The sequence below is a fragment of the Chamaea fasciata genome, unplaced genomic scaffold, assembly GCF_029207755.1.
Source record: "Chamaea fasciata isolate MVZ Bird 193981 ecotype frontalis unplaced genomic scaffold, bChaFas1.0.hap1 SCAF_4, whole genome shotgun sequence".
NCBI lineage: Eukaryota > Metazoa > Chordata > Aves > Passeriformes > Sylviidae > Chamaea > Chamaea fasciata.
Window position 1 is genome coordinate 22,864,621 of NW_027094089.1, and position 58,986 is coordinate 22,923,606.

At 37.3% G+C, this 58,986-nt stretch overlaps 1 protein-coding gene across 3 annotated transcripts; it reads right to left on the reverse strand.

The window, feature by feature from the left end:
- Positions 1–414: 414 nt before the first annotated feature.
- On the reverse strand, positions 415–56,738 carry FYB1 (FYN binding protein 1). 3 transcript variants are annotated; one of them, XM_066181084.1, is made up of 19 exons: positions 56,652–56,738; positions 35,731–36,862; positions 23,191–23,371; positions 21,500–21,549; positions 20,295–20,314; positions 19,429–19,475; positions 18,043–18,157; positions 16,809–16,965; positions 14,594–14,738; positions 12,307–12,335; positions 11,077–11,140; positions 10,421–10,555; positions 9,720–9,751; positions 8,591–8,657; positions 7,184–7,289; positions 6,730–6,892; positions 3,585–3,618; positions 2,579–2,610; positions 415–2,463 (listed from the first exon to the last, which is right to left on the reverse strand). In XM_066181084.1, the coding sequence occupies exons 1-19, from the start codon at positions 56,652–56,654 to the stop codon at positions 2,423–2,425; spliced, it is 2,553 nt and encodes an 850-aa protein (XP_066037181.1). In that variant the 5' UTR covers positions 56,655–56,738; the 3' UTR covers positions 415–2,422. The 3 variants fall into 3 exon arrangements, with proteins under 3 accessions (XP_066037181.1, XP_066037182.1, XP_066037184.1); XM_066181085.1 differs by lacking the exon at positions 56,652–56,738 and adding an exon at positions 42,703–42,807; XM_066181087.1 differs by lacking the exon at positions 10,421–10,555 and having other exon boundaries at positions 56,652–56,737.
- Positions 56,739–58,986: the final 2,248 nt, after the last annotated feature.

Consider the following 58,986-nt stretch of genomic DNA (forward strand, 5'->3'; position numbering starts at 1 on the left):
CTGCTGACTGTTTTAGCAGGCACAGTCAAATACTGCAGGATTATAGACTGAATTAGGAGGTGGAAAAAATATCAAGTGAACAGCTTTCCTTTTCTTTCTTTATGTCTTTTAGAAGGTACTAGAATAAATTACAGGTGAGAAACCCTTAGAATATAGACTGCCTAAGTATAGATTTTCCTGTTTGGAAGATTTTCTGCTTACATTTCACTTTCTGGGTAGCAGTTACTAATAAATGCCACGTTGCATTTCTGCAGCCTTTGCAACATATAAATTGCAAATAATAAAGTTGATTTTCACTCTGTTAGCTGCTCAGTGATAATTTTCAGAAGTTACTGTTTAGCTACTGTTGTTCTATTTTGGCAGAAGACAGTGTACCCACACTGCTTGTTAAAAAAAAAAAACCCAACATTTATTCAGAAGGAATGCTTTTATTCAGAAGCATCCAGCATTGGTAAAAGATACAATACCAGTAATTTTTCAATGAGTAATACCTTACAAATTCATTTAACACCCAGCAGCAATCACATCATATTTGATTTGAACAAGCAATGCATAGAGTTTTAGCTACAAGTATATTTTTTCTTTTTATTTTTTTAATGTATCATATGACCAATTTAGTATTATTGATACAGAATTGCAGTGCCTACACACATTGACTCTAAGAACATGGAAAAACAATGTAGTTGTGTTGTTTCCTGCATGCTGACCCAGTTCTTTGGCATATCACTAATTTAATGGAGACAGCCTATTGAATGCCACTGAAAAATAAATAATCCATTAGCAGGCACAAATAGTCAGAAATATTCATTGCACTTTATATGCATGGTCATGTTTTATATTTGGGTGCTACTGCTGATGTTTACACATAAAATTGGTATTTGATGCCTGGATGCTGGTTGAATAACAAACAGATAAGAGAAATAGCAAATAAAAAGAGGAAGTTGAGTTTGCATATAGCTTTTCAGTATACTATCAGTGATTTTACATACAGTACAAAATAGCTTATAGGCTACTATCTCCTAATTTTATGTTTGATATCCCCACTGCAGTATGCCTCCTTTGCTATTTCCTGTATTGTGAAGCAGCAATAAAAGACACTTTTAAAAGACAGAATCTCACCTCCACTGAAGGTGAGACCAAAAGTCATTGACATAACAGCTGACTTTTTTTTATGTTTATTAACAAAACTTGCTGTGTTGCACAAGGTACCTGGCTTCCCTTCAGGATTATAGGAGAATTGGTCATCAAAAGGAGCTGCTTACACTGATCCAGCCACATGGGTTGTTATAGGTTTTTGATTAACCTGCACTACAGCAAAAGCAACAGATGTTCCATTTTTTGAACATGCTCACCCTCTTTTTTGGGAGCTTACTGTAAATGTGTTTTGATTTGCAGTGACTTCTGATATCTAAGGGTAAAGTGATGTTTATTATTATGAGTTACCTGTTGACTTTGCTTTTATTTGCAACTTGATCAGTCAACAGCATGAAAAATGAAAATTAGGAATAAATGTTATTTCTACAATGGATAAGCATGGAAATGTTTGATTTCTGTACTCTTTCTTGGCCTAATCGAGGATTAAACTATAGGACTTCGAGAAAAAGGGCATTATCAAAACAGAGAGATAACTCCTATATATTTAGCCTTGAAGTAATTTCCAAAGAGTTTATCATCAGTTTATAGCTTATAATACCTTTTGCTATACTAGAAACTTAACTTCGAACTAAACAGAAATTAAATCAAAACCTAAATGTTCTGAGTATATTTTGAGCAACACTACAGTATAGAGTAGAACACTATACCCTAAAGTAGACTTCAGATAAATTTTAGAGAATGATATCCTATCATTAATACAACAAAGAAAAAGAGACTTTTGCAATAATGGAACATGGCTGCCTATGTCAGTGTAGCTAATATTTCAGTTGGAATGGCAAGTCAGTGATGTATTGCCTTCACTGATATCCACTTTTAATTTCTTTTTTTCACAACAGGATGCTATCACCATTTCTTTTTTCCGAATACTGTCCTATGCAGAGTGATTGTCTTTGGTGTTTAATAGGTGAAAGCCAGAGTAAAACCTCTTGCCATGGATTGCTGTCCTCAGTACCCTTCACAGATATGAACTGGCCTCTTTAGGAATAGATAATTAAAGAAGTGTTTTTACATGGACTGTCAGAAATGTTAAAAGGAAGTGAAAAACTATAACCCTAACTTGGGCTCATATTACCTGAATTTTAAATGCTCAGATAAATGGGAATACAAATTGTACAAAGCACTGGAGGACAAAAAGCTGAAATCCCAAAAAAGATTCATTGTACATTTAAAAAAGCAACCAGTTAATGTGCAATCAGAGTTCATGACTCTTCTTGCTTTCACAAGTGGGATTCCATAATAGAGTTTGATCTTCAATGAAGTTTTTATTTCAAGAAAATTCAGCATCGGAGTCGTTATCATAGATGCAATCTGTAATGGAAATAAAATGCAAAAGTATTAACATTGTGTAGTACTTCAACACAAAGATAAAGTTATTTATTGTAATTGAATATAAATGAAGTATTGTTCCAAAGGTTCAACGTACCGTCACCAATATCATCATAAATCTCTCCATCACTGTAAGTTAAAAAAGACAAATAATATATTTAAATTTGAGACATCAGAAATGTATTAAAAAATACAGTAGAAGTATGGTGCAGGCAATCTATCGAATAATTAACTTGCTAATTAGGAAAAGACAATCTTGGTGGTAACAGAACCATGTTGAGCAAGATGGTCAGGCCAAAGTATTTTCAGGGAAGGGTAGACCTGGATACATTTCTTTATAACATGAAAGGGTTGCTTTATTAAAAGTCTGTTTTATTTATTACATTTTTAGGTAGATATTCTCCTAAAGTTATTTCCATAAAGAAATTAAATACTTAATTTTTTTAAAAAGATGATCACCAGAAAATTTGAATTAAAAAAACCAATCAGTATGCCCTTGAAATTATTTTTATTTCTCTACTCCACAATTATATAATAGTTCTGGAGGTGCTATTTTTTAGATAATGAATTTAGGTAATGTCTATAAAAGATACATGTTCCATGAATAGGAATTTTCAAATATGTGACTTAGATACATGGACAGGCCCTTAGAAGACAGTAAGACTGTTTATATATATAATTAAAATGTGTGTAAGCGTTAAATGCCTCTAAATTCTAAATGTGACAATTCTAGAAGTGACATTTGATTTAAGGGTCTAATATAAAAAGCCTCTTGAAGGGAATGGAGTGGCTTTGTCTGACAGGAGTTTTGGATTAGAACCAAAATGCTGAGCTCCCTGCAATTACTTGGTGCAACCCTGAGCCAAATCTCTATCCCACTAACACTGAAGTGCAAACAAACCTAAAGCAACGAGGAATGAAGCTCTGGCAAATTTCCTGCGTGGATGTGTGTGATTCATTTTTGACAAATTCTAACTGCTTAAAAATAAGTCAATTTGCAAGTTTACACTGACAGACTAAAATAATTATAGTTCACTTTTTTAACCAGACCATTTAGAACAAAATTGTTACAATTTTTTCCCAAACAATCACTTTATACTTACTTCTGAACTAAATTGCTTCTCAGAACATAGCCATCTGTAAAAGTGAAATATAGATGTATTTAAGTTAAATTGAAATACTTGTTATTACCTCTGTTGCTAGCACTAATGAAATGAAGCTTTTCTCTTTTACATACTTCAGACAGAAAGACATAATAGATGGAAAATAATGTCCAATGGATGCCTAGTTGATGAAGATTTTGCTATGTGCAATGTTCTGCTTATTCTTATTTGCCTACTTAAATAGTAGTAGAGGTTATGGAAGATTATGTTTTCCACTTGTATTTCAGTTTTCTGGTTGCATGAGAGGGGTGTGAAACAGCAGTTATTAGCAAAAAGGATAGTTCAATTCACAAATTACAGCACAAAAATGCAGTATAGTAAAAACAACATAGTAATATTTGCAGTAATATTAAGTAACAAATATTTAGAGTTTCATACTGAGACAAAAATGTATTTCAGGATATGTACCAACTAAATATCATTACCTGTAACTGTAACATTACATGTAACAATTTTAACTGTAACACTAATAAGACCAATAATGGATATAATAATGGAAATAACTTAGAAAAGCTACTGACTACTATTCTATTACTCTGGTGCATTACTAATGAAATCAGATAAAACTACACATATTGTTTTTTAATGTATATAATTTCTTCTAAAAATGACTTCCTATCTTTGGTGAAAGATATCTGCTGAAATACTTGTCAACTGGTACAATGAATACAAAGAAAGAGAGAGCCATAACGGTAATTACATGTTTGTAGGTAAACACTAGCAAGCTCATACAAAATTACGAGAGTTCTAAAGAATAAATGTGATCTTGTCTTGTATTTGAAATTATCATGTAAATTTCCTTCTTTTAATCATTAGGAGTGTCTATTCACGATATTTTAGCTCAGTTGTCTTTCCCCAGTTTTTATTTTCTGGAATAAAGTAATGGAAAATGGTTTTTTGAATTTTATTTTTTTTAAAGACACTGTCTTTACAAAATTCTTTTTAGGGCAGTCCAATAATTTCCATGACTCTTGAAGTCTCCAGGAAATAATTTAAAGTCATTTGGCTAATTAAAGCTCCTCTGCTTGTTCATAAAATTTTCTCAAGTGAAATACATGAAAGCAAAATTTCTTTGCTCATAGTCATTCATACAAACACCATGTTCCTGGAAGTCATGTGCATGTGACAGTGCTTCTACAATTGCAAAGCAGTATCAAGGTTCTTCTGATGATTCTTAGCCCTTAAATACATGGGAGATACAGCCCCTGCTGGTCTCACACTCTTTCAGATTTACTAAGCTAAAGTTACATGTCCAAAGTTTCAGTTTCCAAATAATTTATTAGTTTTTATGGTGCTTCCAAATAAGGAAGAAGCCAGCAGGTCACCATGCTCCATGTTGATTACTTAGCAACCACTGAAAGCTTTAACACATCTTGCCAGCTGCTCACTGACAATGTAAAGGAAGCTCAGAGAGGTCAAAATTTAAACTTTGAGCCACTGAAGTCCATTTATTTCCTACTGATTAAGCAAATTGAATTAGCTGAATTAAAAGCTTTTGTGTATTTCAAAATGTGTGTGTTCAGACCAAGAAGGAATTTGAGATGGTAGATGAAAATCAGTGCCTTGTTTCACTTTTGACATTTCAAATAATTCCATAACATATAAAATAAGCCATAGCATAATATGTTCCTAAGATCATCAGCTCTTGCTTAAAAAGGTGAAAACACATTGAAATATAATTTGTGGTTTTGTTAAACTGTTGGTAGAGGCTTGAAACTATGGAACTGCTTCATAAGTTGATGATTAAATCAAAGAATTCATGTGCAAGAAAATAACAAAACCTGTGGATTTTTAGTCTACCTAGCCTTCAGAAAGTAAAATAATAGCTTTAAGATCAGAGTAACAACTAGAGCAAGTAAACAAAACTGTCATGCACTTAACTAAAGTAGGATTCAGACTTTGCTAACTAATGTGTAAATTGACTGGAATCTATTCAGAGGTTTTCAGGGAAGATTTTTTTTTTCTCTTTTATGCATAGCAAAGCAGTATCTCCTGTCATTATTTGAGAGGCTTTGAAGACTGTGAGAGTAAAACAGCCAACATGAACTACTTTCTACTTTGTTATTAGCTTGATTCAAAAAATGTGGCTTTGAAAGCTGTTTTTTTTGGGAAATGGCTCTACTGGTGTAATCCATATTTTGAAAAATATATGTGTTCTTATGCAAGAAATTCTTCCTCACCCTGCAGGCCTGCCAGGAAGAAGGCTGTACTCCAGACTGTAACAGTTGATTTCAGGAAGGAAAAACTAAAAGGAAGGTGGCTGAATCCCCTTTGGAGGCCTATAGCACTGGACTGTCTTCTACATAGGTCAGAGGTAAAAAGGAAAGGTGAGCAGGAGGATACTGCTACTTTGAAAGTAGGCTGTTCCAGCACAAAGTGAATTTTCACTAGGAGATTTGGAAAGTGTCATAACAGAAGCTCATTAAGAAATTGAAACCATCAGGAGATGGTTTTGGACTTCTCCAAAAATTCAAAAATTTCTGCCAGTGCAAACCCTGGCCAAGGATTTCAAAGAAACACTAAAAGACCTTGTGCAGCTCCCAGAACAAGCAGACATGCCAGCAAGGACATATGCCTTGGATTAGCTGGCAGCTGGGGGTAAGACTCCTAAGAAATGTTCCCCCCAGCCTGTTGAAAAGATTAAACTGCATCTCTTAGCAATCCAAAGTCAGGATATTTTTATTTATTTTCTCTTGGCTTCAATCAACGGGCTAGTGCTATCCAGAGGTGTAGCAAGGGTTTTACTTTTACTAGACTCAGTGGGTTATCATAGCTACACTCCTTTTGGCAAAGGGGGAGAGGCAGAAGCAACAGAAACATCTGCTGATCCTAGCTGCAAAGAAAAACTGTAAAAAGAAAAGGTCATTTTTTCTAATACTTAGTATACCTTGTCCATTGGAAGTGGCTTGGATTTTTTTAAGGCAAGCCAGGGTTAAAACACAGTAATAAGATAAAAACAATTTGCCTCTTGTCAACCACCATGCAAGGTAAACCTCGGTAAACCAGGGAAGAAAGGTTTTACACATCCTAATCAATCATTCTCTGACAATTTGATATGTCCTACAGTTTTTTTAACAAAACTTACATTTTCCTTCTTCATTCCTGCAGAGGACCTTGGTATCATCTGTGCTTTCAATAATGTCAAGAGATTCCCCTGGTTTAATTCGTAAGTCTTTATATCCCCATCTTTTCTGAGACAATTCCTGGACCGTGGTTGTAGAGTAAAGAACTTTTATTTCACCGTCAAACTGAGAAGGAGGAAAAAAATCCACAAACTATGGTTAAAAACCCTTAATGTTTTTCCATTAATTTTTCCATTTCTAACTAAATTTTTGGTAATTAACAAATATTTGTATATGCTGCAATATGTGTATGTGCCCATACTTGCTATTTGGACTTAGAGATGCTCAGATCACTATTTTCACTTGTAGGAACACTTTACCTTTCAAAAGCAAGTTATGGGGAACAAATTAGAAGACACCATACAGATACTTTGTATTTATATTTTATGGGAAGAAAACATTTTGAACAAAACTTACTTTGAACTTTTTTCTGAACTCTTTCTCTTCTTTTTCCATCTTCTTGAGCTTTTGTACATCTTTTTCATCTGACTTAGTTTTTCCAAAGCTTCCTGATGTTGATGGACTAAACCAAGAGGTTACAGATAAAACAAATTTAGCAACACATCAGAAGCACTGACATGCTCTCTGGTAATTTTGGTGAAAATGCATTTGCCTTCATGTGTTTTTATCACTTTTTCGTTGCTCTGAAAAACTAATATTGAGAATACAATACAGAATACAGTAGAGATTTGACTTCAAAAGAAATAAAAAAGTTGAGGCTGTCTTTCCTACTTCTCTCTGATACCTATCTCACAAGCAAATATTGAAAATTAATTTTAAGTATCTTTCTGCTAAGACACTTCAGAATCAGTAAGGAGCAGTTTTTGTGAAGACTGCATATTTGGGCACTAAGCTGAATGACAGGTCACACTGTGGGGGCAGCTGGAACATCTTAGCCTTGTGTGTGCTAAGTCCCATGTGCCTGTAGATTTTGCTACACCAGGGAATCTGCATTACATGATCTATTTCAAGTTCTGGGTTTTTTTGCACATCCCTGATGCCACTAACTTTTGCCAAAGAGCATGAAAGCATGCCCTAACTGCCCTTTCTGATGATGCACCTGGGAATGTAAAGTCTGACTCTACTTTTTGATCCTTGCTGATCTTGGCAGGATGACAGTGTCACTGATGATGAATTTATGTGTGTGTGACCTACTCTAGATTTAGCTTAGAAGGACCATGTACTTTCCTTTGGATAGACAGTCCAAAGAGATCTCTCTCTTTTCATGTGTCCAGATTACATTATTGTAGTGCACTGTCACTCCACCTGAGTGGAGTAAGTGACAACAGGACATGACATGTCACAGTCATCCTCACAGATGCACCTGTGCCCATAACACTGTGCTCCAGAGATGACCATAATTTTCTGGTTCAGGATAAGTTTTTCAAGCTGAACTTACACCTCCAAATATGTAACACACTTTAAACACAGGCACACAGGCACTGACTCCTTTTCTTTTAAAATACTGCAGCAGCTGAGATAAAGTATTTATCTGAACAGTCCTCAAATTTTGATAGAAAAAGAACTAAAATCCATAATTAAGTTCCTTTAGACCATACATGATTTTCTACCTCTTTTCCATCAGGGACTGAATATGTTGGCATGCAAAACATGCTTACTTATTCTATAGTCTAATTAATATTTCAATCTATAATGGAAATGAGAGCATTTAACTACCATTATGAGTAGTAGGTTTATGAGAACTGCAAAACCTGACAACACCAAATAAAGCAGATATTAGTGGGAATCTGCCTCTAGTGTATACTTTAAAAATGTCTCTCAGTGTATTAGATTTCTAATCAGGGAAGTAATATTTTCACTTGCCTGGGATCAAGTGGTGGAGGAGGAAAGTCTGAAGAATCTACATCATCATAAACATTGTCTCCATAATCTGAAACAATAGTGTTCAAAAGAATGAAACAATATTTTGTGAAAATTGAGAATTGGATACATTGTGTGACAATGTATGGTATTTTAGCTAAATTGATAAGAAATTATGCAAAGCACTTTAGTAATTTACTGTCTATGGTAACTCTGGGTTCTGTTTTTCACAACCTGTGCAACACCACTTAACCTTTTCAGATTAAGATTCATTATTAATAATAACAGATATTCACTGAAATTCTAATCTTCTGAAGCTGAAGCAAGTTTTAGCCCATGAGATAGCCTTTAATTTTCATTTTAATTAATCAAATTCCCACTGTATTGCACTAAAGTACATTTGTTGAGTTTGATTTTGATGCACATTCAATAACTTCTATAGCCCCATGGTCAATGCAACCTTGCTTAGAAGTGGATATTGGTCATGGGTATATTGGTTTTTAGGTCATCTTGCAGTGCCAAAGCAATGAAGAGAATTCTTAGCCCAAGAATACTTTCTCAATCATGTTCAGTGTATTTGTAGAGGGGAAGCAATTGTTCGACTCATCAAACCAATGGCTAGAAAAATCAGCAGAATACAGGAGGTTTAGAACTCTGGAGTCAAAACTCAGAACTCAGAACTCAGCTGAAGCAGACTCAAAAATTCTGAGAACTTGCTTTTTATTCCACAACTGAGCTGATGCTTATATGTTCTTTTGCAAAGACACTGCAAGTCATAAAAATGGAAAAAATAATTTCTCTTTACTTTTGAGGTCTTTCATTGAGTGCTTCTTTCCAGGTGTATCTGTTCATATTTAATGCAAAATAAAATGGACTAGTGTAAGTCTCAGGCAGAAAAACCACATTAAATACATTAAATTGTTTACCAGGGAGCTTGCAATGAATATGTATCTCCTTGTCTGCTGCTGGATCAGTCACAATATTTGAAATTTGTTTACTGGAACTGGGTAAGCAATAGGAAGTCCTGTTTCCTTCCTTGGATGTATTTTTGTTACTAGCACGATACAGAGCAATATATACAGAAAAAGAATCAGGAATCAATATGGAGACTGAAAAAGAGGCTATTAATTACCTTTTCCAGACTGCTTTGTTGAAGAAGGGATGCTGGAGGAAAAAAAAAGCTCATTAACTATTTATATCACATTAATAGCCTTTTTTGTAACCTAAATAATTTAAAAAACTTGCAACACAAGGGCTCCAAGTAATCTCTAGACATTTTGAAGTGCCACTGACACCAGCAGTACTTAGGGACTAAATATATTTTTATCACTGAATTAAAGTAAACTGGTTCAGAACCATGTTTGGCTGAAGAATGTGGCAAAAACATCACCTGCTGCCTTATTCTCTAGGTAAGATGGATAGAAGACAATTTTTGCATTTTTCTGTTTGGCATATTATTCCTAAAATTTTGATTAATGGGTCTAGATTTACCAGTTTATCTCAGCTACTTTGTACTGGTGAGAAAAGTAAATTTTAACAGAATATGCAGCAAATTTACATGACCAGTGGCACAAAGATGATAGATTATTCTGGTGCTTTTCATCAAAAAAAGAATTCAGCATATTTTGATTACCAGACTTTTGGAATACAGCTTGTTAAGAGAATAATTATGCAGGTGAAAAGAAAGCTCAGTGTTTTTGCGGAAAAGTATCATCCTGAGCTGCAATTTGATGCATGATTCATTAGGCTGCTGTGAGGATATGTTAGTAGCATGTGATCAATGCTTTATTAGAATTAGTTAATGTACACTTTGATTTCCTGGCAGATTCTTACAACAAATTTTCTTCTGCCTCATTGACTTTGGCTGTTTTTTCTCGTACACTTTTCTTTTTGTCATCTTTGACCTTTAGCCTCTTCAAGATTCCCCAGGGCCAGATACCATTCTTATCTTCATCCTGCGATACAGACCTTTGGAGTATGCATGTGATTATCACAATGTAAAATGTAATGTTCTTAAAAGGCCCAGTTGAATTCTCCATTGATGCACATAATTATCATTAACTCCCACAATGAAGTTGCTTACCCAAATGCTAACATGCTAAACTAGAAATATGTATGTTAGGCCACTTGTAGCTACTAAGATGTATTTGTAGTATAGATATTAATCTAGTGGCTTACTGTTTTCATGTTGTTACTCAGCAACCTAGCATTTTAGTTTGTTATTTTCATTTCAGACCTATTCTGTCTAGTTGGAGATTGGGAGATTTTAGTGATTGCAAACTGCTTTTGCTGACATATCAGAAATACAGAACAAAACTTCTTCAAAAGACTGAAGAACCCTTTTCTCTAGCTTCACATATCCATTTTGATGTATACCTGCTTACTGATCATCCTAATACCTGCTAATTATTGTGCTTGATTCAAAACCACTAAACACTGAAAACATTCAGTCAAAGAAGCAAATTATTTAAAATATATAAAAAACATACCTAGCATCCTCATCATCAAATTCATCATAAATGTCTTGATCAGGAGGAGGAGATTGGACCGTGCCTTTAAAAGATCAAGTAGTGAATTAATGCAATTATATTTCATGCTGCTGACTAAGGTATTCATTATAGGCTTCTTTACTGCATCAGATGTGCATGCAGTTTATGCAATATCCTTGCAAAATTCTTTCTGTAAACCATCCAGACCCTTTATCAAAACAGAATTTTACACTTATCCCAGTTTAGAATGCCATCCACAGCATTTAAATGTGGCAATGCCAATCACAAGAGCATGGATACTGAAAACAAATGCCTCTACACTGTAGTCAATGAAATTCTAAATGGCTGATTTTGATCCAGACCTTATGATGACTTTTAAGTTTTCATGTGTGACTCAAGTGATGATTGAACATGTCGGACTAACACTCTAGCCATCACAAGGTGACGTCTTGTTTTCATCCAAAGAAATTGGAGACCAAAGCAATATAAATTCCCCATTTTGGTCTCAGTTTTGACCTTTGTGCCCCACCTCCTTCAGTACAGGGTTAGCTTGGTTTGCATATCCAATTCTAGCCACTGGTCAGAGTAGGCACTGAAATCTGTACTCTGCTGGCAGAAGCTCCATTCAGTACAGCCAAGGAATGCTTCTGCCATGACCAGTATCTAAACTTGAAGCTGGGAAGATGAGCTGTGCTCTTGGAATTAACAGAGAATGCTACATAAATATATATGCTAACAAAGGGGAAACAGGGTTTGAATCAGCTTCACAGCATGAAGCTGCTGCAGTTGGGCCTCCTGTGAGCTGCTGTAACTGAAGTTCCCCTTAACTATGTCAGCAAAATGAAGTCTTAATTGATAGTAGTGCTGGCTACTTCAGAACTGGATTTCTCCCATACAAAAACCTCTTGTTCACGTTGATATTTTTTCCAGTTACATCTGTGCTGTTTTGTGGGATGATTTGCCTACACACACAAGTAAAAAGTTAAAGTTTGGTCAGCTGGCATGCTGGTGATTCACATTATCTAAACACAAAGGTTCTGTCTCACGCAAGTTCCTATAGGTGGTGGGGAAGTTAAGTTGGCAACTACCCTTCCTTGTTTCTTGCCTGTTAGTTAACATTTAACTTGCTTATGGATAATTGCTGCATTATGTGGAAGCTGCAGAAGTCAGAATGTGAGGGTAAGAAACACACAGAAACAGCTCCCCCCTAAACATGTAAGTAGAACTTACTTCCATCTCCACCTTGATCACCACTTTGACTGAAAAAGCAAACAAAAGACATTTTAGAGAAAAGCAGTCATCCACAAGAAAAAGAAAAGACCATGATCACCTATCATTTTTGCAATTATTAATTCTAAACATTTTGGCCAAAAATATTTAGAATGTATTTTATATTCCTGTTGATATCTTTAAATTAAAGTATGAAATATGATTTTGGATCATAGGATAATTTGTGTTGGAGGGGATCTCAGGAGACCATGTACTCAGACTTGATGAGAATAAAAAATATAATCTGACTGAGCACTGGTGAGTAGATCCAGATCCTTTAAATTCATTTCTTATGAGGTGATCTTCTTGAAATGAAATGGTAAATGAGTTAATTTATTGCTCAATTAGCTTTCAGTGGGTTTAAGAACACATTTCTAACAATATGGAAGGATTCTGTATTAGCCCAATGGTCTAGCAGTAGTTGAAAAAAGCCTGAGAGGTTCATAGTAGGTGTGATTATTTCCAGATCAGAGGCTTAGCTAAAATTATACACCAAAAAAAGATGTTTGTTAAACTCTTGTGCCAAGAAGTACTGAAATACAAAAGCCCTAGTCATTTATTGATTTTGGAATATTAGCAATACCACTGATAATGAGATAATACTATTTGGTCAAGAGCTTTTGTTTGTTTGTTTTTTTGTTTTTTTCCGGAATGTCATTCTTACAGTGATTTCAAAACATGTTGATATACCTCAGACCTTCCAACAATTCATGCTCATGAACTGAACAGAGTGCTATTAATCACTAGAGAAGATAAAAATGTCAAAATAGAGCTTAAAGGATTTAATGAATCTGAGACAATTATTCATCCTTCAAAGTTCCTTGGAATACAGTTATTTTAGCATGCAACAGTGTAAGTGTGTTTGCTTTTGAATTCAGAACATTTTCCAGATTCTTTGCGTTGAGGTGCCTAATTGTAATGCTTGCCCAACTGAAAAGAATTGGCCAAAGATACCTCTGCAATGAAGTAACTAATGTTGAGATTACCTGAAACCTAGAACAACTAACACGACTCTCATGGCTAGGTCAGGATGCTATGAGACTAATGTGCAGGGAAGAAAACTGATACTGAGTATCCTGGAAAAATATCAGACACAAAATTATATTGGTTGCATGAAAAATGCCAGCCTGAAGGCAGACTTTTCCACATGCTGCAGCCAGCCAGCTGCAGTTCTTTTATTCCAGTCCTTTTATTCCAGGCAGGTCTCTAAGCTAAGGAGCCTCACGGGAAGCAGCAAAAGCTGTGTAATGGCTGAGTGCTTCAAGATGGTTGTCCTACATATTGAAATCCTTTACACTCATATGCAGATCTCTTATCTGAATCCCAGGCTCTCTTTCTGCACATCAGGACATTTAATGGAGAATGGTTTGTTGAATCAAATGTAAGAAGCAAATTTTCCTGTGAGGTCTGGTAACGTAAGTACCACTGTCATGCTAGATGTGATAGCTTTGACTCTTGTGTCAAGACCACTAGGGTATTTCCCTGCCAGCAAGTCTGATCTGCTGCTGGATATGTCAGTTCTCCAGCTGCAGATCTATTTGACATGAAAAAGACATATTGAAGTAGAAAATCTGCAATGTAGCACTGCACTGCAAATGCATGGAGACTGTGCCATAGAGGGGAAGCTTCTGTTGAAGTCAGAAAAGTATAGCTCATACCCATCTTCTGGAATTTGAGAAGCCTTGTATTCAGGGTTAAATTCATAAGCCATACTCTTTTCTGAAGGGTTACCCTAGACATGATTCCAGAAGTCTCTTCTTGTTGAAATGGAAGACGTAGTAAGACTTAAAGACTCATGCTAAGGCTCATGAGAGCAATGAGGGTGATCAGGAGTTCCCTGGTGCAGTGAGTGTTTCCATTGCTTTTATAATCTTTTATTCTTGCATCTTAGAAAAGGGAGCATGTGACTCCAAAAGACAGAGGAAGTAAAGAGAGAGAGAGAGAGAGGGAAGAGAATAGGACTTTCTGCAGATGATTTGTAATCCTGTATGGCTTGCATTTTTCTTCTTTGGATTTCAATGGAATAGGTCCTCTTCCAATAGTATAGGTTCCTCCTAAGTATGCGTGCTTACAGATGCTGGATTTCAGAGTTTTAAACTCCTCTGACCACATCAATCTACATATAATAGTTACACATTTCTTATATAAAGTTTTGTGATGAGAGCTGGGTTTGTGGTTGTAAAACCTCCCCTGTCTAGGCTGACCCAGGTGAATAACTTGTTTCTTTTCATGCATTCCTCATACATACCTGCTAGTAGTGTCCTGATCTCCAACATCATCATATGTTTCTTGGTCACTCTCTGTATGTTTCACAGCAGCTCTGGTAGATGATTTTTGCTTTCTTTTTAAAGAATCGTAATCAATCTCCACCATGGTTGTTTTAATGTACCCATCTAAATAAATGAAACCATGCAGTTTAAGGGTCATGATAAAGGGATGACTTTAACAAGAAGTAATGAATCCTAAGTTATTTCTTTGCTATCTGTAACATTAATAGGTGTCTTTAACCTCGTGCTGTATTTACCTACTAGTTGTCTCTTTTTGTCCTTATTCCCATGTAGTATTAGTTTAAGTCTTATGTCTGTTAGTTTTGTCTATAGTAGACTGAATCAGCCATTATTAAAGAACTTGCAAACCAAGAGTGGGCATTGGGGTGCTGACCACCTCAATAAAGCTACTGCCTGCTGCCAAGGCCTGGGCAAAAGGCAAGGACTTATCTAAACCCCCACATCCATTCATCCATTCAGTGCTGCATGCCTGTGGCGTATTTTAGGGCACCTCATGACATAAATTTCCTGACAGGTCATTAGGAGGATCATGTACATTGATTTTTCTTCAGGTTCGCAGACACACTGTAGCTGCATTGACCAAAGCAGTCGACTTGAGATGAGGAACTCTGTCTCTCCTGAGGATAATTTTAGACAGGTATACTGCCTGTACAGAAGAGTGCACAAATGGATTTCTCCAAGTTGAAAAATGCTCATGCATTTCCTTGAAAAAAAGTGCAGTTTTTAGTGTGTTTTCTCTCAAATGCAAGACATTGATCTTTCCTTTTAAATGATAAGAACTGATTTTCCTCTTCTGTTTGGTCTTCGTCACAGACCTGGCCTGTGAACATAGAAGGCCGAAGCATTGGTGTAACAAATTGGTCTGTACTACTGGAACATTTCAATGAGAAGCCTTGTACAGCTTCAAGTTTTGCTGACACAAGAATTAATTCATTACAAGTAAATTATTTAATGTACTGCACATGCACGAGAAAATGCTAGAAAAATCTCCCAGCCCTCACCAAGGTTTGGTTTTCTGTGTACAAAATGATCCATGTAATTGACTTATTTTCACACTTCAAGGTATCACGGAAAAGCTTTTATTGGAACTTGCCTCTTGTGATGATCTTGGCCAATCCCTCTAAACAAACATGATCCTCCAGTAGAGCAAGTTGGACAGGACTGTGTCCTGTCGGGTTTTGAAGATCTCTATAGATGAAGACTCCACCACCTCTCTGAGCAACCTTTTCCTATGCTTGGTCACCCTCACAGTAAAAAAAAACATGTTTTCTGCTGTTTGAATAGAATATGTTTCAGTGTGTGCCTGTTACCTCTTGCACTGCCACTGGGTAACTGGAAAGAACCTGGCTCCATTTTCTTTACATTCTCCCACCAGGTATTTATGAACAATTATAAGATACCCCTTAGTTTTCCTTCAGCAGGCTGAACAGCCCCAGCTTTCTCATATTCTCTTTGGAGGAGACACACTTGGTTCCTTACTATCTGTATATATCTATCACTACAAACAGCTCAGCTGATATCTGCAATTTTGTAGAACTCTATTCTACATATCTGAACTGTCTTACTAATTTTATTATTTTTTAGTACTCCTAAAGATCAAGCAAATGCTTTTAATAGTTTTGATTGATTTTATGGATCAACCTTTTATAACCCAGGAGACAGATCATCAACTACTTTATAGTCAAAGATCCACTGATGGTATATATACAGTAGGAGAAACATAGGATTTCAGAGAAAATAAAATGTAGAAGTCAGTGAGGAACTTTCCATAGGAACAGGAACAAGAAAAACACTTTAAACAGGCCCTTATATTCTCTAATTCTGTTTTAAGAACACCCATGTTATGTTTATTACAAAGACATGAAAAAATGCGATACTTGTTACTTGCAAGGAGCTGAGTTCTGATGCTATTTTGAAGGCTGCTGACAGGGAATTAACCCTCAGTATGTCAGTGAAGGTCCCAGCATACAGTGCCTAACTTATTCCAGCACCTATAGGTATTATACTGTATTGTGCCTCATATGCCAGCTGAGGACGGAAGGGTGAGTTGGGGTAATTATTTACTTTGGTGGCCAGTGACTCAGCTATGGTAGGGCTAGTCCTTGGTGTAATGCTCACATGTTTGTTGTCATGTAGTGAAAACATTCAGGAACACAGTGAAGAAACAGAACTCACAGCATCCTTTTATCCTGCCGAGCCACTTTCCTTCTGGGTTGTCTGTGAGCCGAATGATTTCAATCTTATCTCCCTGTTTGAAAGTCAGTTCGCCCTTCCATCCCTTGTGGTCAGTGCAAGCTCGTGCCTGATGAAGGACTTCGATGGGTCCTGTTAACTGAAGAAGAAACAGAAGATATCACAGATGTGGAAAAATGGAGTTCTTTTCTGACATTCAGAAAAAAAAGTAAAAATAATAATAATGGTTATTTGTTTTATTGACATTTAAAATAGTGCGGGCAAATAAACAGAAATGCTTCCTCCCCTCCCAATTATACAGTTTAAATTAAAATTAATTTAAATTAAATTTAAATTAAAAAACAGAGATTAAAAGAGAGGGGAGTGGCATGGCAAGAGAGCAATTGAAGAACTGATTGGCAAAATCAAAGAAACACTGTGATGATGCTCTCCACAGCATACCAAGGCGAGGATATGAATCCCTATGGCTTTATGTGTAGAGACCATAACAATAAGAAAAACAAAGCTGCCCACTGTGTAAAGTGACACTGAAAGTAGCAGAATGGAGAATTGTGAATGGGTGTTAGTTAAGAATAACTGACTGGAAGACTTGTAAACTGTGAGAGCATGCTAACCACGAGCCATGCAAAAATTATTTAAAACAGAAAGAACTGTCTCATCATTTAGCCCCAGAGAATGACTGTAGCTCTCCTATACAAGACTTATTTTCCTCCTCCTCATTTAGGCTGGAATTTACTAGAAGTCCCTTTCTACCAAGGCAAGGGAAATGTGTTCCAATACAATTTTGAAATCTTTAAAGGGCTAAATACTTTTGTATCTGACTACAGTGAAGCAAATAACACTACATATATGGGATTCAATTCACACTTTTATTAAGGGCTTTTGATGCTATTCTAATGAAATAAAATGTTAGAAACAGAAAAGTGAAAACAGATTATTTTAAGGCTTTCTTTCATAGAAAAAAAAGTGAGAAAGTAATTTAATGAAAACTGTGTGAGCACACAGTCTTTGCCATCCATAAGTGCAGAGTTTGCATTCAAACATATGCCAAACAAAGAAAGGTAGCTTAAACCCTTATTCAGAATTTATGCAGGTGTTTGAACTACCTACCATAACAAATAGTTTCGTAGCCACGTGAAAAGTATATTTTGAACTTGACAATGCTAAATAATGCTTCTTGCATATCTTTGTTCACACTACCAAATAAAAACCTTACTTTGAACTTTTTCCTCAGTTCCTGCTCTTTCTTTTCTTTTTCCTTTTGTTCTTTCTTCTCTTGCTCCATTCTTCTCTTATCTTCTTTCTGCCACTTCTCTTTTGGCCTTGATGATCTGAAAGTGCATTGCCAGGACACAATGTGTGAAGCAAATCTTCCTTAGAGCTACTTTACCCAAGGCTGACATAAAACTACAGGTGATGAAAAAAGACTTCTCCAAGTGAAATCAAAGCTACAGATTCTAAACCATAATGCAACTGCAACAGATAGAGTAAGCAGCCCTTTATTACATATGTAAGTTAAAGTTTCTGTCCTCATGAGGACAACACACCAGAAAGGGTTATCTAGCTCCACATGTATGTGTCTAAATGTCTCTGAGCTAATTTTGATGAGTATGCTTGTGAACTGGCAGCAGTCTAGGTGTTGTACTTGATGCAGCTGTTAAATATTTACCCAGGCCACCAGTAGTTGATGCAGGCTGACCTGAAGCCTGAGCTGCCACTGGACTGTGTTTTTAAACTTGATTGCAACCTATTCCAGCAGTCTACACAAGTGAGTCTTCTGCACCCATTTCTTCACACCAGGGCACACTGCCTGCTGTGCCTCATGTACTGAAAGTTACTGGGGTCTGGGAACTTGGGGTGGAACTAGGACTGCATCTCCAGCTCTGCCATTTGGCTGTAAGATCTATGTTTTAGAAACCCTAAGGAACTGATTACTGATTAGGTGAGACTCCTTTTTTTTTAAATACTTTTGCTAAGCAGGTCGGCTCAAATTGCTAAAAAAGAAGTCTGAAATGAGGATCACTTGGGTTAGAAATCAAAGGGAATTAAACAATAAATTTTTGCTGAAAATTGTTATACAGCTGAAATATTCTACATCAATTATTTATTCAGAGGGAATTAGAGTTTTTCTTTGGCTATTGTAATACAATAAATCCCATAGATTTAGACATTGCTGGGGCAGTAGAGTCAATCCACTCTCTCATAGGAGTTCTAAGACATTTATCTAAAAAGCAATTAAAAAACCACAACAAAAGATCTCTCTGGGACCATAGTACCTTGAGGCTGACCTTATTTTTCCTCCTAGGCTGTAATTCCAACCAGTAGTTGAGACATACTTCTTAGATCAGAAATCAGAATTCTGTTACCTTGATCACACATTATTTAATTGCAGGAGTTTTGCCATGCCAGAGCATGGCAAGTCTAACTGGGAAAGAACTTGTGATCAGCCAAACTTTCTCCAGGTGAAATGAATGAAGACAGTAATCCCTGGCAGGGACTGCAGTGGAATGACAGTTTTGTGCCAGATGAAATACACTTATTAGAAAAGACAGTTTAGATAGATAGAAAAGATACAATAGGTTATAGAGTTTAGAATTACTACCTCATGTCATTAATGTCTTCATACATCTCTCCATCACTTTCTTGACCCTATAAAAAATAATCCATTTTCAATGGTCTAAGTACAATTGGAAAGACATGAAGAAAATTGGTCTGCTATATAAGCTTTATAAGAACTTTATAAAAAACTTTTATAGCAAAATTCAAATACCTTTTTTCTTCCCAAAACAAGTTATTCCATTATTCAAACATGCTATTCTTTTATTTCTGCTATTTTTTTACAATATCACACCTATAAAGACTTGGATTGTTAGAATCACATGAGCACATTTTTAATTCAAAGTGGATGTTTTAATTGCAAAGTGTGTCCTGTAAAGTCTTTATTATTGCTAATGATTGCACTGCCATGATGAAGCTATGAGGGCTAGCCCTATTTAAATGGAAATGCTAAGGATCTAAATGAGACGCAGATTACGATCCAAAAGATTGTGTTGGTCCTTCTATAGCCAGGTGCTTAAACACACTGATAAAATTCTTTTATTAACTGAAATATTCTATTGCTAGAATGGAACAGGGTCATTATTTCTATTATTTCTGAAAAATTCGAGTAAAATGAAATGTCAGTGGTAATAAATAGATGGCGTAGTTTTGCATTTTCTTTTTTTTTTTTTTTTTTTTTTTTTTTTTGATCAATTTTTGGTATCTAGCCAGCTTTGAGAATTTGTTCCAGTTTACTCTGCTTCCCTGATTTTATTTCTATCCTTCACAACAAATAATTGCTTCTACAACTTACTGTGAATACACTGGATTAAATCTGCAAGTAATTGTCTAATGTGTTGATGAAGTTTCAATTAATTTTTAAGTTTTTTGCTAAAACAGGATAGGTTTATGTTGGTGGATAGTACTTACCATCTGTGTATTTCGATGACCTACAGGAACAAAAAAATAAAACCAGGATATTTATTCTTTTCTTGTACAGAAAAAAATTCATTCTAGCATTAACTGTTTAAAACTGCCTATAACATCAGTGATGTTAACTAGAAATGTGTGCAGGCTTCTGTTTTTTGATGAAGGTATGAATGCAAAATTCAGTTTTTCTAGGTTGCTTTTCTAGAACACTGTAAACTAAAAATATCTACAAACCAGCATATTTCACTGTGTATTTTAAAAGTGGAAAATTTGTTTTAAAAAATCTTTAATGACACTGGTGGAATTACCTATGCTATTTGTTTACAAAATCACTATTTATACGAAAAAGTAATTGTCAAAACGCTAATGAATTCAAACAGACCTCAAAGAACTTGCTTGCACCAACCCAACAGCTGAATAAGTGGGCCAAAGGCTCTTTTCCTAATCCAGCCTGTGCCTAGGGCAGCAGGAGAAGATATTCTGTCAATCTCCTGCTTCCTCCTTACTCTGCAGGCAGGTAGGTAAGAAAAGCTCTGTTTCAGCTGCACAGCCTGCAGTGCTGTGAGTCGTGGAAGCTAGCACATTAAATGATGCACAGTGTGCCTGTCACAGACCATGTGCCACCAAGGAGGGATCAGAAGGCAGATTGAAATTCTTTGTATCACAATCTGCTTCTCTGCTGCTCCTGGTGCAGCTCACTGCCTCTCACTGCCTCAGAACACAAAGTGACAGTAAAAGCACTGTCAACCAATCTCTCTTTCTTTTATTTTTTAATTTTTTTTTTTTTAAATCAAGTTTAAAACAGTGTCTCCTTCACCAGACCAGACAATGTCAACTCTGACAGAGCAATATTCATTTTGGTTCAGGTTGAAAATCTGGTGATTTAAAGTCCCATAATATTTTTAACCAAACAAAAACAAAAAGAAAGAAAAAAAGTAGGAGAAAAAAAAAAAAAAGAAAAAGAGGACAGGGAGGGGGAAGAAAGAAATTTAAAGCAATTTCTGAGAGTCCTTCAAATTAATCACAGAACAGTAGATCCATTAGTGTGATGAGACAACCATCTTCACCCATAAATCTGCAGAACCAGTATAGTTACACAAATCACTCTTGAATACAATAAACTTTTGTTTATCTAATTAATACAACATGCTTACAGCTTCTCACAGTAGCCTTTAATTAAAATGTATAAAATGTATGCATCTTACCTTGTGAAACAAATTCAACATCATCATAATTTTCTTCATTGTCCAGATTTCTGTAAGTTTGAAAAGACAGACGTGAGACCTGTGAAGATGGTCTTATGATTACATTTTATTCACCATTTTTCTGGTGTTTTTTATTATCTATTTTATAGAAAGGCTGAATAGTCTGTTGAGCCCAATATCCTACTTAAGTACACACAAGATTTTCGAAATTGTTCTCCCTGACTGTGACTCAGTGTTTCAGGTGGGGCCACCTTGATTGTGAGTAAAAAACATCAAAGTAAGCCAAAGGCACTCAGATACCATGAAGATGAGCATGGTATGAAAAATATCATAGGCAGATGGGCTGATTGAATGGAAAGAATCAGTTGGGCTTTCTAACCATTTTTGCAGGTGCAGGCTTCTTACACAGTGCAAAAGTACGTCAGACTTTTGCTCAATGCTAAATATATCTCTGAGTCTTTGACTTATTGGGCTTAAAGTCTAAACAAGGGATAAGAGAGACAATGGTGTAAAGGTTAGGCAGGTAAAATGTCACCAGTGCTAATTAATTTAAATTTAGATTTAAAATGTTGTCCAAATGAGAGAAACAAGAAATTGAATTGAGAATATAACTAATAGTATCAGGGACTTTTAACTTTATAAGGCCTTATAACAGCAGAAAGGAAACAAGGGCTGACAGCCATCAAAGAAGTGTAATCAAAAAACGACTTGAAAGCAGAATGAATTGTTCTATAATTGGCTTGATGGGGAAGCATGGAGACAGGTGAAAGCAAAGGTGTCAGTGGCCAGGTACAAATTTTCAGCAGAAGGAAGACTTTACAGGGCACACAGGAATGGGACAGCAGACAGAGCATCTGGAGGTACTTTTCAGAGGTGTCTGATGTCAAACTTGGCTCTCATGCCTTGGTAAAGAGGAGGATACCCAGCATGGCTGCTGCAGGTACTGTGGCTGCGAGGCAGGACTGATGCTGTCACACAGCACTGATCTAGACATGCCTCACTGACTCTCCCTGCCTGCTGTTTGATGCACTTTGCAGTACCTGCTGGCGAGAGAGCAGCTCATTATTAAGGCTCAGCTTCATTTTGGTCAGTTTTGATGCTGACTTCAAGTACTTATAACTCTGTCAGCAGAGGTTTCACTTTTGTAGGCAGCTCTTCAAAGGAGGATAGAGAAAGCCCCATATCAACAGAGTCTTCTCAGGGTTATCACACAAGGCCACAACATGGCCTCAGTGCAGTTTTCCAAACAATGCTGAGTTTAGTTCCTCCAGCTTGCAAAGCTGCTTTCTGGGGTATTGGTTCATACCCTCTTCACCCTCTTTGCCCAGAAAAATTCAGGGAAAACCTTCAGCTTTTTAGGCAACTGATTTTCTATCAGTGTTTAAAGTCTTTGGATTGTTCTGAAATAAAAAAAAGACTGTTCTCTAACCTCTACCCTCACCAACAAAGGCAAAAAAAAATGTTATAGACAAGACAATTCAGGGAAACAACTGAATAGATGGAGGGTTCAAACTAACAAAAGCTAATTCTAAACAGGTCAAGTACAGGGTGGGTCAAGGAAAGTAGTGTGAGACACCCCTCTGTCAGAAACCTGGAACTCATGCAGCCTTCGCCTGCTGCTGCAGGAGGAAATGCAGTGATAGGCAGAGAAAGTGCAGAAAATAAAGACCTTGTGACTTATGTTCACTCACATTGTTTCAGAGATGGGCTTGATGTTTCTGGGAGGCAGACTGGGAGCTGCTGGCACCTGCAGGGATGGATGAGAGGCTGGTGGAAGAGGTGGCAACTGCACAGTAGAGTGTGATGGAGGTACTGGTGGGGCAAGTGCTGCAGAGGAAGGTGCTTTCTGTTTCCAATCTTCATTTTCAGGATCTGAAATGAGGCAGAACAGACTGTATTTATCAAGCAAACATCTGAGGGAGGAACTTTGTTGCGTTTGATGAAGTTCTGGGTAAGATATCAGTACTGCACACACCCCAGAGAAGGTGTTTTTGTTGAACCTGCTCTGAATATTTTTGTTGCATTATCTTATCAGAGTAAGAAGTAGAGAGAAGGAGAGGAGACTCTGCATTCAAGAATGCTCTACCTGTAGAAGGCCTCAAAAATGTCTTTGCCAAGCCATGAACAAGACACAAAAACAGCACTGTTCATCCAATATATTAACATTTGTGTTTTAAAACTAAATTATAATTTAATTCCACAATTTGCTTAAAAAGAGCAGCTGCAGAGTTTCATATGAGTACTGATGTAGTCTTGATGAGCTTTTCTTGCTCAGAGAAAGAATTTTAAGGAAAGGGATGAGAGAGGAAAATACATTTAGCCATTATCAAGAAAGCTAAAGGTCTCTAAACATCTTCATATACATTTTTAATGTAAGTTGTAAAAGTCTGGACTTAATTTTCTAGCAAGCTCAGAACAGAAAAGTTTCAGTCTGCAAAGCTGCACAGAAGCTACACCCTCAACAGTCAGGTGCAGCCTTAAAAACCGATGGTGCTGTGCACCAGGCACAGAAGTCACAATTACATGAGTGAGCTGGTGTGCGTTTGTGCTGCACTGAATTCATGCTTCCTGCACAAGCCACAACCAAACCATAGCAAACATTGCTCTGAAGGTTGAGAGAAATTATTCTACACAAGCAAATTATTGGATGCCATAATGTTTTTGAAATATCAATGTCTTTTTAAGTATCATTAGTGGATTAAAATCTCCAGAAAGGATTGTCCCCAGCTGCATGGAGACAAATCAAGAAATACCCAAGGAAGAGGAAAAACAGAGGGAAAAAGCAAATGCAGAATTCTGTTAAAATCAATTACAGCTGAGAAGAAACCCTTTGTCTTCTGAAGATGTTATTTAAGTTCACACCTGTGAGAGATTAAAATCATGTCAAGTAAAGGAAATGTTAACCACACAGAAAAAAAGTGGCTTAAAACACAGAACAACGACAAATATTTTCTGAAGTTTTATATCAAGACTGAAAATTGCAAGAAGCTATTAGAGAGCTTTTTTAGCTTATTGGGTGTCTGGAATTCTGTCTTTATGATCGACAGGAGAAGGGGAATTGATAACTTTAGCATGGACCTTTCCATATCTCACAAGGAAATCAAAGTGAAGTTATCAAGCCTTGACAGTTTTTCTACTTACTACAACAGAACTCAGAAATTTATGGCTAAATATTTCTTCATGGATGCTTGGACCAACTTGTCAACATACATATGAACAACGATGCATTTAATACCTGTTAAGTTCCTCCATTAGTTAAACAGCAAAATACTGATAGTTCCAACACGGATGATTACACAGGTGAATACTTTTGCGGTTTCTGCATTAAGGAATGTGCATCTTACAAAAGAAGATCCTTACAACTTAAGATATTGCCAAGATTAAATTTGTACCACTTATCTTTTTAACATTTTATTCAAAAATATAGCCCAAAAGTCAAGTGAAATCATCCTTTCTCTTAGCACTGAGGAGGTTACAGCAGGGTTAATGTATGCCAGCTGAAGAGTACCCAATGGAGAATAGTGAGAATGAGGTCTAGAACACATGAATTCCTGAATATATTGGAAAAATGGCAGTTGTTTAGGGAAACGTGGTAAGATCGGGGTAGAACAAAATTAATACCTAAGTCTCTGGTAGTGAAGAAGGAGATGATTTATACTTTCCTCCCCTTCTTTTCCATAATGAAGCAGCAATAAGTAACATGTTTAAAGGCCAGCAACATTTCTTAGGAGGCACTTTCTAAGAGTGAAAGTGGAATTTCCATGCCTTGAAGTCCATGTTGAAAAACTAGGATAACTTTATGGCATGAATAAAGTCTAGTACAATTGTTCTTACCCTATACACTGGGATGGAAATCAACATAGGGACAAAAAACTTCTTTATATCCCTTCCAATTCAATGCTGACATCCTTTGATTGCTGTTCTGTGTGTTATATCACATTTGAAATATTTGCTGCTATATTGAGATCAACATCTAGAGATATACTAAAATAATATTTCGGCTAAAATATGTCTTTCAGTTGTTTGAGGGGTGTTGACAAGAGAAAGAATACTACAGAGTTTTTGTATGTGTACTTGTTTAAGTTTGCTTGCTACTAAAATCTCCACCTTACTGTTTTCTAAGTTCCTCAGGTGTCAGGTTCTATTACTTTTTTTTTATCTTTGCACACAGGGTCAAAAAAGCTTTTTTACCACCACTGTTTTGTATTCAAAATGTATCACTACCACACGTAGTGATGAAAATTGCAAGTCATTCTTCATCTGGCCATATCTCTGCTGATTGCATCCAAGGGGTTTCAGTATTTTCTCCAATTGTCATCTCTCCTCCTGTTTTAGAAGTGCAGTCTTGTTACTATTAAACTAATGCCCATGAGCAAAAAGCTTTTATTCAAAAACTTTGTAACTATATAAAAATTCTTTAAGGGTAGAACTCCAAGAATTTAGAGCTACAAGCTGATAACAGTTATGCATTATACTCTTGTGTCTCATGATAGTCCTTACCCAATTGTACAGTTGCTTATATTTTGATTTTTCCCCCAGATCATTACACAACCTTGTTTCACAGGTATGATTTACATTTCTTCATTAAACATGTACAATAGCATTTGAATAAAAGCAAATTTTGCTTAAATGAGCCAAACTTACACATGACTGTGCTCTTGCTGTATCTGAGTATCTGCAGAATATGTCTTAGCATTTAATTCTTCATAGTCTTTATTCATTCACAGACCACCCAATATAATTTCTCATTGCCTAAAACTTTTTATAAAGATCAGTACCACTGACAACATGTATCTCCAGCTGAATTCTAAATTCTAATCAAAGAAAGCAACTGGAAAGAAGTCTGGGGGTTTTTTTGTTTGGTTGGGGTGTTTTTGTTGTTTTTTTGCTTTGTTTTCCTGAAAGCCATGTTAATTGATATTAATGATACTCTCAAATTTATTTTTGTTTTTTAATAGGGAATCATATATTGGTTTTTCTGTGGTTATATGTACATTGGTCTAACAGAATCTTGTGCATATGCATAACGTGCATATGAACCTTTTGTCTTAATATTGTATTATGTCTTGTGATAAATTTGTAGGACGAAGGTAAAAATTCTTCCCAAGTCTCTGTGCCTAGTACTTCTTTCATCTGATGTCTCTTGAGAGCCAAATCCATGCAATAGGAAACTGAGCCAGGAAAAGACACCACATGCATTTTAGATTAAGTGCTTATTTTTAAGTATAAAGCCTGAACAACCTGTCCTCTTTAATTTTTGTATCTTTTTATAATCTAACAGTAACTAAATGGTCATCATATTAATGGAAGTACTGATCTTTTATTTTCTAAGTATTATAACTGACTCTTCTCTGCCTTTAAAATTTTAAATAACTTAATAACTTATGACCAAGATTGATGTAGCTGTAAAATACTTTAATTCTAATACTAGAAATAGTGGAATGATTTAGATAGGAAAGTGACATGCTGAAAAGCTATTTGGAAAAAAAGGTGTTAATATCAGGCCTGCTGAGCCAAAGCTATCATAACATTTCAAAAAATAAGGTTTTTTTTCTATTTTAATGGAGCCTTTAATTTTGAATCCAGTTCCTTTTTTAAATTATTTTTTTTAAATTTTAAAATTTTTTTATTTTTTTTAATTATTCTGGGACATTTGGTACTATAAAAGCATGCAAAAGCTCTGTAGAGGTAGTGGAACAGCAGTCAGCTGCAAACACTCAGATCAAGAAATTAAACTGAAAATACATCCTGGCATCACATGCCCCTGATGCACTCTCATCACAGTAAACAATGTTAAGGGTGGTCACAGTGTCACAGCTTTGACAGCTAACACCTCAGTTTCCAAATAGCCTCTCCTCTCTTCTTAGGACTCAGCTTTTTCACATGTTGTGCTGCACTGAATAAACAGAGGCAGAAACTGAAGCTCTTCAAAGACAAACCAAAGAAGAGAAGAAAAGGGACTGCAGGTATTTAGAGAAACGTGCCATAAAAACTGTCCACAGAATGTCCCAACTATCCCATTCCACTGCTGCTTGTGGCATTAAACTTCTTTAATTATGCCCAGATCCTCAGCACTAACAGTACAACAATGCACAGAACACTGCAAAAATCTATCTTTTGTTCTTGGAGAACCTTCTCAAACAGCTTCCATAGGGGCACTGGCCAAAAGGTCACTTAGATTCCTGGGAATGTTTGTTTCTCGGGAAGTGAAGGACACTGAAGATGTCTTGTTGCAATTCTTGTGACTTTGACCCTTACCATTCTTGGCTTGTGAAAGAGAAACACTGATATGCATCTTTGATAGCCAGTACGGCATCCCATCTTCCTTTCATGTCCAGATATTCTGTGTTCAACAGCAGAAGAAATCAACTTGCATAAAAGAACATTATTTCTATGCCTCTCCCATGAGAACTCAATGAGAAATTAGAAGTACATCTCTTTTGGAACTTGTGAATTCTGTGTGGACAAAAGCATCCAGGGCAGAATGAGAAAAATCCATTCTCACCCTACTAAAATTTTGAGCGCTGTCCTGAGATACTTTATCACTCTGTCCTGAGATGCTAACACCAGAAATATGTGGCAAAACAAAGGCAAGCCCTAGCACTGCCCAAAGTCCATAACAGAGAACACCTGGAACAAGCATTACTTGGTGGGATGGGAATCTCTTAGGAACCAGCCCTCTAGTCACAGATTTCTCTGTTTTACAAATTTGTAAAATTAATTGGACCGATGTGCAAGGGTGATTTTGCCTCCAGTACTAACAGAGCTTAAATGACATATGTCTATTTATTGCCTCCCTAAATACTAGGGTATCTTGATGTATGGTGAGAGATTGGCACACAGAAGAAGGTGAACATCCAATTATCAACCTGAGCAGAATAGAAGCTGTCAAAGAGAAAAAAATACCACATATTTTTTAGCACTCACACCCGCAGTTCTACATCCATCAGCTGAAGATACAAACACATCTGTTCAATCCAACCAGTATTGCAACAGAATGTATTTATTTGGCACAAAATTTTTAATTGGCAACAATGACAAATAATAATATTGATAAACTCCTTTGAAGCAGGAAAATACCCCCTTCTAGCACAGTGTGGTCTGGTTTCAGCCATTCATATTTTTCTCCCCTTGGCTGGACTGCAGCAGCAATGTATACCTGTTCCCAAGGCCAGCAGCACTTCAGAAACCCCAGAGAGCTCACAGCAGATGTGTTGATCTTATCTGCAACACACTCTCTTGCAAATGCATTAGCCTGGCCTCCAGTCTCCAAACAGTCCAGACTTAACTACAAAGACTGAACTGTTAATGATGTTTAAGGTATCGGGCTGTAGCATCCAGCCTATCAATTGCCTCGATCCAGAAATTTCTGGTCCAAGGCTACATCCTAAATAAAACTGGAACTGAACAGCAATGCAATGCACATTCCATTTTGAGTGGTCTCATCATACCTGCTTTACCATAAATGGACAGCATAAATACATACACATACGTAAGAAAATCCTTTTTATAGCAATGCAGTCTCTTGCACATGCAAGGAAAAAAATGATTCTTGACTTTGCATTCTAAAAAAACCACACCTTCTTTCTGTGGCTAGACTATGGCATTTGGAGAGACCTTATTCCCTTTGACCCCTGATGCAGTGAGTTCCTGGTGTGTTGTTGACTCCTGCTTTTAGTAATGTTAAGAAAACCTGACAATGAGCAAGTACTACAAGGAAACTTCAAATATTCTGTGGGAAAAAATGCTTAGAATTTTAAAATTCTTAGTGAATTTTTATATTTTTCATCATAAAATTACTTCAGGATTTTTAAAGCAGTTATATATCAGAAAGTCTTGCACTTTAAAATAATTCTTTTACAATGCAAAATGTTTCTGAGTTACTCTGAAAACCCAACATACTTTTCAGTTTTACTGCAAAGCACTTCGCCACTTCTACATCCAAGACCTGGGAACCTTTCTGGGTTTTACAGAGGGTTTACTAAGAACCTGCAACAACATCTGCAGCAGCTAATCAGCCACTTCCTACTTCATCTGTAATGTGCAGAGAGCTGTGCTCTGCTCTGCTTCCCTAACCACATTTTCGTTTAGATACAAGCCATGGTTTCAGGTTTCACTATTATGCTGCTTTGGAGCTGCTCAGAGTGAGCAGGTAAACTTAAAACAGAGCTGAAGCTCAGTGCTTTTGATAATGCTGTTGTTACACATACTGTAGCAACAAAGTTCAGCTGCAACACTGCTCACACCTTGAAAACAAAGAGCACAGAAATTTTCTGGTTGTTGCTCTCCTTGAGTCATTAAAAATGCCTAGGTACAATCTTTTATAAATTTTCTTTTAATTTATTCTCCTCATCTCTCTTGATTGTCCTCCCAGTTATGTGGTTAGGCTCTTTTTTTTCCTCCCGTGTGCAAACAAAATTACATCCCCAAAGGGTGGAATCTCAGACAAATGGAGAAAGTGGGAAATGAAATCTAAGTCTCCATCCTTTTACAGATCACTTTGCTGATGGTTGCTCATACATCATGAAAAACATGATCAAAGCAGGTGGAGAATCTGTCCTTTTTTAATGCAAAACTTCTCATTTGTCTCAATTGGAAAATCCTTCCACCAGAGATGCGCAGATGACTTAAGAGTGTTTCGCATAACGTTTAACACTTAGCCTAACCCTTATATTCTCAAAAATATCATAGAGTTGACATATTAAGTCCTAGACTCCATACTTGGGAGGGGATTGTTCCCCTTCCATAAGTGTAGAGACAAACAGATGAAGAATATATAGTACATGAAAATGAGCATCTAAATCTACATTTAAGGTTGATGGCTGAAAAGTATTAAGCATGCACATAGTCTAACTCCCAAAAGAAGGCTCATAGTTTCACCCAAAGTACTTCAAACTATGTAAACGTTTGCAGGACTGAGTCTTGTGGTGACTAAATATGAGGTTAAATATTCCTAATTCTTCACCTGGGCAGTGCTGACTGGCATAAGGAAAGTGATCTCCAACTGCAGATCTGTTATCATAGACAAAAGTCTATCCTTATCTAAAGTGGAATAAAAGTTTTATCATGAAAGGCTGGGGATTTTTTGCATCAACAAATACTAAATATTCATTTTAGCATTTAATATAACAACTTTCAAGTATGACTGGAAATATTCTATATATGAATTACAATGAACTATTATTTTTAATATATTTTCTATAATGAAACATATTAATCTGTGCTGTGTTATTAGCCATGTAATGCTACCAAATAATGAAGATCCATTAAGAGCATTTTCCCCTGTGAGCCAAATTAGGTCTAGAAAATTACAAGGTGAAAATACTTGCACCAGTAGGGCACAGATTGTTTCAAATTCAAACATTATGCATGCTGCATTGGTTTTACCTCTGTGAGCTGCTAAGGAAATATTTAAGAGTACAAAGAAATTAGAACTTTCAGCTCAGAGAGAAATTTCAGTACATATCAAACTTCAAATATGAGAAGTACATGCTAATCATTCCTGTAATTAAAGTAAACAGACTACAAAGCTTTTTTTTTTTTTTTTAAGCTAGACACCTTTTGGTTCAAGATGCACTCTCCAGTAATAGTACCAGCATCATGTCCAAAACTCCATCACCACAGTACTTCTGTGTATTGCAGAAAACAAGATATTTTCCAACTTGACCATAAAGGTGTCTATAAAATAGTGCCGTAGGCTGGATACACCGCCTTGCTAAAAAAAATTGTAAAGTAGACATTACGCAAAATATGTATCAACTTAAAGAATGCGAAACTTACAGCCAGTTCCTATCACTTTTGTCGATTTCTAGAATTAAGTTTATTGAAATGCTCTGTGTTCACATTATTTTCTGGAATCTGGACAGGTTTCAGAGCACTAGAAGCATTGGTATAGCAGAGATTTTGTATTGTGACCCATATAATGCAACCATATGGTGAAGGTGCATAAATAGGTGTTTCTTCTTGTGGATTAAAACGGATGTACAAAATAACAAGATTTCAGAAATTAAATTAGGGAAATTTCACTAAGCAAAAAGAATTACTCAGTTCCATCAGTTTTACTTTTTTTTTTCCTCCAGCTTCCTTTCTGTTACATGCCATGAGAAACTCATGGCTGTCTTTTTTCTTCATCCTTATGAATTTTCCTTTCTAGTTACTGCTCTTAGCACTTCTTCTCAAAGACTGCCCTTGTATGTAGTGCAACCCTCAAGGCGCTGCGTTAAATCCATTCAGCACTGACCATGTTGGAAGGTGAGCAGTGGTTTCAAGTAGAGCATAACATGTCACGTGCTTCATTCAGGCCTTTGCAGAAGACCAGACCTATTGAGTTAATGTTACGCATATACTTTGATTCAAAACAGAAGAGGCCTCAAAGCAGTTCGAACTACATGTCAAAGCTCTTACCAAAATTAACAGGTGCACTTGCATGAGTGCACTTTCTCTTCTGAGTCCTAAATTCTGCATCTTAGTTTCTGAAGCCTCCACTCAGGAGTGGTTCTAGCTGACTCAATGGGATTTATAGCAGTCAGCTGCAGGAACAACTCCAGAATTCATATGTACACTGTAACAATTGTATCCATGAGAAAAATAGATTTCTGTGCCTCTATCCTGTGACACAAACAACCCACATCTTACTGTTAATTTACTAGAATCAGATAATCTTGAAGGGAACAAGTGTGGCACATAAGCCTTAACAAACAAAAATCGAGATACTTAGGGGAAGATCTTCTGCCAGTTGCAGAAGCTTTGATAATTCACAATGCAGAGCTGTCTTCTGATGTTAAATTGATACAATTTATTCCTTTAAAAATAAAAACATACGCTAAGACATTTGGAAAATGTCACAGACTGTTGTAGCTAAGGAAATAATCAAACATATAGAGTTTAAATATTAATTTGCAATGGGTTTTGTGTACTTTTGCTTCCTTATACACAACAGCAGCAAGTTGTACTCCAAGCAATCACCTGCAAGGAAACACAATGTTGGTTTATCTGTTTTCTTAGGCAGATTAACTAACTAACTAACTAACTAACTAACTAACTAACTAACTAAGACAGATAAATAAGTCTCTCATTCATATTTCTCTCAGGATGGTTGAATTAATTTTTAAATTGCAGTGATTTATCTTTTTCAGTGTTGTAAGCCATACTGGTAGTTTGATGTACAGTTTTGTCCACATATTTTAGCAGAATTATGTGACAAATCCTTGACCTTTGAAGGTAATGCTTCAAAAACTCCAGAGTCATAGGATTTCCTCCACAGCCTTAATATTCTTTGTTGCAGAGGCTCTTAAAAATTCTAAGGATTTTTTTCCTGACTGAAGCAGACTGACAGCATGTGCCCACTTTTTATTCATTGAAAAACTGAAGCCCTAGTGTTCGTTGTTCAGGAATTGTGCAGAGGTGTGTAGAGCACTGGGGGCTCAGCCCCTGGATGACTTTGTGTGTGTGGCCACCTGTGCCTGCATGATCCCACTGTGCTCAGTGCGGTTCTCCTCAGGAAGCAACATTACAGTTGTGGCCTCCCATGGAAAGCTGTCAGCAAAATGACTTTGTTTATCTTCTTTTTTTTTGTAAGACCTTGGGTGTTTATTATAAAACAGTATAGTTTGTATTGTTGTTCTGAACAGAGAAGGCATGTGCATCTCATTGATTCTTAGCTGAGGTAAATATGATCTCTCAGGGAAAATTGCTGTAATGGGACATAAGACAGGAATTTACTGCCATGCATTTGCAAGCCTAGACAAGAATTTCCTAAAGCCTGCCTTCACTGGAAAATAGCACTTCAATAGTCAGACTTTCCTGAAAAAGACATTTGTATCTACAGTTTTATCATGAAAACCTTTTCAGGACTAGGTGAGAATTTGTAATCCACATCAAGGCCAAAATCAAACTAACATCCCTTAGTATTCATGCAGGCACGGTGTATGATTTAAATCCTTCTCCCACACTCAACCAAGACTGCTGTGTCAAAGCTAAGTCCTTCAGCCTCTAACATTTAATAAGTAGTCACTGGTCATTTCATGCCCAGTGAACACTTATGTTCAAAAACCAGTAGAACAGGTTTCATGGGAAAGGATACCAACCAAAGAAAAAGGTGTGAATTGATACTTCTGAGAAAGCAGAATTTAAACTTCTGTTTTAAATCAGGCGATACAAGGTTTTCTATAGTGCAGGCACATGCCCCTAACACAAGTGTAAAAACCACTATGTGTTGAGGTTTTCTCTTCTCAAAGGACAACTCAAAGCCTAACTTTTGCCCTGTTACCAAAAGCTCCAAAAGTTAGATCTCAGTAAGCTTTGTTGCATGGAAAAATTATTTTCATTTTCTTAGTCTTCTTTATTTTCAGCACCTGAATCACAGCAGCAAATTAAGCAACTATGGAAAGCTTCTGTTCAGCAGAACACAGTAATGAACAGGAAGAATCTGTGCTGTGAAGCTTGCATCTTCCTGACGTGACTTTGATTCTTGAAATGACAGTTAAGAAAAAAAAAATAAAGTTCCGTTTAACTGCCCTTCCAAAGCAGGTAGATTTTGCTATTTATGTTCCAAGAAACCCATCAACAATGAATAACTGTTGAGCTGAAAAGGATTTTTTTTCAGGATTCAATCTAGAACAACTTGTATGTCCACCAGAAATATTCCGTGTAGAGTTCTGACCACAAAGAAATGGGACACATTAATTAAAGCTAAACAGAATATCAAGGTCTATATGCGAGCTCAGCGGGGGAAGGCTGAAGTTCAGAGACACTGTGGACAGCTTCTCATGGATGTGATTTCTAAATATTTCACTCTTGACCTGCCCCTATGACTTTGAGATAGAGAAGACCATGTCTAATCCTTCATTTCTACTTGGTTGTGTGTGAGTTTTGCAACATAATTGGAAAACCACCTGTGCCACCATGCTGGGCAGCTCCATCTTTGGCTCATGTTCCCATGACTTTCCAGGTGGTGGCTGCTCTTACCCCCAGTTAGTGACAACTGGACACCCTCCTTCTAACAAAAATTCTGATATTATTCTTAGAACCCTGCTCACAGTGTTAATTTAAAATGCACAGGATAAATATTTCTTATGATCAGTTTTAAAGAGAGGATTAAAAAAATGCTTTGTGTCTATAACTGAATGGGAACCAGAAAAAAAATCTGAATAAACAATGAGCAGAACAACACAATAAAAATTCCTCTGTTAATTACTAAAATAAATTTTAAAAATGTATTTTAAATATATTGTCATTTTCTGTATTTCCAGCCTTTGTCAGGACTTCTCAAACTTTTAATTAGCCAAGCTTGTACTCTTTTTATATAACGAAAACATTTACTGGTGCAGTTGGCTGAAAATGCTGTCTTTCTGTATTGAGATTGTATATGGGCATATTTGTTTTAAAGACATACACAAATTTGCATCATTTGAGGATCTTGCCCTGATCTTCAATTTGTGAGAACATTTCCTTAACTGTAGGGTAACAGAGGAAAACCAGTATACAGCTGCTGACAAGAAAGTACATTTTTTTTATCACTGATACAGTCCTAATCTTTGAGTGAAATTAATAGTAACACAACATATTAGCTGCATGTGATTTCAGTGAGGTTTTTTTCTCTTGAGAGAAATCAGCTCTGAGCTTTTTCATGCTGCAATAGCCTCTCTGAACCTCTTCTGCCTCAGGAAGACCAGCCTTATGTGTATTCAGAACTGCTGAAACACAAGCCATGCTGTATTCCAGACACAGAAGGTACAAGGACAAATTATGTATCAACCAACTTATTATTTGTGCTTGATGTACCACACGTGCACACTGTGGAGTTAGAGCATCCACTGTCAGCAACTTTAGAGCTCTGAATCACACCATTGGGCATTCCCCTTTCTCCCTAACTACACTTAAAAATGAAGAATCTTAAGTTTGATATGTTTAATTAAATTAGGACTTAAATGTCTCCTGAGAAAATACTCCCTGACGCAAGTTATATAGCTGCAACTAAGTAGTTTTGAGAAACAAGTGAACCCAATACATAAACATTCATCCTGAATTTTATAGCTGAGGGATAGAGAATATAATTTTAATTTCTGTCCTGTATGGAAGAGACAGAAGCCTAAGTTACAGCTTTAAGGGGTTTTCTGATGCACAAGTGAAATGCTATTTCTGAACAGAAGAAGAGATTCCATCTGAAATTAACCTGGTTCTAAATGCATCAAAAGCTAATACCTAAGGAAATAAGAACAGAGCGGACTTACTCCTTTTTTGGCAGCTTCTCTGGAACACTTCCAGGTGCACAGTGGAGGGTCTCCTGGGCTTTTGTGGGGGCTGGTCCAGCTCAGACACTGTGGGTAAGATTATCCGCTTGGGCATTCCAGAACTCCTGTCCCCACTGTCTTTCTCTTGGGGTTCACCTGATGTTCTTCCTGCAGCAAATGTCATATTCATCTTATGGAATTTATGAGAAGACCCTGCTTCTTCCTGGATGATTTTGTTGAGGAAGACGTTCCTAGCAGCACTCATTCCCTTTTCTTCTGTGTTTTCGGCCACAGTTTTGGTGGTTCCTTTTGATAAGCTGGACCTGTGGCTAGTAGGCTTCAGAGCGATTTTAGGAAAATGACTGCCTGCACCTTCTGCAGCAGAGTTACTACTTTCACCCATTTCCTTTGCTTCTTGGAGTCTCTGTGTATTTGTTCTAGGTCCTGACTGTCTCTGCAGAAAACCACTTTTATTAGAAGTGTCTTCATTCTGAGATACCTTGTTTAGAGAACATTTCTGTGCAAGAGGTGATTTAGAAACAGAAGGCTTGGGCTCATTTTCTTGTGTTGCAGACCATAATTTTTCCTTAACTGCAGCTACTCTTGAAAATTCTGGTTTTGCCTCATTCTCCCGTGATGCGAAATTAAAATGTGGTTTTGGTCCCAGAGGATTTTTTACTTTATCAGGAGGAGCAGGGAACTTGTTCCATGCAGGTTTTGGGTTCAAAGGCTTTGGGTCCTCTTTTGACAGGTCATTGGTTTTGATAGAGAATTTAGTGCATCCAGTTTTTTCATCTTTTCCTCTGTTAGTGGGCTGAAGCTGAACACCAAACCTTTGTGCCACTGGGTTCAAATGAGGTGAGTTTGGATCTTTCTCTGTTTTAACATCACTTGAAGGCTTGACTGCTGAAGGAGGCTTAGGCTGACCAGGTTTGTGAAGGGTACTGGGTCCTGAAGAACACGCAGCATATCCTTGACTTGCCAATTTCTCGAGTGCTGCTTTCCTTGTCTGTATTCCTGGGGGGATATCTTGACTTGGAATTTTCAGAGGTAAGCTGCTTGAAGCATCCTCTGTATCTCTGTTACATCTCTCAAATTTCTCCATGAGTAACTTCACATGTGTCTCTGGTCTCTGTAAACATAAAGAAAAAAATAAAAGGGCAGCAATGGGAAAGTTCTGTTGCAATGTTCACAAATACTGTAAGGAGTTTCCTGGTCTGAGGCTTTAGTACTGCTGATAGACTGAGGAGAGGATATAGCTCATCTTCCTGTAGGGTTAAGAGGAGCTAAGCATTTTGTTGTATCCTTACAGCATTTATTCAATATTTTAAAATTTTTATTCAGATGCTACCTGTCAGGCACTTCAGGTTCTTTTGGATATATTATAATTTCTGTTTACTTCTGGAACTGTGAACTGAACACATAATAAATGTAAGTAATACATATGACTTTAAAATCAACATATCTAAAAATTTGATTGTCCTGTGATGAGAAGCATAGATTTTACTGGAGCCTGGGGAAATGTACCAGATTCATGTTATTCCTGCTAACTCTTTGGAGAACTGCAAGTTCCTCTGCAAAAACAAATTCTTCTTGTTGGTGTATGTTTGTGTCAGTTTTTCTTTCCTTTCTCTGCAATTTTTTAATTTTCTGCTCCCCCACCCTCACTTTGTCCTTGTTTCTCTTCTCCATTTTGTATCTGAATAAGACTGTGCATGTGTGGGTAGCAAATGAAAATATGTTAAGTAAAATTGAAAGAAATGACAATCAATACTCCCAGATATTGTCAAAGTTACTAACTTTCTTGTAAAAAAAAAGAGGTTGAGTAATTCCAAGAGAATAAAACCCAGCTTCATTCAAAAATAGATGTTTTAATTAGTCAGCCCAATTCAGTAACTTTCAGGACCAGTCTGAATTAGGAACTGAACCAAAAAGTTTAATGCATTTGAATTCAGGAAAAATAAAACACATCACAGAGCAGGATGGGAGAAAAAGGCAGGGATCTGCACTGGGCAGGGGCCACCTTCGGGTTCCTGGAGCCCTCTGGAGCAAGAAGTCCTCTTCCCAAATGACAGTGGCAGCAGGGGTGCAGCTATGGCAGATACACTGAAACATACAATTTGCAAGTAGGACCTGGATTTCTTGTGTGCAATCCTTTGTAAAACTTATGGTATAAAGCAGAAGTGTTGTAACTAGGCAGAGTTCTGAATCATCTGTTTGTAAACAAAGGACTATTGCTACAAAACATAATAAATAGGTGTTTGAAAAAAAATAGAGGTTTAAGAACAAGCTGTGTCTTAACTTACAGTTGTTCAGCAAGTGCTCAGTGATTTTCTTTTTTACTTCAAAAAGAGCTTCTCAAGGGGACTTCTTGCTCCTTTTGCCTTCCTTTTGATTGTATCGCATTACATAAATGGCCTGTTATGTTAGAGTAGTTATATATATAGACTTCTGCAGCTTAAAGATAACTATCCCAGTCTTTTGGCATTGCCAAGAAATTCAGTCTTTCCAAACTGATTGTGTTGAGTTACAAATTACTTACATTAAATGCAGCCAAAACAAGATAGACATAATGAAACTTAAGCCCAGAGACCACATTGCTGGGTATTTTTGCGCATATAGAGAAGAGAGGAAGTACACATTTACTATGGAGATTATCAGGGTTAAGCCACCTACTGCTGTTTGATGCATACACACTCACATACACACAATTACATTGCAGAGGTATGTATATGGATCACTAATCATTCAAGATTTGTCCCACAATACCTCACAAGGCACTGGTTTTACCCACTTAGTTAAGCCAATTGCAGTGCCAGGGAGAATACAAAAGCCTTTTGTCTCTGATCTCTTTTGATTCTGTCCTAATTCATGATTTTTTTCTAAGGTCTGCAACAAAATTTAGACCACCAGTGATACTGTAATTATGGCTTATGTCTGAAATCTTCAGAGCTTTTAAGTTAGGATTTGACCAGCTGATTGACCAACTCAGAAATTCATTTCTTTTGAAAGTCATAGCAATAAACTGATTTCTTTGCTACTTTTTCTATTTGAAATATAAGAAAATGTACTGTCCAAATGGCAAGAACTTTTACAAGCAAGAGCCATAAAGCATAGACACTTTTAGGAAGCTGGGAATGTGAATTTGAAGAAAATTTTATTATTATGATATATGGTTTCTGAGAGGTTTTCTACACTTGCAATAACAAGATTACATGAATGACATTCATACATGTTTTCAAATGCACTGAACTATTCATTACTGCCATGTTAGGGGCATCAATGAATTTTTTAATATAGAGTTCTTCCTAACACTGAACAAACCTTGTCTTAGTCCTGCATATTTATAAGCTCAGCAAGAGGAAAAGGCATCTGGACATGTGGAAGAGTTTACAATTAACAATAAAGCCTCTTTGATTTACTTGGTAAGGGTAATAAAAAGAATCAAAACAGAGTATGAAACTCCGTGTAATCTTTCTGCTTCTGTTTAATGTACATCACCAGTTTCTGCCTTCATCAGCTGTGTTACATCGGGAGCCATGCAGATTCTAATGCTGAGCCTGACTGGTCAGGGAGACAGAGGGGAACTGGGGGAAAAAGAAAATCTTTTGTTTGTGGCCCTGCTCATAGAGCAATCACCACAGCTTCTGTGCTTCACTTCCCAGAAGCAACAGCAGTTACCTACTTCATTATCACACACATAGGTTGTAAATCATGAAATGGGAACTTGAAAAGATTCTGAAAAGAGGTTAAGTTCCCCCTACCCTTCCCCTCTAAAGTGCAAAGTGTCTGTGCAAAAGAGGAGTCTCATGCAAAAGCTATTTGGGTTATTTTCTGAACTTTCTCTTTGATCTCTATTGAAAACCCGGCGCAAAATACTTTGGCTTTTCAACTTTTGATCTGAACTGCAAGCAGCACACAAGAAGTGCAGTAAGATTTCCTTTGATGCAAGATGGTTGCATTATTCAGATGTGTTTGCTTGAATCTAGATCAATACCTAGATTTTAGCTCCCGTGCCATAGATACATTTTTATACACAGAGCTTTCACAGCCTTCCACTGCCTCCAGCAGAGATTCACAGAGGTACCAAGTTACCCTTGTTCAGAATTGTTCCACAACTACATCTTAGTTACACCTCAATGTTAACAAGTGTAATTCTTCATCATTTACAATATGGCTGCACATTTCTGTACAGAAGTAAGCTGAAATGAGAACACAAAAGTACATAAAAAAAATTCAGTTGTATTCTTCCTGAGCTTAGTATGGATATTTCAGTCTCAACTGGCAGAACTGGCAGCCTGAACAAAAAGGGTTGGTTGGTTTGTTTGTTCATTTGGTTGGTTTTCTGGTTGTTGTTGTTTCTGGGTTGCGGGGGGGGTGTGTGTGTGTATTGGGTTGTTTGTGGGAGGGTTGTTTTTTTTAGGGGGGGGGGGTTTGGCTTGTTTTTCGGTTTGTTTTTGTTTTTGTTTTTGTTTTTGTTTTTGTTTTGCCTTGGCATAAATATAACTTTATTATTTACTTTCCTGTCTTGCTGAAGCCAAAAGATTATTTCACTTCAACTTCCCCTTGAGGTCACTCTTTCTTCAAACAGCAACATTGGATCAGTGAATGGAAGAGCAGATGGGTGTGCATACAATCATTAATTAGGCAAATGAAAAATATGTAACTTTCGACTGTACAAAGAATTCATTCAAAATTCATGCAGATCTGATTTATAAAGGACAAACCTCCCATCTTTTCTATTCTCAACTGTAACTTTTACATTTCTATTCCCAAGTGATAAGGTTTAAATATACCCTTTAAAAACTCAAAATCAGATCTTGATGAGTTTGCTAGAGAGTAATAAAATAAAGAATATAAAACCATCCCTTTAAGAAGAAAACTATGCTTACTCATGAACTCTGTGATAGTGAAATAACCATGGAAGTTGATAACCACTAAGGGAATTGAGCTCTAACCTATGGGCAGGATTTAAGGAATAAGAAAATGGACAAAAATGACAAGGAAAATTACACAGAGAATTATAGAAAAATACAGATCTGAAAATTATTTTGAAACTTTATATAAGTCTGATATAACTTCTACTGAAGTTAGTAGATTTGAGGCAGTCTAGCTTTTTATTTACATGGTAGTGCCATTATGAATTTGTGATAAATTATTGCTTGACTACTTTCCAAACACCTCAGAATTATAATTGTGCAACTTTGTTATTTCCAGAAAAGATTTCCAAATTACTTTTCTTCCCCTTGAGTCTAGTTGTAATTAATATTTCAAGACTCCCTCTAAGAGTAAATGCAGCATTTGGAAAGTAAAGTTGAGATGTTGCAATGTTCTGCACCTATGAATATGTGTAGCAGAAGCATGCGAAGAAGACAGAGACACACTGTTTGCTCATACGAGGCTTGCTAATACAATGGTTGGTATAAAAGAGAAATATGCCCTCATCAGATAATACTAAAGAATAAGGAGACAGGCTATACCTCTTTCTGGGTTTTTTATGAAAGGCAGATCTCTAGGATGGAAAGGATAAAGAGAAATCTCAGAGATTCCGCAGTGAGAGGCTGATAGCCCCTATGTTACCCTGAGAGCAAAATTTCCAACATCCCTCTAACACCAGCAAGAAAAAAACAGTACACACATGAGGCCAGCCATATGGTTGTCAAAATTAGACAAGGCAGTTCCGGCCTGGTCACAGTGTATTTTCTGTGTATTTTCCATTGTGTATTCCTCTACACCTTTCTTATCTCTCTCCTGCCACCTTTACTCACCTTCTATCTAATCCTAAAACCAGCTACTTATACTGCAGAAAAATAAAAGGACAGTTCCAGATGAGTTTGAGACTAGGACAAGTCAGGGCATAGGGCTTGACCAGAACAACCAAATTATATCCCATCTGATTCCCAAATTATTTCTGTCAAAGACTATGCATGAAGTCATACTATTAATGGAGGCATGATCCATGATCACATCTTCCTTCTATGGCCTAATAGGCTTATGACAAAGTTTCTCTCTTAATGGATTTTTTGGCACCTGTTTAAGTGAAAATAAGAACTATCAACCACTGGCAACTTGGTCTTCAACAACAGAAGTCTGGTGGCTGCAATTTTGCCGTCAAGAATTTGTATCTGATATAAAGAGACTAGTTCATATCCATTTCTGAAAAATTACTGCATTTTTGCAACATGGTTTTACTTAAACAAAAGATTTCATGATACTTAATAACTTTCTTCTAAAAATTATGTTTCTCATGTGCCTTCCAATACCCTTTATCAATTATTTCTTCCAGATTAATGTAAATTTTCTCATGATCTGCCCAGAAATGAAATAGATTTCTTTTCACTCAGAACCCTATTTATATACAGTGTAGACAGTCACTGTCTTATGAATGTCTTATTTGTCTGGTTATACCACTAAAGTGACTGCTCCAAGTCTCAAGGAAGAAAAATTTGAATTCCTGTCACTGCAAAGTTCCTACCATTATTCTGAGCATTTCAGGATCCCATATGATTTTAAAGAAATTTTGTGCCATTTTAAGACATTGAGTAGCATTTTGACTCATACATAGAAAGGAAAATACTTTCCATGAACAACTACAAACAAAATACATACACTGACATCTCAGTCCAGAGTATGGTATATTAATTGATACCCTACCAATAATTTAACAAACAGCAAGTAATGCAAAGGGGATAGCTAAAAAAATAATTGCCTTCGAGTGATACCATTTAGCTATCATTCCAAATGCAAAGGTAACTTAAATTATGACCACTTTTAGTAAAATTTCAGAGAACCACAAAACTCTGAGAGAGAAAAGTCCATTTTTTCAGCATAGCATATTTTCAGCTCCTATACTAAGTAAAATCTAAAACTAGATTTTCAGTCAATTAAGGTATATTCAATATCTTGTACTGATTCTATTTCTTCTGGAACTTTCCGCACTTATTTTTAAGACAAATGTGTACAACAGTTTACCTTAGTATCCCAAAGCTCTCCAGTATTTTGATACAAGCAGAAAAACTGGCTCCCTCAATGCGACAGTCCAGGGGTGTATCAACTTAACGGCCCGGTCTATTTGCTAAAGTGGAGTTCTGCTTCTTACAGAGGTTATTTCTTGCTTCTCACAAGATACACTTGTGGGTTTCATTATCATGAACAGTAACTGCTCTCCACAGGATATTAGGCAAGAAATGCTGGAGGAAAAGGGAACTAAAGTGTGTTCAGACTGGTTGGCTGCCTCCATCAGCAGTGAACACCATGTGATACCCAAAAGTATTGCATTTAACCCATATTGCATAGCCCTGTGAGGCTGCCTCAGTGCATACAAGCCTGAGCCTTTACAGAATAGCTCCTAATGAAACATGTGGTAATTACAGGCAAAAAGGGTGGACTGGCTACAGGTCCTGTGCCCGGCTAACACTGAGAGCCCTGCATACATGGCCCACTCTCAGGCATTAGCTAGCATGTTACTTTGCTGCCTCACAATTTGCAGTGGGATCTTGACGTTCTGCTGGCCGTTTTTTTTAAAACTTCTGTTATGTGGAGATATTTTTAAAAAACACCTATGATCATACATTTCTTCTGTCCCTCTGCCTGTGTGTTCGACTTTGAAGGATGATGTAGGATAGAAAAGCCAATACTGAGTAAATAAGCTTCACAAGAAATTCTAAACTTGTGTTTGTGCTGAAAGTACATTAAAACCACAAAGACGGAACCCTCTACAAAATAAAGCTCAGTCAGTTTGCTGGAGCAGAGCATGGGGAGGAGATTGCAGAAGAAAAGCTGTGGGTCTTTGAGCTTAATTAAAAGTTATCTGAATCTTCCTTATGGTCTACCTTTTTCCTTCTGCACAAAATTCTTAGTATTTTTTGAAATATTTTGGGGTGTTAAAGTAAAGCATAGAAAGTGCTCGATATTTCTAGCTTAATTTCACACAAACTTATAGCTTAGCTACTTCAGAAGTTTATTAGGGTGCTGATGGAGCTGATTTGAGTTAGAAACACTGCTGCATGCCAATGATAACTGATTTTTTTGTAATACAACATAGTGGAAGAAATGCAGTTTTTTATGCTATCCATTCAGGTAAACACTATTTTATTTATAAAATAGTATCTATTTGTTAAAAGAAACAATCATCACAGTTGATAATTCATTTATTATTAATACTATGGCAGATTAGAATTTGTGACTTGCTGTTGTAAGTGAGGCAGCCCTCATGACTGTTTTAAGATGCTAACTGTAGCATACAGTCATTTTGTGTGGGTAAACACCTCTGGAAGGGTTTGCTTGCAGTATCAGCTCTAGACAAATCATGCAGTGATCAAAGAACTAGCTTATCTTCATAGCTCTGAATGCTGGGCAGTTCCTGTTGTCTTCTCTTTCATCCAATACACACAAATAAGTGCATCCCTAACTGACAGAAAACTGATGAGAATATAAATTGCAACAAACACAATAAAAATAAGTTTACGCTGTGAAATTTCTGTGAAACTTGCCCATCTGCAATATCCACCATGTGCCTCATTTTACATTTGCACATGCAATAGCTTCCTGAAATCTCTCTGGGGTTGTTTCTGCTTATTTCTGTGAAGATTTTGAGTTATATAGGGAAATTAGCTATTTGTAGGTGAAGGAAGAATCTGAATAAATTAATATTTTATGGAACAGGACCTGCATGCCTGAAAGCAGTGTGAAGTTATTTTGCCTTTTTCACTTTTCACAGAACCAGCAGCAGCAACGAAATCAGTAGTTCATATTCAGGCAAGGATACTAATAATGATAATGCCTTCTCATGTATGCACATGCCTTTATATTCTCTGTATAGACCAAACCCAGCATCTAAATTCCAGCACACTAGCAGTGTTACTGCTCCTATGTGGAAATGTTATGACTGCAGCCGTAAAAATAATTTTTTATCAGAGCATTTATTAAGATGTTTCCACATAACTTTGGGAAAAGTGGCTACTTAGGAATTAAGTTTCTCAAAAATTAAGGAAAGAAGAAAGGAAAGAAAAAGAATCAGAACCCATGTCCATTCAGGAGTGTGGTCATCAGGCCACGGGAGGTAATCCTCCCCCTCTACTTGGCTACAGTGAGGCCACATCTGGAGTGCTGTGTCCAGTTCTGGGCTACACAGTACAAGAAAGAAAAGTATATAATGGAGAGGGCTCAGCAAAGATCAGAATGATGATTTAGGATCTGGAGCATCCCTCTTATGAGGAGAGACTGTGGGAGCTGGGTGTATTTAGTCTGGAGAAGAAAAGACTAAGAAGAGATATTGTTAACGTATAAAAATATCTCAGAGGTGGGTGCCCAGCAAATGGTGACAGGCTCTTTCCAGTGGTAACCAGAGACAGGACAAGGAGCAATGTCCATAAACTAAAACACAAGAAGTTCAACCTCAGTGTGAGTAGGAACTTCTTTCAATTGAGGGTGGCAGAGCACTGAACACCTCCAAAACAGTCATGGAGTCTCCCTCTCTGGAGATACTCAAAACCCATCTGGACATGTTCTTGTGTAACCTCATCAGCAGGGTTGGACTGGAGTCTCCAGAGTTCCCTTCCAACCCTAATGATTCTGTGATTTTATGAGTCTCTGTGTAATGCTAGCTCATCTTTTTAAGATACTTTTTTTTTGTCTACTGATGTTCTTTGCCCCAAAATGGTTTGAAAAGCCAGGCACTTCCATCTGAACATCTCTTGCTTTCCAATTCAATGGTCACAAAGAATATCCTAGTTAGGATTTTGTCACTTCCACAGCTGTGTCAACACTATTGTTCAAGTTGCTGTAAACTGAAGGGACATGATACAAAAAACAAAACCAAACCAAAACCAAACACACCAAAACAAACGCCCCACACATAAAAACCCCCAAAACAACAACAACAACAACCCCCCAAAAACCAAAAAACCACCAAAACACCTTTATCTTTTGACATTGTTTTTAACCTGCTTCATTTTACTAACTGTAAGTGTATTATATGACCCCAAGTAAGGAGAGACTGCATAACAGTTAGTCATGAGGGAGGGTGGGAGAAGAAAAAGGTAAAGATGACAGGCTGGGGCAGCTAATCTTTAAACCATGTGTATATAGGGGGAGACAAGGCTGGGGGGTAGTACGTGGGAGAACACCTTTGGAAAAGTACATTAATATCATTAAAGCAGTTTGAAAATCTCCTTCCTAGAGTCAGAATAGTGTTGCTCTGTTATATACAAGACACGCAAATATGTGGAGCACTGAGCAAGAGAAAGTCAACATTTGCAGCATTTTTCGCTGAAACTTTGCTTCCTGCCTTTTCCTCCTCTCTCTCACAGGGCTTTTGCCTGGTTTTTTGCTACTGAACAGGTTATACTTCTGTAAAAAGTAGTCTATGCAGCAGTGAGGGAAGATGTTGGAAAATTCTTTTAACTTTAGCACATTATTGTATGATCCCTGTATTCATGGTTAATGCTTAGTTTTGTACCATACAGTGCCTAGTACAAATACCAGAGATTAATGTGGCTTTGTGTTAACTCCCTACATCTGTGACTAATAAGTCCTGTGCCAGCTAATGCTTCCTTGTTTATTTCTATCAGTGATTAATATGTGCTATCTGATATCTTAGTCTTGAGAACAAGGATTCTGTGTCAGAGGTAAGAATGATAAGAGAAGTTCATTATGACCTGACACTCTCAAGGAGAAAAGTTTCGTCAGAAGATCTGCAACCACATCCAAATAAGTAAACTGAAACAATTGGCATATATACATGTATTCAGGAAATATGATGAATGTGTATTAGCTTCAGGAATACAATCTGGTCTGTTAGGTTACTGAACAGAGAAGAGGAGAATTCCCCATGCAGCCAGTGTTGCAAATAATGTTTTTCTTCAACAAGTTGGTCGGAGAGTTTATTTCCTGGTTTTCGATGACATGGGGGCAGACCTGGCATGGGAGCAGAAATAACATATTTTTCAATAATCTCTTGTGCATACTTGTACTGAAAGTTTCAGACTACCTGATTTCATGCTGCTTCTGGGGTAACGTTTTGAGTACATAAACTTCATTACAGGGCAAGGCAAAGAGCCAGCAGTCCTGCTCCACAATGCCGTGCCACTCCCCAGTGTCAGAGTTCTTGGCTGAAGTGCCATCTTGCCATGGCAGTGATCCCATTACAGCATCACTTTGGAAATTACCTGATTTTCAGAATAAACTTGATATTCCTGAGCACTGGCAGAAGCTTCTGCCTGCAATTGCTGCAGCGCACTACGAGAACCAACATTTCAGGGTAGGGTCAGTCTGTGTTATCTTTGTGTCTGCAGACAGAGCTACACTTCCTCAAAAACTTGCTGCTGCATTTCCATCACATTCTCATTTGAAGGCAGATTTAGTGTTTCTGACAGAAGTTTGGTCATGAGCAAATTAACAGCATTTCCTTGCGTCTACATGCAGTGTCATGCTTACGGGAACAATATGGCTTTCCAGATGCTGTTTGGGGACTACTGACATGCAGGATTCCCTGGAAGCTCCTCAACTCAGTGTTATGGCTCTTTTAAATTGTTGTTATTCAATATCTATAATCTTATGACCATTGCCTATTATTAATATATTTATACTTGGCTGAACAAGGAGTGCAGAAATCTGTTTCTTCTGTTTATATTTTTCTATACTAGAGACAGGCAGGACTGACAAATTCAAGAAAGAAGTCAAAGAATACTGGCAGTGTCCTTGCTCCTGGCTATGTCTTGTGAAGGGCACATTTTTGTCACGAAGGAAACCCCAGCACAGTCCAGGGCATCACAATCAAGTGTGTGTTAAGATCCCGATTTTCTGCTGGAGTGTATGTACTGTAATAAATCACAGTTCTTCCTGGGGACAGGTGAAGCTGATGCAAACCATTTGCTGTACAAGAAAAATCTTTCATGCAAAAAACCAAAAGTCTCTCCTTCTTGTGACTTGAGGAGTGCTGAAATATCAAGCAATTTTTATTTTAACACAAAGCTCATATTCAGGCATTAGCTGTCATGTTCGACAAGGGATTCACCTGCACCCCCTTCCATGCCTGTCCCTGCGCTGACCCCCAGTGCCCACTGCCGTGTCTCAGGCTCCTCCCTGCCCCTTTTGCTGCCGAGCTCACCCACACGGGGGCTCAGATTAGGTGGCTTTTGAACGAGGCTTTTTGCCCTGCATGCTGCGTGGGTTCTGCTCACGTCAGCACTCCCGTGTTCTGTCGGCCTGCGATCAGCAGCAGGAGCTCAGGACGAGTTGAAAACTGCCGCAGCATAAAACACTCTAGACAGGCCAAATGGGAGCACCAGGCTTTTGCTAAACTTTCCACAGGGAAACCCTGTGGAAGGAAGGCAGAGAGTTCACTATGAGGTGAAGAGCCCTGAGGAATGCAGGCACAGTCCCGTGAAACAGGGGTTGAGGGGGCTCACAGTGTGTGCCGCAGCACCATTGCCGCTCACACCCCACAGCTCTGCCTCTCTGAGGGCCACCGCTCATCACCAGCGGTAGCGTGGTTGGACGATTTAATGAGCTAAATTGCAGGTGATGTGAGTGTGGCCGTGATGGCTGAGTTTGCAGCAACCAACTACTATTCTGAGGCAAGGGGGATGTGGGGAGGACCTGGTGGCCATCTCGGTAAGGCACGCCAGCGCTCAGACACTGGCAGGCAAGCAGACTCGCTGGCTGTGAAGTCGCTAGAAGCTGCGTATGAGAGGAAATCAGAAGAGATTGGGGTGAGAGGGAGGGTGGAGGAGCAGGGCAAGGCTACCGGGAGCTGTGCACGAGCAGTTTGTGTGGGGAAAGGACCTCTGGCAACTGGGGAGGGTCTGCCCTGGTGATGTTTTGCTCCCTCAGCCCCCCTTCTCCGTGCCCTTCAGGAATGGCTGTGCCTGTGCCCTGCCTTCCCGCACCATCCGCTTACCGAGCCCTGACTCTATGCCTCTCTGCCCGGGCTCGGGCTGTCCCGGAGGGACAGGGGCTGGATGGAGCCGGTGCAGGCCTGAGACCGCAGAGGCGGCGATGGCAGCAGCTGCTCCGGGGAGAGAAGGGAGGGAGCCTGAGCTGCGGGAAGCACACACTGGGACGTCAGAGAGGAAGGGAAACTTTCTCAAGGAAGAAATTGCTTCAGTTTTCACCCTATGTACCCTCATGTGAATGGCTAGGCTATTATCAGCTGGTCTGGCTTCCCCTTCGGCATTCCCCCCAGCTGCTGATACCATCAGGAAGTGGCAAAGCAACAGGGACAGCTTTAGCAAGACACTCCTGACTTCCCTTCTCTTCAACGTGTCCCTCCCTGCCTCCGCCTGGAAAGCAAAAAGGTGTGCAAAAACCCCATGCAAATACCTCACCAGGAGTTGTGTAATCCCTGCGGGAGGGAGACAGGGACATCCCATGCTTTCATACACAAATGTAGCTATCTCCTTTCCTGCCCTTGCATGTATTAAATATGCATCAGCTCTTGAAGTCTCACCCGCTTTTAGTGCAGAGGAGCAAAACAGAAACTTGTATTTCCTAAAAAGCATCCAAGCTGCAGGCAAGGTCGTGTTCTGAGCTGTTTGGCCTTCTGCACCACCTTAATGGGGCAGAGAGGACTTGCAGCTGACATCTGTGTCTCTTCAGGTATCACCTAGCTCAGGTATCTTAGGCTTTCTGTGGGAAGTGGGTAATAAAGAGCCTTCACCCTTCAAGGTATCCTCCTTAAACTTTAAATAAAAGGTTTTGGATGAGAGCAATAAAGTCTCTGTTAAATGTCAGATGATTTCTTTACAACAGCTCTTCCATCTTTTCATTTTAAGAAGTGGAAGATCAGACCTACATTTGTTAGCTATTCCCCAGTTCCTATTAGAGGGGTCATGCTTCTTTGGCTTTTAAAAGATATTTGCTTCAAATCTCCAGATTTTCATGGTCAAGTTCAATTAGTCAAAAAAACCCTAGAAAACTTTAGAAAAGGGTGAGCTTTAATGAATGCAGATTTATACCTTTGTGTGTTTTATGTGCTCCCAAGAATTTTATGTATTTTGTGTTACCTGTCACAAGTGAGGCTAAATTTGAACACATCTGAAAAAGAAAGTTAAGGCTCAAATTAAATTCTCAGTTGCCAGTAACATATCACCACTCTGCTTCTGTATCCTTTCCTAGTGTTTCCTGTGGTAATTAGCCTTGTTTATTAGAACTACATCTAATACTTTGAGAGTCATCTCTCGTGGGCTGAAATTTTAATTTTATAGTCGTCATGTATGCTTTATTGCAATTATTTTATATTCTAAATCAAGAAGGGGGAAGGGGAAGCCTTAAAAAAAAAAAAAAAAAAAAAAAAAAAAAAGACAATGATGTGTCCTAAATAAAAACTACAAAGAGAATGCTCCCATATCATAAGCCTTTCAAAACACAAAGTAACTTCAAAAACAGTTTTAATCAAAGACAAAAAAGTTTAAAAATGAAAACACAGTTTAATCCAAACATCTTTAAGAAGAATGTTTCAGGAAAAATTTCCTAAGTCCTTCTGCTTAGTATTTGTTTAATGCCTGACATCTTTTCTGTGCCCCTATCCTTTATGCCTTTAAAAAACTTTGACTATCCATGATCCCTTTTCTTTAGCAGCTAGTTGCAGGCTGGTCACAGAGCCTTCTGGCTTTAAAGTAACTGGTTAGCCTGTGATATAAATCCATAAACAAAAGAAAGGAGAAGGTGAGGATGCATCCACCTGTGCCTCTGGCAATCACAGCAGAAAACCAGGTTCAATTTTCCATCTGCTAAGAGTCAGAGAGTGTACACAAACCCCATACTCTGAAGCCTTGCTGGTATACTAAAAGTTTCTTTCACAAAGAACATTTCTTCTTTCCTATCTTACTCTCCCGTCTCTTTCCAAGACTTTCCTCTCTTCTGCTAACCTCACTTTTCCCCATTTTATCCAGTATTTGGAATCTGCTACCTTGGAAATGAGAGGTAAGCGAACTGTGTGTCCCCTCTTCCATCATACGCCTGCCCTGCGGTCAGATGAGCCTCACCTTCAGCCATGCACAGAAGGGAGCCCTCTCACGCAGCGCTCTCTCTGTACAAATATCACCTGCTTGTTTCTAACCGGGTGCTTTTCCCGGGTGCTGGCACAACAGGGACCTCTAATGGAGGAGCCTCTCCTGCTACAAACCGTAACCTTCCAGCGTCATTTAGGTAGGGAGGGAGCAAGGGTAGAGAATCTGATGGGCTCTAAATTGTACCAGCATTTGATTTCCATTATTGTTCAAAGAAAAATAAAAGGGGGGGGGGGGGGGAGCCTACCAAAAAAATCCCCAAAAAACAAAACAAACCAAAACAACCCTTAGAACTCCAACAACAACAAAAGTAAACTAATTGGGATTTTTTTTGCATTGTTACCAGTGCCCTTTTCCACTCCTTTGCCTCTCACTCTCTGCGTGCATCTCTGAGATGAGTATGACACACTTCCATTAGACATTTGAAAACAGCAATAAAGTCTCTGCTTTGTCCACTTCTCTTAGCTTCTTGTCTGTCATGTGTCCTACTGTGCTCCCTACTGTGAGCACAGGGAATTGAGGTACTGCTGTTTTGTTTGCTCAGTGCCTGCCTGTGGCCTTGCCTAAGAGGCAGAGAAACGGTGGCTGCTTTCCCAACTTTAATCATGCAAATTTAGTTACTTTCGAAGTCTGTTATTTGCACTATTACAGGCACTTGAACCTGCTGTTTAGACAATTTGTGTGAAGGAGAAGAGGAAATTCAGCAGTGTCTCCTTCAGTTTTGCTGCTGCCTCAGAGAAGTTACAGGCCATGACCAATGGGGCAGAATATACCAGCTTTTTTGCTCCAGATGCTAAATTGTATGGAGAAAAAAAAAATCCATTTTTTTGTTATTCAAGATCGCACTGCCAACCTTTTCCTGAGCACAGGCTAGATTGAAAGGTAAGGTGAGTCTGCTGAGCATTCATGTAAGATTGGGCCATTGGGTAGATCAGCAATTGAACAGAATATTTTTATTGTGGAGCATAGGACAGCTGCTTGGCTGTAATGGAGAGAAGAGCAGCAGGAAGCAGAAATGCAGCAGTGGTCAGCTTGGAGAGGACCATACTGTTAATTCTTGTCAGCTATTGCATAAATTTGAGCTGAACAACTTTTCTTACAGGATGATGAAAAGAGATTTGATAAAAAACTCACATCATGTCAGGAATATACTTGAATCTCTGGAAACTTAGGTGTGGAATATTGAATTAAAGACTGTGATCCAAAGGAGAATAAGATAAGACCACAGAAATCATAGAAACAGGACTGCTGGGGAATAAATACTTGAAGATATAAAAGGCATTGACAAAAGGATTTTGAAAATAGTTTAAAAATTACTAAGAGATGGAGAAGATCAAAGGCTGTACATAAATTGATGCTTTGAGAGCCTTTTTCGAAGAGAAGTAAGTGAGAGCCTGGAGACATGATTTCTGGAAGTTTTTCTTCTCCAAAGATAAGAAAACAGGTGTCCCTATGACTCACCTTCAGAATCAAAATGCAAATGTCCTATGGAGTTTCGAGAGGAATTGTGGTATTGTAAAGGTTGTGACCCTTCTCTAAATCTTAGCCAAACAAGTGACTAATGGGAAGAAAAGCTGTTAGAGATTCATCAGCAGAAGTGAAAGGAACACCCAGCCATAGCTGCAAATACAAAATGCATAAGATCCTCTGATCCCCATTTCATTGTTTGAAAATATAAACTCCATAAAATTATTAAATCATTTCGCCTATAATTATGGACTGAATTTGGCAAATTTCTTTCTTATCCCATTTTTAAATGTACAATAAATTCATTTTTATGACTTTTCAATATCATCCAGTGAGGATATTGCAAGTTAGAGAGACCATTGTTCACAATTTCAGTGCTGAAACATAGGTGTGGCTTTGTTTTTGTATGTTTCTGTGAAATTTTTCCATTTTTATTTTCTGTGTACTTCACCTTTTACATAGAGGGATGTGGCCAAAGGCAGGTGCTCCTTTTGAATTCCCAGCAGGTCCTTAATCCTAGCATGTTGATTCAGGTGTAGATGATTTACTGATAAACACTAAAACTACTCCTGTAAGTAAAAATTTAAAAGTGCATCTTTAAATATCCTCGTGTTATCTGCATTATGCTCTCTGGAGATGTTAACAATATCACATGATATGTTCTGTATCATCGTCACATTTACTTTTGTTTTTATGCATATGATTTATCTTTGCCTAATTTACATACCTAACACATTTTCCTATATTAGCTTTCCCTCCTCCTCCCTCCTCCCTATTCCCCACAAATATGAAAAACCTTAACAAATGAAGATCACATGAAGGGTATTGTCCTTTATTTCAGAGGTGTCTGGAAATGTATTTTTTGTCAAAGTTGCAAAGTACAGCGGTAGAGAAGGCTGTAATGCATTCAACATCTTTAAAATAGGCTGAAATATTTTAAATTTATATATATATATTTAAATAGGCTGCCTGATTTTAGGGTGAATGGTCTGGTGGATGTAGTAGGAGTCCTGGCTTGCCAATGGTTTTCCTTAGCCATGTGATGAGGCTCTGAAGGTAGCTTCAGGACCCTAGAGGATAACTTGGATGCGGGTATTTGTGAGGCTCTGAGTGCAGCTTGTCCCTCGGTGCCAATAGGGAGAACTGTGCATACACAGAGCAGAGCTGTCCTTGAGTGCTGCAGGTAATCTATCTGCTGCTTGTCTGGCTTTACCATTACTATGCTTTTCCTACTTTCTTAAACAGTGAGTAAAAAAAGTGTTTTTGGATTTAATTGGGGCAGATACTAGTTTTCTAGAAGTTTGGAAAGTAGCATAATTATCTACTTCATATGCTCCAGTTAAGCTTGACAAACAGAAAACATGTGAATGTTTAACAAAACCAGTAGTATCCTGAACAATTTATTCATCTTACCCCTGAGAGCTGTATTTTGCACAAATCAGTTTCAAAAGTCTGCTGAGTTCCCAGTTGTGCAAGATCTGCTGGTCTTCTGCATCAGAAGTCCAGTGATCTTAGTGATTTTTGCAGGCAGGTAGAAGTCCCTTCACACAGAGTTCCTGGGAGATGGTTCCTTCTGAATATGTTTAGTCATTCAGCCCATTTTATAACCAACATATAATTGTCTGTAATATAATGTATTTTTGTACAGTATCTGTAGGATTTATTTTTTCTTTAAACAAAGACTAAATCCAAATAGATCAATCAAGTTCCTTGGCTGGCCTTATTTCCATCAGAATATTTATTACTGAATTCACGTATCTGTAAAGTTTTTTCTTCTTAGAGTATATCTGAGAATTACCAGTATCGCTGCAAAAAAATGGACATGTTTAGGGATATTTCTCTACACCAGGAATCAATGCAGCCTGTACTGGCTTGAAATCAAAGGAAAATGCAACATTTTCCTTTGTGTTAATAAGCTTCAGTATCACCTGTCTGAAGCTATTAGTGTAATTCTGGTATTTTTTCATCTGATGTTATATCCTAGCGTTTTGGTCCAAAGTTTCCTCTGTGGTGATGTTCAGAAGTGAAATAGTGAATTTTATATTTTGGTCCTCATTTGGATTTCATTGGTCTTCATTTCTGGATTCTGCAGGCCTAACTTTCTTCCCTACATCTCTTTCTGTATGGACTAAAACCAGATTATACCCAATCTCATGTTCGAAAGGTTCATTGACTGTTTTGTTGTTGTTGTTGTTGTTGTTTGTTGTTGGTTGTTGGTTTTTTGTTGTTGTTTTGTTTTTGTTTTTTGGGGATTTTTTTTGGTAAGAATATTTTTTTTTTCACAAGTTTGTTTTCTGGTGTAAAACTGCCTGCCACAAATCAAACATTCCTAGAGAGCTCCTCACTCAAGTTTTTTTTGTTACCTATTTTTCTTGCCTCCTATTTTTTTTTCTTTTTTTTTACCCTTCTCATATTGCTGTAATATAAATTTTCCATCTGTGCCATCAAAACAAAGAGCAAAAAATGTCATTTCCTTCCTTGGTGAAGCTTTTGGGTTGCCTGTGATGCGAGATCAAAACACTTCCTTCCCTATAGTTTTATATAGCATTGTCAAGAAAACAGACTAAAGGAATAAATTCATGGTTGCATTGCTTTGAATTGTCATTCATATTTGGATTGAGGGAAAACAACCTGGAAATTTGAAAAGATTTAATCAAAATAGTGAAACTGTAAATTTTTGCATATTTTCAAGCTGTATTTGACAACAACAGAAATTCAGTGATCAACTCATCCATATTTTTTTCTAAACAAACCTGTTTGTGTAAGCAGCTAGACACTTGAATCATGCCAGAATAGTGACTATGTGCTTGCTGTGCAAATTTTAATGTAGGATTTTTGTCCTAGGGTGACTATGATGCTTGTCTCCCGCACTGTCTGTTCTGTGTGTGCTGTGTGTTCTGTACCTTTAAGACTGGTTCTGAGAGTGGAGCAGGGAAAGAAGAAGCGTGCAGTTTGTTTTGAAAAACAGTGTTCACTCTTCTGCATTTTTTCTTTTTCCTCGGGACTATGTGTGTTCGTCGGATGCATGGACAGCAGCCAGAGAGATTTTTTTTTTTTCCTTTTAGTTAGCCTAGCTAGCTGAGGCAAAGAAACTTCCTAGACTGGCTTTTTTCCTTTTTCTTGGAACTGTTTGTTTCTGCTCTGGACTGAAAAACCCAGAGGAGCACCGGGATCTTGCGCCAGGGCAAATATAAAGATTCCATACATTTTTGGCCTCCTCTAGTACAAGTTAAACAATCCCTGTGTCAGCTGGAAATCAGCAGTCAACAGCACAGCAAAATGCTACTTTGGTAGTCCTTATTCAGATCATGTTTATCCATATGTAAATCTAAAGTAAGTCAAGTGACTCTAATTATTGGTGTAAACAAATGTAATGTTTTGACCTTCAGTACTTTATTCTAACAGTGAGATTACAACAGAAAAAAACAAAGTAAAATTACCTAGTTTATATTTTAAAACCAAAAATTATCTCTTATGTATACACTTCCCTTAGGATTCAGGAGTAATTCAATCATAGTGTAAAGCAGAGACAAATTCAACCAGAACACTCAGAACTTTGTGAAGCATTTTTAAGTGAGAACCACATTCTTTTTTCAATCTATTTCACATTACCATTTTTCAAGTGACACCTGCAATAGGCAACCTTTTTCACCTCTAAATATCACAAGGCAACTTTTTTCCTTTGAAACAGGATTGACAGCTTCAAGTAAATACTTTTTAAGTAGTACTGCATCCAGGGAGGATGATTGTTTGGACATAGGTACCGTGATAAATGTATCCAGGCTACCTCAGGAGTTCTAAATTATTTTCAAGAGCAAAGATGGCCTGAAAAGTAATCCAGATTTCTTACTTTTCAACATTTATCTGTAAAATCACTAATCTTGAAATTATCAGTTTGATTTATTAATAAAATAATTATTAAAAGATACATATAGAGTTTAAAGAAACTGACTTTATAAGGTAAAAAATTCTATCAGTTTGCTAAACACATACTACACTACACTCCCCATCCAACTATACTGAAGATACACAGATAAATTCCCTTATCTTTTTAGTTAAAAAATTCTGCTGAATAAAAATAAGATATTAGAATTGTATTTTAAAAATCTAGTTAGAAGGTGTGACCCCTTTCCATTTCTTGGTTAGTGTCACACTGACATTTGACTGCAGAATTCCTCTGGGTACACAACTGGTTTATCAATTTGGACTTAAAAGAAGTTGCTTTCCTTAATTTTGAATGCCATAATCAGTAAATCATATACAATCCAGTTCAGATGATGAAGGACCTAAAAAAATTAAAAAGTTTCCTCATGCCCTCAAAAGAGGAAAGCCAGATTAATTTGAAAACTGTTAGAAATAAAGTTTTACAGTCCCATCAACAGCAGTTTTAGTGCTAATGCATACATGTAGTAAAAAGTATATGAAAGTAAGTTCTGCACTTACCATAATTTCAGTTTTTCTGACTCCACAGGCCTGCTAAAGAGTATGCACTGTAACAGAGAGATTGTAAGATGTTTTTTGTCCTTCACTGTGAGTGCTTTTTTTACAGGGTGTATGTGGTTTATCCAGGCTTCCCAAGAAAAGATATTAGCAGTATTCTTGTTTTGCACATTATCAGAGACCTAGTGGAATTTTAAACAGTATTTGTTTTGGTTACATTGCACTGCTGTGAAGGATGAATAGGTTTTATTCTTTTATTTAATTACTCCCAAGATTTTCATGAAAACCTGATGATAAAATTATATAGTTATTTTTTTCAGTAATCTTTGACTGAATTAAAAAGGCAAATGTATTTTGGTTTTGTTTTTCATACTCATAGAGTTCCTGAATTTACATATATGTAGGCTTCACTATCAATGCCATGCATGTCTCCTTCTGACCCAGACTTTCATGGATGTTTAATATCTGAAGGAATTTTCTATTTCTAATAGGCTGAACTATATTTTTGTCAATTAGCCTTTAATTATTCAGCTCTTTGTGGCTGATACTATCATAAAAATAGGATTGTCCAGGTCTGACAGGGTATTAAAGTTCTGTAGTGCTGCATACTTTCTGTGCACAAAAATTAAAAGAAGAAGGGGCGTATGGCCATAAACTTCAGTGATCTAGATCTAGGAAAAACCCCCCCAAAAATAAAACAAGGGGTTTAATGAAAAGGAGTGAAAGAAGGCAGAAGGGGAGTGAAGTCCTGGGTAATACAGGAAAGAGGGTCCTGGTATATACTGGTGATCTCTAACTTCTAGATAAAAAACAGTTGAGTTTTCAGTAAGCAATCTTCTCAGTATGAATCAATGGGGGGGTAAATAAATATGATAGTAAAAGAACAGAAAGTACCATATCTGTGTCAGAAGTAAGGTTTAAGCTGCAATCTGAGGTGAAATCAGGATTTCCCTAAAATGTCAGGGCTACAGTACTGAAAAGATTACTGTATTGCTGTAAGTCTGAAATCATTTGCTTTCTATTAAACTTTTAATGGAAGATATCAGTACTATCTGTTATATAGATAATAACAAATACAGCTACAGATACTTATAAGGGCAATCAGCAAATATATTTTCCTAAAGCCAAAAAATCACCAGGGCAGCTACATGCTTATTTTGCACAACATTATGTAACTCTAAGAACAATTTTGGAAAAACTGTTTTAATAAGAAAACAGTACATATATGTAGCTACATCTAATATAGGTTTCACTAAAGAAGGATCATGTCTGAATAAATTAATACCTGTTTTACAAACTTTGTCTGGCATTTATGGCAAAGGTAATACAATTTACTCTATTTGTCTAGGTTTTAACAGAGTATTTCATGTGATGTCCTTTGCTGAATTTTAAGTGACAGGATTTGGGAGATGTGACCTATCAGAAAGAGTGCAGGGTAGACAGGGAGATGGTTAAAGCTACATCACTTTAGCAGGAAGGGAATTACTGAGTTTACTCGCAGTGTTCTGCAGGCATTGATCATGGGACTGATGCTGTCTGATCCACTACCTGGGTCAGGAATCTGGTTCAAGAGCTGGGCCTATATTGATGCTATCTGAAGGTGTTCTAAACTGAATGGTTCTCATCTTGGGGAGAATCAAGTGATTGTACAGGAAGGAGGAGAAGAGTTTGTGTGTTGGAGTGATAGAACTCAACCAAATTTTAATAACAAAGTCATATACTTAAGCCGAGAAAGTTTTTGTGGTTTTTTGTTTTGTTTTGTTTTTGTTTTTGGTTTTGTTTTGTTTGTTTGTGGTTTTTTGGTTTTGGTTTTGGTTTGTTTTGGTTTTTTTTTCTTTTTTTGGTTTTTTTTTGCTTTGTGCCAGGGAGACAATGAGTCACTAACATAACATGTGCATGTGAAAAGTGCATATAATTTGAGTGCAGATTAGGCAAATGATTTTTGGGAGAGGCAGGAAAAGAATTTGTGTAGAGGACTGACAAGGCTTGTTTAGTCTTGTGTGCAGCTCTGGTCAGCTATGCTGAGTGACTAAGTGAAGACTTCCAATATGAGTAGGAGTTCCTGACTTCTGAGAAGACACTGAAAGAGCTTGCCTTGGGTAACTTAAAAAAGTGGAGATAGAAGGCTATTACAAAATCTGTAAGTATCAGGGAAGGAGGAGTATTTTTTACCAAAAAATATGGAATTGAAATCGTATGTGTCTAAGTAAGTTGCAACTACATTTAAAGTGGGAATTATACTATAATTTACATTCATTTATATTAATTCATAATAAGAAATGATCTTCCAAAGAGCACAGAGGAGGACAGAGGTCAGTAAGGCTTGCATGTGCTACAT

Bases quoted from the DNA above. Each gene is read 5' to 3' on its own strand.
- FYB1 (XM_066181084.1), bottom strand. The intron at 8,658-9,719 runs GTAATTAATAGC...CTATTGTTTCAG, and splicing joins AACAAAGCAGTCTGGAAAAG to ATTATGGAGACAATGTTTAT. The intron at 2,611-3,584 runs GTAAGTATAAAG...TTTAACTTACAG, and splicing joins AGAAGCAATTTAGTTCAGAA to TGATGGAGAGATTTATGATG.